The sequence below is a fragment of the Leptonotus elevatus genome, chromosome 22 (genome assembly GCF_054856555.1).
Source record: "Leptonotus elevatus isolate MCC_2025b chromosome 22, RoL_Lele_1.0, whole genome shotgun sequence".
NCBI lineage: Eukaryota > Metazoa > Chordata > Actinopteri > Syngnathiformes > Syngnathidae > Leptonotus > Leptonotus elevatus.
In genome coordinates this window covers 2,738,569-2,810,657 of record NC_141260.1, presented here as the reverse complement: position 1 = coordinate 2,810,657, position 72,089 = coordinate 2,738,569, and the positions used below count along the sequence as shown (strand labels likewise).

Sequence of the window (72,089 nt, the reverse complement as noted above, 5' to 3'; positions counted from 1 at the left end):
CCTAAGCCGCACGACGTCACTTCAGGGATTGAGGGTCATAGACTTTGACGAATCCAAAATCTATGCAAATCCCAACATCACGACGGCAATGGACAGTATGACGCGCGCTTCTTTCCAAAGTACAAGACCATTGTTGTACTTTTCCAAAATGCCGCAAACTGCTTTTCCCACCTTGACCATTGTTCATCACAACACAGAGGGCCTTCCATCTCATATTGACGACTTAAAGTCTCATCATGAGTTGAGGCTGGCAGATGTCCTTTGCCTCACTGAAACTCATTTGTCTGGATCCTTCTCCCCCCCTCCCTTGCAACTGGAGGCATGCAGCACTTTTGTGCGCAACAGACAAGTTTCATATTCAAATAGACTGGACATGGCCCAAAAAGAGGGTGGCGGAGTCGCAGTCTATTATCGCGATTGTCTTCAAGCGGAGCCCCGTCGGTTTATTCGGAATGTGGTTGACCTGGAATTTGCTGTCATCAGGGTTGACGCTCCCGTCCAGGCTTTGATAGCTACGGTCTACAGGCCACCCAACCTGAGTCTTGGCACCTTTCTTCCAAACCTTGGAAGTCTCTTGGATGCCTTGGCCGTGATGGACTGCCAGCCTATTGTTGTTTGCGGAGACTTTAATGAGGATTTGCTTTCAAAGGGAAAGAAATCCATTATGGACTTGTTTCAGTCCAGTGGCTTTTCACAGCTGATCACCCAGGCCACAACTGGAAAGCAGACACTGATTGATCACATTTACATATCTCGCCCAGATTGTTGTGTTCAATCAGGCGTTCTGCACACTTATTACAGTTACCACAGTCCGGTCTACTGTGTGTTAACTTCTTGTGTCAGCTCATTGTAGATCGCAAGGGCACCATTTTCACAAGTGTGCCTTTGCAAATGTTATTGAGCCTTTCATACCACTGCTCAAAAGAGGGGGATACTGTACTTTAAATTGTAAAGGCCGAAAAGTTAAATCCTTTGCTCGTTCAAAATTTGTGTCATAACAGAACTACACTCAAAATCAGAGCGGCCAATCAATTTTTTTGTAGACATATTTATCATTTAGTTAGTTCTAAACGTATTGAGCTTTAAATTGAATTTAAGACATGGGATATGCCATTTAAGCGCTCCCTTATTTTGAGCAGTGTTGTATGACGGTACTTTTAATCAGTGTGCTTTTCTGTTAGCAGGACATCGTGCATTTGGACTTGAATGTTTTGTTTGTCCTTATTGTGATTGTGACTACAACACAATGAAAAGTGTTGGTGTCAGTGAGGTACTGCGATGGTAAGGGATGAACTGCAATGGTAAGGGATGAACTGCGAGGGTAAGTGATGATTGATTACTGAATTGATCTAGGCAAACATTGAACACTCATTTTTCATTTTCACATGCAATACAGGTGGATGGAGCGCAGCAAGGGGCGCTACTTGACATGGCCAAGGATATCAAGGTTGTTATGTCTGGTACAACTGGTGGAGAGAAAAGATGAAAAAAGGGATCCCGCAAACGTAGACCAAAATGATTTATTCTACAGGATTCCTCACTGAAAAACCGTCACATGTGTATTGGATGAGTATTTAGATTAAGTTTTAACTGTTCAGTTTTGCTGCCTATTTTCTAACAACTTGTTCCTTTGTGTGCTCAGGAAAAGATGAAGATGCTGTGTAACAAAGACCCAAAACGGCTCTTTTAAGAGCCGTTTTACATGTACTTTGGAGTAATATTCCTGCAATATTGATCAGCACCAACATGCCTTTTAATATGCAATGTCAAATTTAAACACTGCATTCATACTGTATTTGCTCCATGATACAGTATATTGCATTTTATATTTTAGTTAATCACTTACACTATAAGCAAGAAATTGAACTGATTCCCTTTTGATATGACTAAAATGTCAATCAAGACATAAGGGAAGCCATTACACATGTAATAACTGCAGTTATTACAAATTGTCCTGAACTCTATTCCTGCTGACACAAATTGAGAGGTAAAGTACACCAACATTTGGCAAACAGTTCAGAGCATGCATCTTTCCACCTTGCAAGAGTCAGCAGGCCCATTCAAAATTTCCGCGGAAATTTTTCTAGTATTATTCTTCTTCTTCTTTTTATTATATTTTTTAATCTTCCACCGATTTTTCCGCAAGGGAATTCCCAGTTACCATGGCGACGCTATTCCCAAAAAACTCCCAAATAAAGTCCCATACGAATGAATGGGAAACCGAAAGAGATCAACTCCAATCAAACACCTTTTTCCAAGACACGCTGCGCGCACATACGTTGACCGACCGATATGAATTTTAGCTCCGATATGAATTTTAGCTCATTTTGTTGGAATTTTTGTCATCTTTAGCTCAGTGTCAAAAAAAAATATTAAGGAATGAAAGCTCTCCCCCCTGTGCGGGTTCAAAGACAGTGAGCAAAGGGTGAAAGTCGCCTATTTAGAGTGTGACTAATTAAGGCTTCAGTGACGGGAACCAAAAAATCTATTTCCAAAAGTTTCACTTCAACTCGTCACCATGGCCACAATCTTTGCTCACTAGACATCAAATTGGCACATTTTGTAGCCACAAGCCTCTGCTTTCTGAAAAACTAAGTTTTATTTGGCTAAGGTGTCATTTAGTACCTTTATTTTCACTTTAAGCGAGGAGAAGTCGGACTATTTCGATCTCTTTTCAATGTTATTTTCGCCGTTTTTCCCTCTTTATTTTCGATCAATCATAAGTTTTCAACCTGCTCCTAAGTTGGTCATTTTTCATCCGATTAAAAAACTGAGAACATGCTCGCGTTCCCCAAACCCTTGCCGTTCTAACGAGCCATTTCTGCAATCTGCATCTTCAACCGTTAGGTCGTGAGAGGCTTTTGTTTGAGGTGAGCGTATCCTATACAAAATCAATGGAATGTGGGTGCGTGACGTCTCGCAACAAGTTAAAATCAAATGTGTGTGCGTGAATGATCTGTCGTTTTTGCATAGCAACTGCCTCAGCCAATCATCTCTCACTGTTGAGCTCAACTCAGCCCCTTTTTTTCTTGGTGTACTCAAGGCTTGGCCTATATACGACTACTACTATTGCAAATACTATTACTACTACTACTATCTTGGCCAATTGATTAGGTACACCCAGGATTCTGGTCAATTAATTAGGTACACCCTGGATTCTCGCCACTCCGCCCACCCAGGGCGGCGGCCATTTTGGCCAATTAATTAGGTACACCAAGGATTCTCTCCCCTCTGCCCACCCGGGGCGGCGGCCATCTTGGCCAATTAATTAGGTACAGCCAGGACTTTTCAGTCACAAAATGTTTTTATTTGATTATTTTCCAAATTTGTAGCTTGACTATTACTGTGTTTTTTTCTGATTATGGTTTATTATTTAATACTAAAACTTGTCCATTTCCTTTGCTAAAATAAATGTTTTCTTTTATAATATTGATGAGTTCTTCAAGATGCACAAACAGTGACTGTGCGCATGTTGTCTCCACAGTTTCCTCAGGGCACACATAGACATATAAAAGGAATTTGTAAGATGTTAATAAAATTTGGTTAATGGTGTAAATCAACAAATTCAAATTGGAAGGTTCATTTAACTACATTGTTTTATGTTCAATATACTTAAAAAAAAAAAATCAGTGACATGTACAATGTAGCCAATAAAAAAATATATAATACTGGATATTTTGTAGAAACATTTCATCACTTGTAAAGATTTGTCTGTGTTGAATAATTTAGACAGGTGATAATTGCTGAAATTAAAATAACAGATTCATCACATCATTTTAAATGCATAGTAATTAAAATATGTGTCACTCCCTTAACACTGAAAACAAAGATATGAATTAGACAATGGTTGGTTCTTTTTAGTGGTTAAAAAAGTGGATGTTTGAATTACAATTTTTATCTTTTTATATGTATTTATTTTTTTATGTTGATGTGCAAAAAACACATACAATTGGTCAAGCAGCGCATCCACTACCAGACAGCCTGTCCTGTATGTAGCAGTATGTCCTACTCGCAACCCGCGAGTGTTGTATGACACAATCCGCATTATTGAACCTTGCAGCTGCACGCAGCGCAGTTGCCCCCTTAAACTGGTCTAATAATGGAAATTTGGACGTTTGTGGATCAATTCAGATTTGTCCCCGTCTGAATCAGAAAGAATCTGAAATTTTCCCACCCCTAGTGTTAACGTCATGACGGCTTTTGACATTTGGTGAATCAAAGGTTAATATAGTACAGAACGTTGAAAATAATGCGGAACTAAGAAGCACGGTACCAGTCCTCTTCGGGATACTTTGGAAAGCGCACACACCAACACACGCAGTGTGCGCTGATGAAAACAAATATGGATGACCATCATCTTGTCACGAGGGTGGTGTTTGAGGACCCAAACGCCGGGCAGCAGAGATGAGGAGGCACAGGCGAGCTCCAAAAAAAGGTTTATTTTAATCGAGCAAAAACAAGGAGGCAAACTAGGCACAGGTCAAAAAGAACAAAACAGAACAAAGTCCAGACCCAGAGTGGGGCTTGACATGGCAAGACATAAACTGATTGCTGTAGTTGCTGCATAATGTCTAACCAATAATTTGAGCCGAGCTACGTTATAACTACAGTATAAGGATGCAATATTCATCAGCCTACACCTGCCACCAGCTGATATCCAATACACCACGTTTTACAATTATTCTCTTTTTCTTTCACCAAATACCTAATGTATAGATAACGTAATACTGTACACTAGGCATGGGACGAGACAGAAATCCCACGAGACCAGATGTCTCACAAGAATGAGTCCACGAGAATGAGATGAGATTTGTAACAAAAAGATGGCTAATATAAATCTTCCAGTTCAAGGCAACGACGAGTCAAGTCGTCATAGGCCGTGACACGCTGCCGAGAATAACTTCAAAATAAGAGCCTAGCAAGGCATTGATGTCCATATATTATTGGTATAGTAAGGTTTATTTTGAAGATGGCCTTCTCACTGCGTTTTCCCGTCATAAAAAAGTTGCTGCGACTGTCTTCCTGACAGTGTACGCTAAATGTGACCTGCTCCAAAAAAAAAAGGGTCCGCATGACGGTGCCATTAGTTTTGAGTTTGGGGCAACAAAAAAAAAGATAGTTTAGACAAAAATGTCGATTTTGAAAATTTCCAAAAAATAGCTTCCTTAATGTCTCTATTATTATTTCCCAGCATCATCAAAGTTAAATTTGTAATAGAAATGAATGAAAATAAGTCATTATTGGAACAATTTGGGCAACGTGTTTTTAGCTAGTAGCCCGTCTCGGAAACCTGCCTCAAAATAACCAAGAGTTCCTCGCCTCTAACGTCACTTAACAAATAATTTATATTAATGGAAACCAAAAAAAAGTAAAAAAATAAATAAAAATACACCATAATGTGACCCTTCAGCATGAAAGTGAACAGAAGACACACATCATAACAACGGCATCCAACATTGGAGTAGAACAGCTAAATGTCATCAGTCCGGGGCGAAGGTTTGTAATCCAAACAGTGATAATCTCCAATTCTGGGATCTCTTTCTTAAACAAATATATTTCTACTTTTAATTTAAATGAATGGATTCATGAGCTAAAGCATTTCACATTGGCGAGGGTGAAACTCAAGCGAGAAGCCGAGCAGTTTCCACCAGAGCAGAGTGACAGACTCTAGTATAAAAGTTGTTAAATACATTGTATGTAATAATGTAGGCTAATGTAATAATGTATTGTATGTAATGTATATATTGTACATAATGTAATAGGGCTGGGTATCGATTCTAATTTCCTCAATCGATTTGATTTCGATTCATAGGAGTTCAGTTCGATTCGATTTAGATTTTTCCCAATTCGATCCGCTTCGATTCAATCAATATTGCTTAATTATGGAACATCAATTCTTCTTAAAAATCAAGGGAATGATTAAAAACGCCACAAACAACTTCCAAATTAAATTATTTTGAGGTCGTAACTGGTTAAATGATTTAGTTTAATGAAAGTAACACATGTTTTAATCACTTAAGTGTTACACAAACATTGATGAAAATATTTCCATAATTCTAATTTAATAATTCTAAATAAAGATTCTGAATGGACTCAAAGTTCAACCAATTAGGTCTTTCATAAATGTAAAAAAAGACTTTTAAATTAATGTGAACAATATGAAACAAGTGAAGTGTACAACTTGAGTGGGTTACAAAAACTTTCCAAGAAAACAGTAAGATACCTAAAAAATGGCCTTGAAAATTATATTTTCTTAAAATAATTGAATCATGGTTTTATGAATCGATATCAGGCTCAAAAAGGAAAATCGATTCAATATCGATTATTCAATTTTTTTTAAACAAATTTCATCGTGCCAACATTAAAATTGGTGTAACTTTGTATATTTTTTAGGTACGCCCATGTATTTAAATCATTTTAAAGGAAAATAAGTGTAGAATTTGAATATATGAATATCTAAATTTGTATTTATTTAATTTTTTTCTTAACCAATTAGCACACTTTTGTCACAAATAAGCAGATTTATGCCTCGGAAAAAAATACATCTCGTGCTTTGCAGGATGATAAATCTCGTGTCATTCTAATCCCGCAAATTCTCGTATTACGAATTCTCATCCCATCCCTACTATACAAAAATAAAACTGGGATATTTAACATGTTTTTCTCTTTTCGGATCGGTAACCTTCCACATCTATACTTTGCACATTGTACACCATAAAAAACACCGACAATGGAAGTTCAAACACACAACTGTCCAAATGCATTCAGCCAAAAGTCTTTAGTGAATGTCTAGGTCTTAGATGAAACCGGTTGTAACTGCTGCATATCTTACCAATAATTTCAGCCTAGTTACATTAAAACTACAGTTTAAGGATGCATTGTTAGCAGTTCATCCATCCTCGCCACTAGCTAATATCCACCTCATGTTTTCCATTATCCCATAGATACAGTTGGTTTCACTTTTTTTCTCACCAAAAACCCAATGTATAGATTAGGAAACACTTTACATTCATAAACTAAAATTGAATACATTTTACGTTACTTAAACTTTGCACATTCTACACTAGAACAATATCTACAAGGGAAGCTCAAACCCTCAAGTGCACACTGTCCCCAGCCAAAAGACTTTAATTATTGTCTCTCTCAATGTCTTAGATGAAGCCTGTTGTAGCTGTTGCATAATTTACTAATAGTTTAAGCCTAGTTACGTTATTACTACAGTAGATGCATTACTCGCAGTTCATGACACGACGTGGCAGATTTAGGACTCAGACGCAGAGATAGGAGTTTGAGGCCAAGGCAGATATTTATTAAACAAAAACAGCTAATATCCACCTCATAACCTTTGTCATTATCTTATAACCAAAGACATTTTCACTTGTTTTCACCTAATGTATAGATAAACAAAGTAATGCTGTACATTCCTTTAGTATAATGAAATAAATAACATGCTTTTCTCTTTTATTTACTTTTCAGCTACCAACGCCCCAGGTAACCTCCCACACCTCTTTGCACATTGCGCACCAGAATAATGATTTGCAAGGGAAGCTAAACACACCCATTTGCCTCCAGTAATAAGTTGTTTGCGAATGCCTAAAGGTCTAATGTGAAATCTGATGTAGTCTAACCATTAATTGGAGCCTAGTTTAGCTATACGTTATAACTACGGTGAACAGATGGATTATTAGCAGTTCATCTGGCTGCCACTAACTAATATCTACCTCACAACCGTTGTCATTATCTCATAACCTAAGTCGTTTTTTTCCCTCCAAATACTCATGTATAGACAAGGTAATACTGTATATTCCTCAAGTATAATGGAATAAATAATGTTTTTCTCTTTTATTTACTTTTCAGATGCAAGTAAGTCACCAAACCTACACTTTGCACATTGTACACCAAAACTGCTATCTACAAGGGAAGGTCAAACCCTCAAGTGCACACTGTCCCCAGCCAAAATACTTCAGTTATTGTCTCTCTCAAAGTCTTAGATGAAGCCGGTTGTAGCTGTTTCATAATTTACTAATAGTTTAAGCCTAGTTACGTTATTACTACAGTAGATGTATTACTCGCAGTTCATGACACGACGTGGCAGATTTAGGACTCAGACGCAGAGATAGTAGTTTGAGGCCAAGGCAGGTATTTATTAAACAAAAAAAAAAAACTCCTCGTTTAGAGGGAAAAAACAAAGGCTATTAAATGTTAAACTAAAGGCGCTCCAAAAGGGAGGATGTCTAAACTACAAACAAACCAATATCACTCCTTAACTAAAACTATACAGGACAACAAGGCTGAGGACTGACTGGCTCTGACGAAAACACTTAGGCACAAGACAGGGGAGACGCAGACTATTTAACACATGTGGGTAATGGGAAACAGGTGGACACAATCAGGATTGACACTAACACCACATGAGGAAGGGCAAGTGACCTGAAACGAAAGGAGTCAGAATTTTCCAAATAAAACAGGAAATGACAAGACAACCTCACCGCGGTGTGTGACAGTACCCCTCCCGACAGCCTAGGCTGGTCAGGATGATCCCTATAGAAGTCCTCAATTAGAGAGTCATCCATAATGAAGCGGGAAGGAACCCACTGTCTCTCCTCGGGCCCATACCCCTCCCAGTCCACCAAGAACTGCCTGCCCCGGCCACGATTGCGGACGGCCAGCAGTCGCTTCACTTTGTAGACGGGGCCCCCATCCACAATCACAGGAGGCGGCGGGCGCGAGGGAGCCGGAACCAGGGGACTCTCCTTGACTGGCTTGACTTGGCTCACGTGGAACATGGATGAACACGAAGGGACTGAGGCAGGCGGAGACGGACAGCGGCCGGGTTGATCACCTTGGAGATTGGGTACGGACCCACAAACCGTGGTGCCAACTTTTGGCATGGCACCTTCAAGTGGAGGTTCTTGGAGGACAGCCACACTTTATGCCTCGGCTGGTATGCTGGAGCAGGTCTCCTCTTTTGATCAGCTGCTCGCTTGACTCTGTCCCTCTGGCGCTCCAGTACCTGCCGAGCGGCTGCCCAGATGCGATGGCAGCGGCGGACCAAGGCATGGGCAGAAGGAACAGAGGCCTCAGACTCCAGGTTAGCAAAGAAGGGGTGATCGTAGCCAAAAACACATTTTATGGGGTGAGTCCTGTGGCAGAAGTAGGCAGCGAGTTATGGGCAAGCTCAACCCAGACCAGGTGCTTGCTCCACGTTGAAGGATTCTGGGAGACTAGGCACCAGAGACCGGTTTCTAACTGTTGGTTGAGGCACTCAGACTGGCCGTTAGCCTCAGGGTGGTAACCTGAGGTTAGGCTGGCTTTGGCTCCGACTAAGCGGTAAAACTCCCTCCAAAAGCGAGACACAAACTGGGGCCCCCGGTCCGACACAATGTCTCTACGGAACCCATGAACTCGAAAGACGTGGTTAATCATGACCTCAGCCGTTTCCTTGGCTGAGGGAAGCTTAGGCAAGGCTATGAATCTGACCATTTTAGAAAGTCTGTCGACTACAGTGAGAACTGTGGTTTTACCTCGGGAGATGGGGAGTCCTGTGACAAAGTCCAGGGATATTTCTGCCCATGGTCTGGAAGGAATGGGAAGGGGCTGCAGCAGGCCCATGCGTGATCTGGTGGATGACTTATTTTGGGCACATACCGAGCAGCCCTCGATGTACTCTCGGACCTCCGGCTCCATGGAAGGCCACCAGAATCGCCGGGAGATGGCGTACATTGTCCGTCGGACTCCCGGATGACAGTAAAGAAGTGAAGTGTGGGCCCAACCACACAGTTCGGCAAAAGGATGGTCTCTGGTTCCTTAGCTACAGGCTCGGGGTCATAGAGACGAGACAGGGCGTCGGAATTGACGTTACGAGACCCCGGCCTGTAAGTGAGAGAGAAGGAAAAACGGTTAAAGAACAGCGCCTACCTGGCCTGGCGTGGGTTAAGTCTCTTGGCTTTGCGTATGTATTCCAGGTTCTTGTGATCGGTCCAGACCACAAACGGATGCTTCGCCCCCTCAAGCCAGTGCCTCCATTCTTCCAAAGCAATTTTGACAGCCAGAAGCTCTCTGTCCCCAACATCATAGTTACGCTCTGCCTTGGATAGTCGTCGTGACAAGAAGGCACAGGGACTGTGACTGGCTTGAGTGGCTCTGACGAAAACACTTAGGCACAAGACAGGGGAGACGCAGACCATTTAACACATGAGGGTAATGGGAAACAGGTGGACACAATCAGGAATCAGGGTTGACACTGACACCACATGAGGAAGGGCAAGTGACCTGAAACGAAAGGAGTCAGAATTTTCCAAATAAAACAGGAAATGACAAGACAACCTCACCACGGTGTGACAGTTCATCTGGCTGCCACCAGCTAATATCCACCTCATAACCTTTGTCATTATCTTATAACCAAAGACATTTTCACTTGTTTTCACCTAATGTATAGATAAACAAAGTAATGCTGTACATTCCTTTAGTATAATGAAATAAATAACATGCTTTTCTCTTTTATTTACTTTTCAGCTACTAACGACCCAGGTAACCTCCCACACCTCTTTGCACATTGCGCACCAGAATAATGATTTGCAAGGGAAGCTAAACACACCCATTTGCCTCCAGTAATAAGTTGTTTGCGAATGCCTAAAGATCTAATGTGAAATCTGATGTAGTCTAACCATTAATTGGAGCCTAGGTTAGCTATACGTTATAACTACGGTGAACAGATGGATTATTAGCAGTTCATCTGGCTGCCACTAACTAATATCTACCTCACAACCGTTGTCATTATCTCATAACCTAAGTCGTTTTTTTCCCTCCAAATACTCATGTATAGACAAGGTAATACTGTATATTCCTCAAGTATAATGGAATAAATAATGTTTTTCTCTTTTATTTACTTTTCAGATGCAAGTAAGTCACCAAACCTACACTTTGCACATTGTACACCACAACTGCTATCTACAAGGGAAGCTCAAACCCTCAATTGCACACTGTCCCCAGCCAAAATACTTCAGTTATTGTCTCTCTCAAAGTCTTAGATGAAGCCGGATGGCTACGTTATTACTACAGTAGATGGATTATTAGCAGTTCATCTGGCTGCCACTAACTAATATCTACCTCACAACCGTTGTCATTATCGCATAACCTAAGTCGTTAGCACATTATACACCAGAAAATGATCTATTGTACATGGGAAGCTCAAACATTAAGTACTCAACTGCATCCAGCCAAAGGAGTCAGAATTTTCCAAATAACTGTTTCAGTTGATTCATAATATATTTTTGTTTGTTTTGTTTTATTCATTTTTTCCTTTCGAACACATTATTACAGGTTACATCGATCACATCATATCATTTGTAACAATGACATACGAAAGAAGGGCTGACGGGTAGAAGCCATGGCTTATTAGTAACCCGTCCCCATCGATTCTTGCTCTACGCACGAATAAGTGGTTAAGAAAATGAATGGATGATTTTACTACGACATACTATATTTGTGTATTTAAATCAAATAAGTAAATGATGTAGAATAAAGGAAACGGTTGTAAACTAGATTATAGTGAATTGCTGTAAAAGTAAATACAGTAACTAATTTATATACAGTAAATACTTGTAAAAAAGGCAATAATGTACTGAGATTTTACAAGAATTAGCTGGCAACTTTTTTGCCACTTATTTCTTGTAAATTCTAGAGTCAATTCGTTACAGTGCAGCCAAACTTTTGTTGTAGTTGATTCATAATATCGTTTCAAGAATTTACGGCTAGCTAGCTACATTACAACTATAATTTTAGCATGTATTATTATCAGGGACTTGCGGTCAGAGGCAGGTAGGGGAGGCTCCTTTACCTTACTCCGTCCTGCGTGTGAAGAGTAAAATAATAATGATTATTATTATTATTATTACATGAAATAGCCTAGCTATGTTATAACTACAATATAAGGATGCACTACTTGCCGTTCATCTGGCTGCCACTTCTCAACCTTCATCATTATCTCATAACCAAAATCATTTCCACTTTTTTTCACAAAATCCTAATGTATAACCAATGCTGTACATTCCTCAAGTATAATGGGATAAATAACATGTTTTTCTCTTTTATTTCCTTTTCAGCTAACGACGACATAAGTAAAGTCCCACACCTACACTTTGCACATTGTACACCAGAACAGTGATCTACTTGGAAAGCTCAAACCCTCAAGTGCCATTGCCCCAGAAACATGGAACACACATAGAAAATTATCGGGAACACTGATCCTAACTGAAAAAATTATTTACTGATTTTAACACGGATTGGTTTGTTACAACTTACAAACAGACATGCAGTTATGTTACCAGTGGTTACATTTATAATCGGGGCTTTCATAACCAGGTTAGCAAAAAATAAAAAACGTCTACGATGGGAGAACTTGTTTTAAAGTACTAGTAGCTTGTTTTCAATCAAGATGTTGCTTTAAGTGTAAAAACTATAGAACAGATCAATGAACTTCGTCTTGATAAATCACATGTTTACATCGATCTGATGAAGGTAGCGGAGCATGTACACGGAAGATCGGAATATGCAAGTAGTTGACCAGAAATCTTCATTCTGGAATGTAAAGCCTTTTTATTTTTTTTACAGTGTGGTGTTGATTAAAGCACAATTAAAAGCTTTGAAAACAAATGTTCCAATTAAGGTAAAAATTGAAATAGAGGCTAATATTCTATTTTGGATTCATAGTTTTATTCTTGACTTCAAAAAAGCCCATGCCTCACCAGTCACATCATTGATTAATTAGTCGATCATTTTCCTTGCCATCATCAACTAATATATAAAGCTCTCAATTTCCCACATTCTACCACACAGTAATTTTAACAAATGTTTTCCACAAGTTGTCTAAAATCAAAACAACAGTTTGCTAAAGAAGACATGTCGGGCTTTTTCTTGAAAGGAACAAAATCTATTTTGACTACTACCACTCAGATGTGAAATAATAGAATTGTTGTCTTTTGTTGGTAGTTCTCCAAGAGGAACCCACTGGAGGAGGAAGAGGTACTGTAACATCACACGCACATGTGCTCACATGGTCCATGTACTGCCAATCACTGGGAGCAAATCTACTTGTTCATCAAAAACAACTAGCATTGCTGTGCCTTCACCAGTAGATGCCAGCAAAGCACAAATGGTTGCTATCACTCATGCGCTGTGAGAAAATGCTGTGAAAACTCACCAACAGACTCAGAAGCGTCTCGATGTTATTCCACTTAATGGTTGTAGTAGTCTAGATATCACTTTAATTGGGCTGATGACATAAAATTGCCACTCAAAGAGAAAAACAGCAGTTTTCCATCGACATTATGCATAATTTTGTTGTGGACTAAAGCAAGTCACGTTCAACTAAAGAGTAAAGAAATAAGTAATTTAGTTGTTGTGTTTCTTCGTATTGCCCAACAGTGTACGGGCATATAAAAGCTCAGGTTATCCATGCCCTGGGAGTTAACGTGACAGAGATCATCCAACAAGTAAGTGCATGCAATACATGACGCGCCCAGCAAAGAAGTACACATTCTTGCTCTTATTATGAATGTTTGTTCTCTCACAGTTCCTCATTGATTTAACCAGTGGAATATGCCCGGAATGCGAAATTGAGATCAATACAACGGTAACCCAACAGCAGATCCTGGCCTTAGCCTGATGGAGTTCTAACTTCTCCATGTGCAACAGAGGAGATGCCAAGTGTTCCAGTTTATCAAGAGTGGCGTATGCTTGCCATGCACATAGGGAGGACTTAAAGGCATGCTCAACTAAATCTGACAATAAAAGAGTATACCGGCATATTGCTATGAGAAAAACTTCTTCTTTTTTTCAGATCTGGAATGACATGCAGGACAAACATAGTACCAGAATATTATTCATATTTTGAGTGAGTTGATTTTTCTGGACAAATAAGTTTTTGCACTTAATTTTGGTTTGCTGTGAATCCAATTTGTGCCATCCTTGACCTTGAACTGTCTTTTTTATGTACGAGGGTATGAGGTTATTCTTTGATTATTTAAACCCTTTATGTTGAAGGCTATTTTTTTTTTTAATACATGGGCCATTGAGAGATGCATTTGTCAGACGAGGCCCATTGAATTATCATGTGGTGCAACCAAAAAGAAATAGCCAATGTGGGACTTTTATTTTGAAATACATTTAAAGACAGGAGTTTGTATCATCCACAAGACAACCAAGAACCCATGGAAGCATCTATCAGGTTTGTCTCACAACTATGTAAAATAAATAAATAAATAACTTTTTAGCAACATGTATGTATTTGGACATCATGTGGTATTACCTGAAAAAAATGTTTATATATATTATTCCCCAACAAATTTATATTTTTATTATAATTTTACTTGATGTTTTGTTTAGTTTCGATGGTGAATGTAGCCACAACATGGCTAAAGGAGCTTGGCGGGGTTATTGGCCCAAAGTGTCCCTTTATCTATTTATTTATAGTTTAAAAAAAAAATATATATATATATATATTATGATTTGCTTTTCCTTTGTTTGTGAAAGTAATTTTGTTGCCTTGCAAGACTAAAATTCAGCAACATAATTTGCATAAAACAAATGATTATGATCTTGGATGACGCGCTCTCATTCGAAGCCAGGTCGCTCACCGCTCCACCTTCTGTCAGGAAGTTGTTCGCCATAAAGTTGGCTCTGAGGGTACGAGGAACATGTATCCCACACTTTCATAAAGACCACGATCCTTCCCATCCACTTTCGCCACTGCAAAAATCTCCGGTGACCGGTGTACTGCTTCTGCTACAACTACTGATGCGTGTAAGGTACACAGAATATGTCGGAATTTGTATCTAGCTCAGAATTTTACTAAACCCCCCTTCCTGAAGACTCCAACTCAGCAAGGCAGACATTGTATTGATGCTATCCGCTAATCATGTAAACAATGAAGTCACACGTTTTGTTATACTTTAACAAGGGCTGGCAAGCGCTAGGGGCACGTAGGTCTGGGTTGCGAGCAGCACGGGTCTAACCGCGCTGTAAATAAATAAATAATGAAGCTTCTGCTCAATGCGAAAAATAAAACAACTCTCAGTAGATGTTTGTAACTTTTTTTCTGTTAAGCTATATAAGTCTTGTAGTATGTATGTACTCAATTATAGCTGAATTGAAATGTACTTTAAAGGGATAGTTCGGGGGTTTGGACACGAATCTGTATGGCAGCCGCCATCCTCACCTAAAGTGGTGTGGATCAGCACTGACAGTGTCCTGTGACTCGAGACATGGTTTGGTGTCGGTACCGGATGTGATCGGTCTGCTAGATTGTATCGGGGTCGCCTACAGATGATGTCACGCTACAGGATTGGCTGGAAATTGTCCATTGACATTTGTTCAATAAAGTTATATGATAAAAAAATTTGACGGTAAAACATTGGAAAGAAATGATTAAATATGTTATTGAAATATACAAATGAATGGACGGAAATTGTAAAAACGTGAATAAACCTAAGAATATAAAAGCAAGATACTTTAAGATTAAAGAAATAATAAAATTGATAGAAGCGCCTTCGCGCTTGCCGGTGACGTCACTAATGCAGCGCTAGCTAAATGCGCGATTTACTTCGGTTTGGTTTCTTTTTTACTATCTTGGCCAATTGATTAGGTACACCCAGGATTCTGGTCAATTCATTAGGTACACCCTGGATTCTTGCCACTCCGCCCACCCAGGGCGGCGGCCATCTTGGCCAATTAATTAGGTACACCTTGGATTCTCGCCACTCCGCCCACCCAGGGCGGCGGCCATCTTGGCCAAATAATTAGGTACACTAAGGATTCTCTCCCCTCCGCCCACCCGGGGCAGCGGCCATCTTGGCCAATTGATTAGGTACAGCCAGGACTTTTCAGTCACAATTTTTTTTTATTTGATTCTTTTCCAAATTTGTAGCGTGTGACTATTACTGTGTTTTTTTTGCTGATTATGGTTTATTATTAAATACTATAACTTGTCCATTTCCTTTGCTAAAGTAAATGTTTTCTTTTATAATATTGATGAGTTCTTCAAGATGCGCAAACAGTGACTGTGCGCATGTTGTCTCCACAGTTTCCTCAGGGCACACATACACATATAAAAGTAATTTGTAAGATGTTAATTTTAAACCCTAGTTTTAAACCCTAACCCAAATAAAAAAGCCTAGTTTGAAACCCTAACCCTAATGTAAAACCCTAGTTTGAAACCCTAACCCTAGTTTAAAATCCTATTTTGTAACCCTAACCCTAGTTTAAAACCCTACTTTGAAACCCTAACCCTAGTTTAAAACCCTACTTAGAAACCCTAACCCTAGTTTAAAACCCTACTTTGAAACCTTAACCCCAAGTTTAAAACCCTTCTTGAAACCCTAACCCTAGTTTAAAACCCTACTTTGAAACCCTAACCCTAATCCAAACCCCTACTTTAAAACCCTAACCCTAGTTTAAAACCCTAACCTTACTTTGTAACCCTAACCCTAGTTTAAACCCCTACTTTGAAACCCATACCCTAGTTTAAAACCCTACTTTGAAACCCTAACCCTAATGTAAAACCCTAGTTTGAAACCCTAACCCTAATATAAAACCCTAGTTTGAAACCCTAACCCTAGTTTAAAACCCTACATTAAAACCCTAACCCTAGTTTAAAACCCTATTTTGAAACCCTAACCATAGTTTTAAACCCTACTTTGAAACCCTAACCCTAGTTCAAACCCCTACTTTGAAACCCTAACCCTTGTTTAAAACCCTACTTTGTAACCCTAACCCTAGTTTAAAACCCTACTTTGTAACCCTAACCCTAGTTTAAAACCCTACTTTGTAACCCTAACCCTAGTTTAAAACCCTAATTTGAAACCCTAACCCTAGTTTTAAATCCTACTTTGAAACCCTCACTCTAGTTTAAAACCCTATTTTGAAACCCTAACCCTAGTTTAAAACCCTACTTTGAAACCCTAACCCTAGTTTGAAACCCTAACCCTAATGTAAAACCCTAGTTTGAAACCCTAACACTAAATTAAAACCCTAGTTTTAAACCCTAACCCTAATGTAAAACCCTAGTTTGAAACCCTAACAATAATATAAAACCCTAGTTTGAAACCCTAACCCTAATGTAAAACCCTAGTTTGAAACCCTAACCCTACTTTAAAACCCTATTTTTAAACTGTTCAGCTCATTGAAATGTTAGTTAAAATCAAATGTGTGTGCGTGAATGTGCATGTTTCTTTAAGGGACAGTAAGATACTTTTAGTTGATTATGGTTAACTTCCACATTTATTGACCGATTGATGTTCAGCTCATTTACATTTAAAAAAAAAAATAAGTTAAAAAAAACACACACAATACACACACATTATTATTATTTTTAAATGAAATGGAATGGACTGCTATTTAAATAGTGCTTTTTTACCTATACTGCCTGGTCTGTCACTTTTGCATAGCAACTGCCTCAGCCAATCATCTCTCACTGTTGAGCTCAACTCAGCCCCTTTTTTTCTTGGTGTACTCAAGGCTTGGCCTATATACGACTACTACTATTGCAAATACTATTACTACTACTACTATCTTGGCCAATTGATTAGGTACACCCAGGATTCTGGTCAATTAATTAGGTACACCCTGGATTCTCGCCACTCCGCCCACCCAGGGCGGCGGCCATCTTGGCCAATTAATTAGGTACACCAAGGATTCTCTCCCCTCCGCCCCCACCCGGGGCGGCGGCCATCTTGGCCAATTGATTAGGTACAGCCAGGACTTTTCAGTCACAAATTTTTTTTATTTGATTCTTTTCCAAATTTGTAGCATGTGACTATTACTGTGTTTTTTTGATGATTATGGTTTATTATTAAATACTATAAATTGTCTATTTCCTTTGCTAAAATAAATGTTTTCTTTTATAATATTGATGAGTTCTTCAAGATGCACAAACAGTGACTGTGCGCATGTTGTCTCCACAGTTTCCTCAGGGCACACATACACATTTAAAAGTAATTTGTAAGATGTTGATAAAAATGGGTTAATGGTGTAAATCAACAAATTCAAATTGGAAGGTTCATTTAACTAGATTGTTTTATGTTCAATATACTTTTAAAAAAAAATCAGTGACATGTACAATGTAGCCAATAAAAAAATATATAATACTGGATATTTTGTAGAAACATTTCATCATTTGTAAAGATTTGTCTGTGTTGAATAATTTAGACAGGTGATAATTGCTGAAATTAAAATAACAGATTCATCACATTATTTTAAATACATAGTAATTAAAATATGTGTCACTCCCTTAACACTGAAAACAAAGATATGAATTAGACAATGGTTGGTTCTTTTTAGTGGTTAAAAAAGTGGATGTTTGAATTACAATTTTTATCTTTTTATATGTATTTATTTTTTTATGTTGATGTGCAAAAAACACATACAATTGGTCAAGCAGCGCATCCACCACCAGACGGCCTGTCCTGTATGTAGCAGTATGTCCTACTCGCAACCCGCGAGTGTTGTATGACACAATCCGCATTATTGAACCTTGCAGCTGCACGCAGCGCAGTTGCCCCCTTAAACTGGTCTCCTCGGATGCAGCGCGCTCCAACCTCACCATCCGGCTGCAACCCATCTTGTGATAGTTGGGACTTCGCGTTGTCTTCTCTCGCACGTTTTTTTCTAATCCTAACCCTGATTGGTCCGCTTTTTTCCCTGTCTGTGCTGTGGCCAATGACATTCGCTTGATTTTGGAAGGTTCTAGACGACGGACCCCTCTTGCTGATAGTTGGAGTTCGTGTTGTCCTATCTCTTTTCCCTGATTGGTCGTTTTCTGCTTGTCTGTGCTGTGGCCAATTAAAGACGCATGAATGAGACTATTTTAGAAGGTTCTCGACGACGGTCTCGTCCCATTTCATCTCGTCTGAGGTAAGTGTTGCACGGCAATTATTTTTAGTCTGATGTATAATGCTAAATAAGTTAGATTTTGCAAGTTTTCCCCATCCTAAACTACATCACGTTAATACTGGCGATGTATTGAAACGTATTTGATGTGTTTGAATATGGAGGTAAATATGGTGCAAAACTAACTTGTGCAAAAAATTTGTACCTGTAGAAAAAAGTCTAAATTTGTATCTGTAAAAGTCGTGATTTGTATCTGTAAAAAAAATGTGTGCCTGTAAAAAAAAAAATTGTGTCTGTAAAAGAAATTTGTACCTGTAAAAAAAAATGTGTATGTGTAAAACAAATTTGTATCTGTAAAAACAAATTTGTACCTGTAAAAGTCATGATTTGTATCTGTACAAAAAATTTTTTGTACCTGTACAAAAACTATAAATTTGTATCTGTAAAAGTTGTGATTTGTACCTGTAGAAATGACAACTTGTAGTCAAAGAAGTCGCCACTAGGAGTCACAAGTGGGTTTTCTGCTGCTGTTCAGTGACGTGAGTTTTGCCCCATTTGTCGCGCTACAAATGGAGCAAAACTAATTTGTACTTGTAGAGCGCCGTGATTTGTACTCGTAAAGAAGGGGGCGGGCTCTGGTGTAATGAAGGGTTGTTTTGACCAATCAAGTGAGAAGGATTTGAGCGGATTGGAGCGCAACCTCATTGGTTTAGCGAACGACGGTGGCGGGACTCGCGGAAGGATACAAGCAGGACACATCGTCGCCAACCAACATACATATTAAGAATACTTCAGTCTCTTTTGGTTTTTGCTATTACAAGGTAAGTATTATGTTACTTCATCATTCTTTCAAATATTGTTGTTTAAACGATGGTCATCCAACCTGTTTTTATGATTAGCATCACATATTTAGCTTTCTAGCTAGCTGGCATTTGATTTCATGCTAAAGCAGTCTAGTCATTATCGTCATTTCTGGCGCCACGGACGTAATTTCATCTCATGCTTTGGAATATTGTGGCTATATGACAACAATGAACAACTAAACTACTTCATTATATGCCAAGAATGGTGCAGTGCGCTGCTCCCCTGTGTTGGTTAAAATTGTTATTTCTTGTATTAGTTAGCTGGCTAACAAACGAATTCATGTAGCTCACATATGCGCCATTGACAGGTACTAGAGGGAAGATGCACCCAATCGATGTTATGTATGTACACATTTGACTCCATAGTGTTCTTTATCTTGTTTTGCCTTCTAGAAAAATGACCGATCAGAGCAACAGCTCTTCGCTGCAGCAGCAGGTGAGCGGAATATCGCTACTGTCTTGACATTAATGGTGTGTTTTTTTTAAGTGGGTGGTCGACATATAGTTCACCAGCGCTCCCTTGAGCTTCTCGTAGCTTCAACTCAGTGTCTGAGTTCTTTTCAGGTCTATTTTGCATACAGTATTCAGCACGCACACCATGGGCCTGGTGCGGTTCTTGTCAAAGTAATAGTTATGCAGTAGTCTAAACGCAAAGTTGTGAGCCTGATGTAGTTTAATTTAGGAGAGTTACCGGTAGCAAGTTTATATGTATAGCATATATGTATACAATAGTTACATAACAACTAACGGGAGTTTCCATTTTTAATATTAATTTATCAGTTATGATGCCGTACTACTACTACTGTTACACTCAACAGGACGAGCATTTCGAATAACCCAACCAACCTTAAAAAACAACAACTGGCCTTTTGTAAATAATTCAGGAAAATGAGACGTCATCCCTTGATTGTGTAATTTGACAAATTCCTCAGGCGTAGGTGGTATCACTTTCTTAGATGTGGTAATCATGAGCCAGTGTAATTAAGTAGGGGTGTGAATTGCCTAGTACGTGGCGATTTGATCCGTATCACGATTCATAGGTCACGATTCTATTCGATACCAATTAATCCTGATACGAATCTATAAATTGTTTATTGCGTGTGTTTGTTTTTAACTCAAATTTAGAAAATACTCATCAGTTAACTTGTACGTGTACACTGTAAGATTTGTATGAACATTTATTTATTTACTAATACTAAACTTCAGGTTCATAACTGTGAGCCACTGTATTTAACAACAACCTGTTGAAATCTGTTTGATGTTTGAACAGTATTGAAATAAAATATTAAGGCTTAATGTCCATTAATATAACATTCTTCCATGTTTAACGTATGAACCCTAACCCTAAAGTAAGACGTTGGTTGAATATTTCCATTAAAAAAATTGAGGTTTAAAAATAGATTCGGCCGCGTATCAAATCAATTCAAGAATTGTGCTGTGCTCTGTAATTTCGTGATATATTGCTGAATCTTTTTTTAACACCCATATAATTAAGTCATATTAGTATCAAACACTTCACAAAAAAGAACAGACATACTGCAACAAAATATTTACTGTATATTAAATCTGAAATATGATGTACTATCCAATATGATAAACAATGCAATATTAGTTTATGATCATTTACAGTCCAGCTGGTTTTCAAACCTCAACATCAAGAAGCTATATGACTTCCTTAGAGGATCTATCAGCGGACCCGTTACTTAAGCTGACCCATGAAATCTTTTCAGTGGTCCATCCTTGTTCCAAGATGTGTCTTTAAAACAATTTACTCCCTCCTTAAAACGGCTGCATAAGAAAATCTTTTGAGTTGCTTCCAAAGATTTGAAGGACAACTTGGAGCTCGTAGTTGTATGTTTCAATTAAGACAATCGAGATGAGCCCTTTTGTGTGATTTGTAGTGCTGTAGTTGGTTGTTTCCCCCTCTTCTTTGGGAATGTCTTGTATTTGATCCATTAAACAATTATTTAATTAATGTATATTTTCATTTTTCAGCTGTTCAGCACATGTGACAACACATCCATTTAGTCACTCAAAAATCTCATGTTCCAGCTGTCTCTAATTGCTGTATGCAGCCTTCACATACCTCTATATTTTCAGAATACACTAAATGTGGAATCAGCAGTCCGTGTGCTGCTTGACTGCTTAAGTCATCAGCTTGGAAGCACCACAAGTTCTTCACCTGTTGCTCAACCTACATCCCAGCACACTGTTCAACCAGCAGCTATGAGGCCTACCAGCAGTGTCATAGCCAGACCAGGCACAGTGCAGCAAGAGATGCAGAGGTAAGTGGCCATTACAATGTGCTAGCTTGTTTTTGAAAAATGGAAGCCCATATTACATTGGTTAACGATATTACGATTTTAGAATGAGAGTACTCATGTGGTATGTAGCCTTAAAAAACAACAACTTTGTACCATTGAATTTAATTTTTTTTATTAAATATAATATATTTAGAATATATATTTGTCTTTGAGTCACTGACAGATATTAGATCCTTGACAATTTAATGTTCACTAATTAAAAACTTTTTGTGCTTCATAGATGTTTCCCAGTGTTTGCTTCTCGAGGTCAGAAGCGCAAAAGAAGTTTGGCAAATCCTCCTAATGTTTCTGTGTGTAAGTTGATAGAACTGCAGTTCTGTCTGCTATCAACAAACCTGGAAAAAACGCCAAAAGAGGAAACTTTTCTCTTGGAAGCGGGTCTTGGGAGGAGGACCATAAATATGGGTGACAATGCCGATCACGCAGAGGTAAGCCTAAAAGACAATTCTACACTTGAGTCTTGCCATTGTATTGTTTTTTAATGTTTTGTTTCCTTCTGTATATGTGTGTTTCCATTACCCTCAGATTTGCGCAAAATGCAAGTTGTGCAAAAGCAAACTGTTAATGGAAACACTGTAATTTAAAAAAAATGCAAATATCGGCCCAAAAAATTTGCTTTCCCATGGTTTTTGAGACATGTCTAAATACAAGTATTTCGCAAAAGTGTAATGAAAATAGTGTTGCACGGGATACCGGTGCCAGTACCGTACCTTTATGTTTTGGTGTCAAAAACGGCTCGGTATAATTTTTTTCTTAGTACCGGTACTTAAAAAAAAAAATACGAGACAACCCGCCAACTCTTGTTTTCTATCTACCGATATGTGGAAAACGCCTTAAGTAAGCGACACGCCTCTTTTAGCGTGTGTGCGAGAGGGCGCAGGAAGATAGCTTCACGCACTGAAGCGCTTGCTGGACGTGCACTCCTCGTGGAGAAGCATGAAGCGCTAATTAAGCTTATTAAGTGTAGTGCTCGCTGGACGTCCACGTAAGCTATGCAACAGCATTGGCATTGCCTACGCATGTTTTCAATCAGCACACGAAGAACACGTGTGGTTTTCAATTTTCAGTTTTAGAAAGGTTTTGTGACAAGAGCAAATGTTTTTCGTGAAGAAGCAGAAGAAAAAGCAGCAATCATTCCTTCAGTGGACTTAGGCACGGTGCGTTCAATGAACAGGCACACAGTAGGATATCACACTTATGCATAGTAAAAGCTCAGACGACTGACAGAGCAACAGACACAGGTTGTGACGCATTTTTGACACTTCCCTTAAAAATAAGTGGAGTTTGAATTATTTTGTTCCCAATTTGTAGTATTTGATGATGCATTCGACTAATTAGGAGCGAAATGGAGAAGAGCCGAGACATGCACGAACAATCAAGCAACGTTACATTGAGTTATTGGAGTGCCACTATTGCCAATTTTTAAAACGGATGACATCAAATGCAGTCAAATATAGCACTTCAAGAATACAGAATGCAATGTGAAAGCACATACAGTATAAACATAAATATATACCGTATGTACATAAATTTAACATGTATACATCCCAATATTTCAAATTAATAATAAGTAAAAATAATTTGAAGTTCTTTAGCCAGTTTTAATTTTGCTGCTTTTGCTGATGTTTTAGAGTTTTGTCTAGCGTTTCAGTACCGGCATTGAGGTATTTTATGCAGGTTTTAGTATCAAAGTCAAAATTTCGGTATCGTGAAAAGACTAAATGGAAACCAGTGTTTTCCCCAGCATTTTAATAGAGCGGCGAGCCGCCAGGCTTTTCTTGACCCTCGGCCAGGCTAAGCGTCCCTGGAATTAACCGGGTACAAAAAGAAAAAAGAAATTGCTCCACAAAATTCTAAATTCGCTCCTTAAAGAAAGAAAAAAAAAGGAGAGGAAAAAAGAAATTTGCTCCTCAAATGAAGTCATGATACGCAAAACTGCTCCGCAATTACTGCAAATAAATAAATTAATTCTGATCCTTGTGCGCATTGACTCCCTCTGTCAAACGGACAACGAATTATAATCTTAAGATGTCGGTCGGTCTGTTTGGTTACCCTCCCGATACCGTCATTTGAATTTTCCACCATATCGCAAAACTGTTAATTTTCATTTGCAGCTAACAAAGTTTTATGAAAATTTATACATATAACAATTAACTATGTCAGCAGCACTTGCTTACTACTTTCAGATAAGCAGACTGCTCCAAGAAGAATATCCCAGGATGCGAGATTTACAAGGTGGCTGGTTTCTTAAAAAAGTTACAGGTATGGTTCTTCATTGGATACTGTTGAATTATTAACATTGTTTTTCAGTTTCAATTTATATTTTAGCCGTTTTGGATTTAGTTATAGCTGTGTAGCTCAATGAATAGTATTGTCTATTGTATTCTTATCTGTCTCTCTTGCCTGGGAAAGAGGGAGTAGAGTTTGTACCAGTCTCAGTCGGTCGAGTCCAAGGACAGGCTGACTTATTATTGTTTAGGTCTAATCTGATTTGTATTCCTGGGAACTTCTGCCTTTTTATGAATGGGAGGGGAGAGGAGACTTTTCGTATTCACCCACTTTTCAATAAATAATGATGTGCAGGAGAAGGAGGGACACACACTTTTGAACAGAACACTGCTTGGGTGGCTTCATTTGTGTGATCAGAAGCTTCTGATAATTATAATACCTTTGCAAAGGGACAGAATCTCACCATTCAGTTAATTGAACACGCAAAGAGTAGAATACAAATATTGTAAACTCTAACAATACATACTTCAATTTTCTTTGATTTAATTTTGTTTTTTATACCAAGCTCTAAATTATCCGACAGTGTGACACTTCGAGGCTGTGGTTGCCAAATAAGGCATTTGGTCCCCTTCATCTGAAGCCTTGTTTACAGCTTTTCTCATTGATGTCTAGTGAAACCTGGCAGTGTATAATGAAAATGAACTGCCATTCTCAGATGCCAAAATTAACCACACTAACTTAAGTGTGCATCGGGCAGCAATATACATGCATTAATGGGCTTTTGTTCGTTTAACTTGTTCAGGTTCAACGCTGCCAGTTGTTGCAAATTAAGATAAGTTGGTTAATCATGACTACATGGACAATTAATTGCATTATCAAATGTGATATATAAAAAGAAAAGCACGTTGCGGATGATGCCTGAATCCATTGGTACATTCGTGTCAGTAAGATAGCCTGAGCACACACAGGTTGTCATGTGTGTTTGATGTAATGGTACACGATGTCCTGTTTGGTGCGCTAACACACTGCCACGTGTAATGTAAACATTAGTCAGTTAACTCGTGTTTTTTAACAGCTAAAACAAAGCTACTGTACGCCCGTAGTTAACATCAAAACAGGAACACACATGCTTGCTCACAACTTTCTCCGTTTACGAACTCAAATTGACAATTCCGAAGTTCTGGCATCTCTTATATTTCCACAATGTAACACCGTGACAACAACGTGACAAGCATACAAAGCAGGCATATTGTTAAAATTATAGTTTTTCACGTTCTCAAAACAAAACAATCCTCACAAATCAAATTACGACGATCCAAAGTCTAATACTTTTCAACGAGTGGAAAGCTTCATTTCACCAACGATAATTTCTGCACTTGAGGAAAGTGGAAAATCGGATTTATCCCACTTAGATTGTCAGTTCCGACCTCAAAGCGTTCAAGGAAAATGCACAGTAAATACATGATATAATATGTTCACGTGACACAATGTGTTTTGGAATGACTGTATTAACCAGAACAAATAAATTACTGTAATCAGCAATCTTTGCTGTTTACATTTGCCTCTAACGCTTTTAGGCCAGAACTGGGTCACTCCCAGTGGGATAAATCTGACTCCAAACCATATGCAGTATATGACTGCCATTTTGACGTAGCATCACAATTGTCAATGAAAACACTGAAAGTTACAAAACATGACATATTTGTCACAAGGCCTCAGCAGAAACTCATAATCTTTGAAAATCCCCCCCTTTCAGGTACATACCTCTTTTTTTAATTTTGTTGATCAATTTAATACTTCTAAATTATGCCTACTAATGCCACAGAATGGTTTCCTAGTATTATTGCAACTTTGCGTAGTTGAATTAATTGTGAGTGTAACATTTTATTTATTAATGTCTGGAATGCTGTTACAAGCTGCAAATTTAACCATCATAGTAATTGTCTTTATTATAATTATGTGCATACACCAACGAATTGAAGCTGTAAAGTAATGATGGTTATTTAACTGCAGCAAGTTGGTGATGCGTTATTATTCTGAACATGATCTAAGTAGTCAAGTAATCGCCACAACTGTTTGTGATCAGTGGAATTGCAAACTACCGATAGTTTGCGGCATATCAGAAATATATATATTTTTTGTGAATATCTGAAAAGGTTATGGTGGTATATTTTGTTTGTTGATGAAAGCCCTTCAAGTTTGTATAGTTTCTGTTACGGTGTGGTCACGGAGCGGCGTGGTGTCTGTCGGCGTGTGAAGTGGAGGACCCAAAATGCAGGGAGGCAGGAGAACCACAGCAGGAGCGAGACTGGCGTGCTTTATTTTTCAGAAAACACTAACCAGGGTACTGGTTAATGCTAACTAAACAACAAACTGAAAAGTTACAAAATCAAACTGACAGCCAGAACTCCGGTGGTGACCGTGACAAGCGGCAATGATCGCACGCCGACTGATCACCACCCGGGAACTAAATACACCCACACTAATTGGGTAACTCGCCACACCTGGGGCCAGGCACAAGTGGCCGAGGGCCCGGATTGGTCAACCCGCGGAAAGGCTGGAACCCACTCAGGACCAATCGGGACCCTCAACCAAAACCAGATCTTCCCAGACATGACAGTTTCTTTGTTTGTTTTTCTTACTTTTTAAGGAGGCGGTGGACAAAGAAGATTAAATCCTGTGGCTCAAGGTTCACAAAGATACACTGCCAAATCTCTCAAAACTGCTTCGAACAATGGGAAAAATGTGCTGTACATTGTCCCTCTTCAAGAAGAAATAGATACTACCCCACTGCCGTATGATGCTGCTGAGTTCAACAAAATGCCCAAAAATGGATGCATGACCTGTGGCCAGATGGTTCCATTGCCCCTGATCCAGGTCCACATTGAGTCCTGTAGAGCTCATGTAAGTTGTCTTTACAAATGTTTCCCTAATAGATAAAATCAAATTATTACATTTGCTCAGCTGTGGTAGCATTTTTTCCCTTTATCTTTGTAGTCTAAGGGCTATCTTTTCGTACCCAGCTCTAATATAGTGCAAAGCTCAGTCTACTCTGCACTTGGTTTGATTTTTGTTGTATTTGACTACTCCTTTACTGGCCAATGATAATGGCTCTACTTATTATTTCAGTTCATTGTGAGGCACACGGCCTACATCCATACGTACGTTCGTGACTGGCTGAATGTTGGCTGAATATGCGTGGCAGGAAGTTCACGTAACTTAAAGGCGCATGTCAAATTTTGGAGTGTTAAAACAACCATATTTATCACCCACACATGCTTAAGAAAAATGTTAAAGGACAGGAGGCACTACTGTGGCACAATGGCTGTTGCCCCTATTTTTCCTGTTTTGTCAAATAATGATGACGGTTTCGGGACGGAAACGTAAGGTTTCACCTTGAGCGTGACGTCAGGCGTTTGCACGCTCTCACGCTCTGCAGAAGCGCTGGCAAGGTGGAAGTGTTTGGGGGTTGTTTCTAAGAGTCCGTGGGAAAAACAAGTGTGTGCGACAGCGGATATAAAAGTGTGTAAAGAGATAAAACAAAAATATCACCAAAAAAATCAATAATTATCTTAAGCGGGTAAATGAATAAGTCAATTAAATGAAAAAAAAGTAGGTAAGTAAGTGTGTTTTAAGAGTGGGTAGAGATGAAAGTGTCCTAATATTTAACGGAAGTTCAATCCATGGGGAGAGATTTTTGTAAAATCTCCCAAACTTTCTAGAGAGGAAAATAATGTGCTGTTAAGCACAATTTAAATTTAAGTAAAACAAAAAAGTTGATTATCTAGAAATGAAAGTTGGTCGATCATTAGTAAGTGGGAATATATTTTTATTGTCTTCTTTATTCATAATTGTTCTTTCACCGTGCGAAAATATTTATATTTAATCCAAATACCTGATTATTCAATAGAATTTTCCATATGATGTTTGTATACCTAAATATTTGATAGCTGCAGCACTAGAGGGGATGCTATACTGTACCATACATAATATAAATGGATAATGAAAGAGATGACCTGACGCTTGGGGAGGACTGGCCAATTGGGAATTTAATGAGTTTCCCAAATGCCCATTCCATCCACGGCGACAAATCAAATAGTAATGGCTTGATGCCGGTCGAACAACGAATCGGCATGTTGGACACTGCACCACCGCTCCCTGGAAAAGTTCAGGCTCAGGATTTTTTTAAAAACTTTAAGCCCTTGATAACACCCAGTGGTGAAGTCCAGGGTATACGCGGGTATACTGAGTATACCCACTTCTTTTTCAGTCAGCATTGAGTAAGTCAGACACCTATGCTGTTTTCGTGTGTAGGGTGTTTCAGTTCTCCGAAGTGCTTTGGAGAACTGAGACACCCTGGCCTACACACTCACACCTATCAACGGCAACGTTCAATTGAGCAGCGTTACAGAAGTTGGAAGTCCGTGGCATGTTGCCCATATCTGCTACTATACGTGCTGGTTGCTATAAATCAATAAAAAAATATACTTTTTTTTTTATTAACTAGTAATTGACATTTGATTATTTTCCACTAGAAAACCTGACGATTTCTCACCGCACACTTGTTAAAAATCACAGGGTTAACAGATAAAAGTCATTTTAAGCATAGCAATTTTTTTGTCAAATTACTTCTTTTTTAAACTCCTGTCACAGGCACCTGTCTATGAACATTTGGCTTTTTCGGTGGAACTGTCAAGTTTGTCTTATGAAAATTCTATTCATTTGATTCCATATTTTCCATAGACGAAGGATGATTGTGAAGACGAAACGGTCCCGACAGCAGAACATGATTTAGAAGTAATTAGTGAGGTAAGCAATCCGTGTATTTGTGTAACAGTAGTGTGTTTATTCAAATGTCATGATCTGCTATACTTTGTTCTATATTGTATTCAACAGTTATGTTACTTCTACTTTATGAAACCATGTCTCTATATGCTTGGTACTTTTAGGACTCCTGTCCAATTTGTGGAAATATATTTCCTGCGGAAATTGTTGCACACCATGCAAGTTCATGTGGTGACAGGTATGACAGACGTAAATTTAGAGATATCAAAACTGCATGAGAATATGCACAAAATACTACAATTAATTTATTACTTATAATGGTGCTTGAAATGTAAAGCGTAAATTTCCCCTTAGGGGTAGAGTTCGCCAGTCGGCGAGCTGGCGGACTCAGTAACAGGGGTTAACTTTCACAAAGAACGCTGGGGTGACGACCGGGGCCTTCCCCCGCTGGGCCTGGGGTTCGGGGTTGTCGGCCGCCCTCCGGTGCCCCCATCTCCTCCTTCTGCCCCCGGTGTTCCGTCCCTCCACACGGCGGGGGGTGGGGTGGGCGCGGCTGCCCTCTCCGCTCCGCTGTCCGGCCCCTCTTCGGCGCCGGTGCCTGGGTGCGGGTGGTCCCCGGGGGCTGGGGGTCGGGGGTTGGGGGGCTGCCGGTTGGTCGGGGTGGGGTCGGGGGGGGGGGCTTTGTTGGGGGGGGGCGGTGGTGGGGGTTGCGGGGTGTGGGGGTGGTGGGGTGTCTGGGGGATTGGGGACCTGGGGGCGGCTGGGGCTGGGTTGGGGTGGGTGGCGGGGTGGATGGGGGGGCGGGGGTTCGTGGGGGGTGCGGGGGTTGGGGGCCGGTGGGGTGCCTGGCGGGCCTGCAGTGCCCCGTTCTGCTGCGTTGGGTCGGGGGCGCGGGCCGTGTTGGGGCGGGGGGTGCTCCTGCTCCTGGGATTGCTCTTCGGCCGGTGGTCCTGGCGGGGCCCGGGGGTCGTCCTTTGGCGCTGCCGCGGCCTGGGGGGCCCTGAAGTGTTGCGCTTGCTCTGTTCCGGCAGGGGTCAACGGCTCCCCTCTTTGGTGGAGATTTTCAAGCATGCCAGATCCACCACACCAGCATCTACCGAAACTCAGACACAATCTGTTTCCTCCTCAGGTCATTGAATCGGTGGAGGCTGGTGTCTGTGGATCTCACTCGGCTTCGTCTGTCCTTCCTTCCTTTTCTCGGTCTCTCCTTCGGTCTCTTGAGGCCTCCCTGATTTTATGTTTTTTGGATTTGTTGGGGTCTGGATGTTTCTTGGGTTGGGGAGGAGTTCTGGTGGGTGGTGCCTGGTCGGTGCTGGATTTCACCTTCCTTGGTTTTCTTTGGTCCCCTCGGGTCTCCTGACGGCGGTGTTCGGTTTAGGTGAACGGTATGAGATTTTTTCTAATAGGTTTTTTTGGTGAGCTAACAAATACACGCACGCACGCACATACACATACTCACCCACACACACACACAAACAAAATAAAAAAATAAAAATAAATAAAAATAAATAAAGAGCAATGATGATGACATTTCCGAATGAACAATACTGAGCTCTTTAAGAAAAAAATAAAAAATATATAAATAAAGCGTAAATTTCTTCATGTAAATCGTCAGGTACATTTTCAAGATATAAAATTGTACATAATTTGACACATGACCACTGTGTATGAGTTTTCTTTTTTGGATGATGCAAGTGTGATAATCAAACTGTATAAAATGTTTGTTTTTTTTCTTAATATGTGTGCTAAAACGTGTGTTCATTCAATCTTTTTCAAGATTTCCATGTGGTAGCTCCACTTCTGCACAATCATATATGCCGAGTGACCACATGACTCAAAGCAGCACTGGTGCATCAGTTATCTGCTCATCACCTGATATAACGACATCAACAGCGACCCTCTCAACAGACAATACCCTTTTACAGTCCAGACCTGATGAAATGGATGAGATGCGTTAGTATTTGTCTAAAAAAATTTATGAATAAATAATGACATGTTTGGTGAAAGTTAAGAAAAACAATCACATTGAAAGATGTTAAAATGCCAATATTCATTACAGTGCTGTAATTTTTTTTCCATCTCACCAAAAATCGAATTACAATTATTGAGTTTGTCATAGACTTGCATATGTCTTTGTTTATTCTACAAATTGGTTATAGGCACAATTTGTAGAGTAGTGAATGTTGTGCAATTCATTACTTTTTAAATTACAACTTCAATTATAATAAACAGTTGTTTTCTTCTATTTTTTGTGTGTTACTACAGCATGGCAAAACGTAGTGGATCCGGAATTAGCAGCTGACCAGTACAGAAGGCAGTGTCTGCAAACCAATGAAGATAAGCCATACCTAAAAATAATAATAGACATTGGAGAAGACGTAATGGACCAGGAAGCCAGAATCCTCACTTTTTACAAGACTCCCAATATAGATTGGGCCAAACCATTTCAAGCTAAACTAAAAGGTGCTGTAAACAAACCTCAATTCAAACATGTTGTTTTTGAGTATTGTATTCGTAACATGTTTTGCTTTTTATATATTTGTAGGGGTGCAGATAAGTAGCATGTTAGTGCGCATGAGCACCAAAATTACAATAATGTAGTAATGTACTTGTTAAACTTATTTTTTTTTCTTTTCTTTTTTAAGTTCACACTTAAAGCTTTCTATGAACAACCGCTAAGACAGCTAGCTTGAGTAGCCTATTTCCCTGGAAACTGATGCATTTGCATGGAGATGTGGCTGAAGGCGTCGTACAAGTGCTGCCAGAAGGACAGTTATCTTCGCATCACTGTACTGTGGCTACGGCAGTCATTCAAAATATGTAATGACACGAAAGTGGTCCATGTTGCATGTTGCATGAATATTTTTATTGTGGGAGTACAATGCTGTAACAACAGCAATCCCACATGAACATATGAAAACATGAAAAATACAAATTTGAAGGCCAGAAAACCCATGACCTGAAAGATGGATGTGATTGCTTGTGTTTTTAGGAGATGTGGCCATTGGAGAAGGGGTTAACAGACACTTCTTCAGTATGATAATGCACAAGTTACAACATGGTTTCAAACTTGATTGCGGTAGGTCTTAAAGAATCCTAAAGACACTGGCCCAACTCCACTAAAGTTTGTTTGTTTAAGTTGCAAGGCAAAATAGAACATAAATGTTAGATAATTGACTCATGATCTTATGAAGGAATTACGTGCACCATCCTGGCAGACAGCTTTAGTTATGGTCAGTGATTATATTGCAAATTATTGTAAATTAATCATTCAGCAAATACAAGTTATCATTCAGCTATACTATGAATAACTAACAACAGACAGCATAGCCATAACACATGACAAATCTGTCAATCTAAAGATTAATACACAATCATAGGCAGGAAATTGCAATCATGTGGTTATTATAACCGTATTGAACATAAAATGGCAAACCCCATTAACATTTTTTTTAATTTTTTATAGGAACCGCATGCGGCACTGTGCTGTTTGAAGGCCAACCAGATCATTTAATTCCTGCCACTTCCCAAGTATTTGCACAGAATGACCTGTTTGTCATGGCAGGAAGAATGATTGGGCATTATTTCCTTCATGGGGGCCCTTGTCTGTTAGGTATTAGCCCAGCAGTAATTCATGTGTTGCTTGGTAAATCACCACAGACAGCGACAATCATGTTAGAAGATGTGGCAGACATGGACATCAGGGAGACCATACGCCCGGTAAGTACGGTAAAGTGCAAGGTGTTATCCATTGGAAAACATTGTCATTCAATGAAAAAATATGGACTATACTTTTACTTTTTAAATGTAATTTATTGGAAATAAATGTGCGGTATTTTCTTTTTAAAGCTGTTTGAGAATCAAGAATCTGCTGGAAAGGAAGAAACAAGTGAAAAAAGAGGACTCAATGAGTGTCAGACAACGGCTGTTAATGACCTGGCATTGGCATGGGACATGCCTATATTAACGGCTAGTAACAGCACCTGGCTCCTTCACAATCTACTTCAGCATGCAGTAAGTGTGGCTGACTAGCGTTATATCCATCAAAAGTTGTCCTACTTAAGTGTCTCCTATCTAACAGTATATCATGCTTTGATAAATGTACATTTTACACATTACCTCTGTATATGTAACTGGATAGCCGATAGGCCAATTCCATATTATTACTCTCAAGAAATGTTTCTCGGCATACAATCCTATAGGAGGATCTTTGATGAAAAATGTTTGCGCATGCGCGGTTGGTTGTGTGACAGAAAATGATAGCGGGCTCAGTCGCGCTGTATAGATGAGACGTCAAACAATATCGCCCATTTCAAGGCGAGGAACAAGTCAGGGTGGCTGTTGATCATGCTTTGGAACACCTGAATAAGACTGAAAAAGAAATATGACTTAGTGTTTTTTTATAGCTACTGCACAAACTCGATTTCTTCGTTTTTTAAATCCTCTCCAAATAACAAATCTATAGGCTCAAGTAATTACCGGTAATAAAGTGAGCCTCACAAACCCTGTCAGCATCAGCTGGAAACCAGGCTTTGAGCATCAAATTATACCCTCCTGATATCTCGCAGCCATCACAATATGTCACAATGAACATTATGTCACACACGATCCTCGAATATATTTACCGTATTGAAATTGGAGAACATTTGATTTACGATGTTTATAAATTTATTAAACATAAACAAGAGGACTTCAGACATTTTACAACTTGCCTTAAATACATGTATACATTATATGCTTAATGAGGGTTGTAGGAGGAAAATTGTACATTTTTTAATAAATTAATTATAACTAACTCAACAAAAGATGCCTCTGCCAAATCTAATATTGGGGTCTAAAGAACTGAGCGATAAAAGAAAAAAGGGGTCGTCAAAGCAGCACATACTGTCCAGTGTCCACTTGTTAAAAAAATTGTGACCACCTTGCCACACCTGCCTCCCGGCCCGACACTAAGAGCCTAGGAGCTGTATATGTCTAATCTGTATGTATACCTATAGTATATATAGTAGTCTTCTCTCAGGATGGGAGAGGTAAGATGGTCGCCCTGTGGCTCCAATGGCTTGCACGGTGTGTATGGGCGATCGGCTGTACAGCAATATATACAGACCAGTGTTTGAATGTGCACAGAGTAATAATTGAATTGAATTTACTGCATGTATATATTTACTTGGAGTCCCTTCATCCATACCTCACTCACCCCTGTGATACTTTAGGGTGCTCGGCCGAAACTCCCGCCAACTCAAACAGCTGAAGCAAGGACTAAAAGAAACCCTCATTATGCTGTTATTGGAGTCTCGACCCGATGCAGTGGCATCAGTTTTTCCAACAGAAACAAAGTCTGAGTGCAGTGTGGAGGTATTCAATGAAGCATGTCTAGGATTCCAAAATGTCTGTAATTTTCAAAATAAATTTTTTTGCATGGGAATTAACTGGAATTTATGGGAATGCAAACGGAATTCATTAGGTCAAGATTGACCAGATAACTTAATTACACTTTTTTTTAAAGGTTGTGCGAGTTTGAGTGAGCCTGCTCATGGGCATGTTGGGGGGAAGGTTAGGGTTTTCTTTGTGCTGTACTATGGATGTTTTACTCACTCAACGCTTTTGAGTTGCAATGTAATGTATGAAAGGAGCTATATCAATTTTGATTTGATGTGACAGTCTGGCAAAACAAAAAAATATTTATTTTTTCATTAGGGTTAGTTCAAGGTTGCAAAGATGTTTGCCAGACCCACCACCCATCCATCCATTTATTACCGCTAATCCGGAGTCGGATTCACGGGGGCAGCAGCTTTAGGAGGGAAGCCCAGACCTCCTCAGCCACTTGAACCAGTTCCTCCGGCTGGATCCCAAGGCGTTCCCAGGCCAGCCCAGAGACATAGTCTCTCCAGCATGTCCTGGGTCGTCCCCAGGGTCTGCCGCCGGTGGGACATGCCCGGAACACCTCTCCAGGAAGGCGTCCAGGAGGCTTCCGAACCAGATACCCGAGCCCCCTTAACTGGCTCCTTTCCACGCGGAGGAACAGCGGCTCGACCCTGAGTCCCTCCCGGATGACTGAGCTTCTCACCAAATCTTTTAAGGGAAAGCCCGGACACCCAACGGAAGAAACTCATTTCGGCCGCTGTGTGGCAGACACTCGCAAAGAAATTTCAACATGTTCATTATTCCTTTGCGATTTACATAGAATGTTTGGTGCCGTAAATATACTTTGCAAGTGTCTTGAGAACATCTTTGCAACCTTAGAATAAATAATAATTAAAAACTGACAACAAAGAAAAACTCGCTACATGCACAGTCCCTTGCATGCAAACCTTTGACGCACAGTTAGATACAACCTTTAAGCCCATATCCAAATGAGAGGGAGAGTGTTTGCTTAGGGTTAGGGTTATATTATTGAATATTCGTCATCATATGTTCAGTTATGCAAACATTTTTAATGTTTTTTCCTTGTTCCAAGGAAATTTTGATTTGGAATCATTTTCAGTGAACAATTCCAACCTTGAACAAAGTCTGACGAGAAATCAACAATCACATGTTCTCCTCAGCAGGATACACATTTCATTGTTAGGCTGTTGAGACCACAACATCAGCCTTCACACAATTAACACCCCATGTGTGGATTGACCATATGTATAAATTAGAGAGAAAATTGTAAAATAGAATGAATTGGTTCAATGCCAACTATGGTGCCATAATGATTGTCTCATTTGCTGTCCTAGGTTGTTTTGGACCTAATCAAATGGCCTGAGGAATCTGGGTTGGACGATGAAGATGGTTACTCCGTTGACTGTAGATGTAGAATAATGGGGTACTTGCGTCAGTTTGTGAGGACAGGTAAATTACATGTTGATATTTGTGCACATTTTGTAATGCATAAATGCAGATTTTCAAATGTGGTTGAAAATCAAGGTTTTTTTAACCATTTTTTCTTGTTTATGAACACAAGTTGTATTATGAGTATTAAGCATAAGCATACACATATTGCTACAAGGCAGAATTTTAATTTATAGATACATCTGTGATTTGATTTTCTTAAATGATCATCCTCTAGCAGGGATCACTTTTTTTCCCAGATGTTGCAGAACCTGTTTTTTTCTCAAAAAAATACATAAATTAAATTATAAAAACAGTAATCTAATTGATTATTGTTACTTAATAGCATGCACAGCTTAATTCCACTTTTTTTCTCCTTTTTTTTAGGGTCTCAAGAGAATCTTAAAAGACTCCTGAAGTTCTGGGTGGGATGGGAGATACCCATGCCAGATATGAAAGTGGAGGTGGTGAGAGCGGAACATCCCACATCTTCTACATGCTTCCAAAACTTAAAGTTACCTGGCCACTACAGCCATTACACAGAATTCAGTGACCATTTAAAGAACTGCATCGCCACAACTGATACTGGTTTTGGTTTGGTATAGATCAAAATCTTTATTTCATTACTTTAAATAATGTAGTTCTGATGTTTTGCTAGATAGGTTCTTATTACAGTTCATTGTCAATTTGTACGAAAAGACAATATATAGCACTAAATTATAAAATGTAATTTAGTGCAGGCAGTTTTAAACAAATAACAGCCCAGAAGCGCTTGGCTAGACCCTACACATAGTTTATACTGTGCATGTAGTTCACTGCAGCCAAATAATGGTCTACTCCCATGCGTGTAGAAGGTCCTGCTGGATCCACAGCAGCATGGAGTCCAGCCAGTTCTTGAGGTGTCAAAGGGCAGTCAGTTTCAGGCACATAGACACAAGAGTCGGTGTTGCTGGACACAAGGCCACTACTCTCCCAGTTTATCAGGGGGATGTTCAAATCCTGTAGTTGATATGAAAAACAACTCATTGTCTACTGTTTAAAGTAAGTTTTGCTTACCAATTTTTTAAAAGTACTTACAACATCATTAGACTCTTGTACATTATAGTGCAGTCCCATGTGCCACAGTTGGTTCGGGGTACGATTTCCCTCGCTGCTCATGGGATGACTGTCCCAGCCATCTTTAAAAACATCAAGCTGGGCTTGTAAGCGAGGAATGAAGACATAATGGCAGCAGAAAAGGTGAACACTGCTGGACAGGTCCAGGAGATCATCTTCCTCCATTTGGTGCAACGCAGCATAGTAGAGGCAAGTGACTGCTGTGTAGACATCTCGCCAAAGACGTTCAATTTTGTAATGTCAATGTAATTGTGCCCCCCCCCCCTTTTTTTTAATTAAAGAAGACATATAGATAACCTTTTAAACCATGTAAAAGAGTGAATCATATTTGGACAAACAAGCAACTGGGTGCAACAATTAATCAACTACTTGGCTATCCAAATAATTATTTAATCATTTTTGAGAGCATGTTTGAATTGTTCTAAATCCTTTTAAATTTAAGCATTTCAATGGCAAATGGTTTGTTTTTCTGTTATCAACAAAAAAAGTAGTTTAAAATGATTAATGCAGTTTCATAAATGAAACAAACATTCCATTAATTTCAAGTAATGAGAAAGTAAGGGTGATTAAAAAAAAGAACATAGCAGAATTCTTTACCTTTATTTTGTACATTATTACTATTTGTATGTGTTGGAATGTCACCTTTGAAAATTAGATGTTGCATCTCAAGGGGATATCCTATAAAGCTACAAATCAAATGAAAATTTAAAATCATGCGATATTGCAAAAATGAAAAACTGTAGCTTGGACTTGTGTCGTAAATAGCTTCAAGTTTTTAGGTTTTACAAGTGTTAGTGTTTACCACTGGCAGTAAAGACAACCGTAAGTTGCCAATGTTGATTGCAACTGTTACTTGGTCTTTCATGTAATTGATATTTGATGGAAGTGGTGGAACATAAACTTTGTCTTTAACATACCACCACAAGAAGAAAAAAATAAAATCACACACACAGAGGTTCTGCCAGGCCAATTACAGCCATCGACTGCTAAGTGAAGTTTTCATTCAGTTCATTCTTTTCTCTTTTTCAAATAGGCTAGATGTTGCCCGTGCTGGTGGTGGCCACATTAACCACTTCAAAAACAAGAATAATTTGAATGTATTTACATGTGTCTAACCGGAAGTTTTCTGTGTTGTTGTTATTATTATTTTTTAATATTGCATAGATTTTGGCGTATTCTTTTTTTCTTTCTTTTTTTACTCACCCTGTAAACTTACAAGGTTATGAATGTGGTAGTTCCATAAAAATGAAGTGTCTTCTAAAGTACCTCTGATTATGCACACTTTTCCCTGCAATGAAGCTGTTTTTGCCAACTCCTCTTGTGGAGAACATCAGCTGGGCTACATCCACATTTTCCACCCCATGGTCACCACGAACCCTTAAGAAAATGTAACAAACATGAGAACTCCTATTAATTATGCATTACACTTCACTGAAACAAAAACCTTAAAACAAGTCAATGGTTAGAACAGGTAGATTTACACTATTAAGGGTAGGATAGGCTAGGTGATGATGTCTGACTAACCTTTGAGGTAAGCCATACTTCTCAACAGCTTCATTGAAGAAGGCAAGGGTTGTGGAGGCTCTGTTATTATTTGCAACAGCAAGATACATTATCTATGTGAGAAGAATGGAATTGTCCCATTGTGACTTCAAACAACTGTACTTTTTATTTTCAAATGATCAAAGTACGTTAACAATAACAATATCAATTTTAAGTGTCAATTTCAAAGCTCTTAACAAATACAATTTCAATAACCTTTAACAGTCATGTAGTAGTTAAAACAGGATTATATTTAAAAAGGTAAAATGCAACAATAATACTCAATGCAATTGGTGTAATGGCACTTGAGAATATCTCATTCTCTACCTTGCATCTGTTTTAAGAGATTCCATAAGAAATGAGTCTTTATAAAATGTCAAAAAAGAAAACATGTAATCTAATTCTCAGACAGAGTGCCAGCGAAGTCTTAGCATAAAGTCACAGGTAACATGATGGAGTTTTGATTTGTTACTGTAAGTGCAATTAAAGCTTTTCAACTAAAATGACTGTAAGTAAGAGTATTACAGTACTATTATGTTACCATTGAAGAATACAAATGCAAAGGTGCTCCCAAAGAAAATGAAACCGATTTCTGAGGTAGCCATCCTAAACTAGTACTACAATCTGAAGGTCTTCAAAAACAAAAAACAACTAATCACAATTGAAATGCCTGATTCAATGACAAAAAGTTTAGACGTTTAAAGGGAATATCCAATTATTTATACCTTCCTTGAGAAACCATCGATTCCTCCAAATATCACCATATTGTACCTTCAATGACATTTGAGATAAAGAAAAACATTAGGTATTATCACTTTTTTGCACATAGTTAAGTCATGTACAGGTAATATGTTTTGATTTGAAAAACATAACCAACCTTATAAGTTTGTGGTTTGTGTCTATATGCATCAGCGATCTTGGGCCTGGGACAGAGTATGTTCTGCGAACAACACACCTCAATGCTGACATTCTCAGCACAATTCCTGCTGTGTCAACCCTATGCATCGATGCACGAATCCTCTGCCACTGTACACGATGCCCCTGTGCCCGCAACAATCCCATCATTAATCTGTACCCAGCATGTGGGTTGCAGTGGTGTGTTTGTGACACCAGGTTGTCAAGCTCATCATTAGTCAGTTGACCGTACAAGGCCCTAACAGACATAGCCCAGCTGTTCATGTTTCTCTGCAGCGTCCACCGAGAAACTCCTAAAAGTCTGGCAATGTACGCTGCAGATAGCCCTATGCTGAGGAGCTCCGAAACATATTCCCTACATATTAAAATTTTTGGACAACCAGGTTTTGTTCTCCCCACAGGAACCGTTACATGAAGCTCCATTTCATCTTGGGCAGAGAGTAGACCATGCACATCAGTAAGGGCTTCATACACTTGCTGAGGGATCTGAATTTGGTTAGCTAGTGCACTCAGTAAAACCATGTCCTGTGAAATGATAAATTGTAGATAGTCCAGGTCCAGAGGGGCACGCCCAAGGGCAGCTGATAGTCTGTTATGGAGTCGGGCCAGTAAAAGATTCAGCAGCAGTTCCTAGAGAGAAATATAGGGTGTCCATAACATGTTTACAATTTTTAAAACAATATATTACAAAGGCAGTTGTTGAGATGTCTTAAACAGATTTGTTTTATTTTAACCAGTGTTTGTTAATTAAAGTATTCATTCATATTGAATTTATTTGTTTCAGATACTGTGTTGATGGATGGTAAACCTGCAGCAAACATGGCAACAAATCGAGTACCGTTTTCATGTGCTTGGTGTAAATGATGATGCCCATATAGAGGTCTATTAAATTAAGTTTAAAAAAAAACTCACACAAATGAAGGTACTTAAAATATCTCAAAATTGTTATAATTGTAAAGAGACTTTTGGGACACTCTGTATAGGTCGTGTGTAATGTGCATTATTATTGATTACATTATTATGCAAACAGGAAGAAATAATAACAAAAAACACACCATTAATGTCAAGACAGTAGCGATATTCCGCTCACCTGCTGCTGCAGCGAAGAGCTGTTGCTCTGATCGGTCATTTTTCTAGAAGGCAAAACAAGATAAAGAACACTATGGAGTCAAATGTGTACATACATAACATCGATTGGGTGCATCTTCCCTCCAGTACCTGTCAATGGCGCATATGTGAGCTACATGAATTCGTTTGTTAGCCAGCTAACTAATACAAGAAATAACAATTTTAACCAACACAGGGGAGCAGCGCACTGCACCATTCTTGGCATATAATGAAGTAGTTTAGTTGTTCATTGTTGTCATATAGCCACAATATTCCAAAGCATGAGATGCAATTAAGTCCGTGGCGCCAGAAATGACGATAATGACTAGACTGCTTTAGCATGAAATCAAATGCCAGCTAGCTAGAAAGCTAAATATGTGATGCTAATCATAAAAACAGGTTGGATGACCATCGTCAATATTTGAAAGAATGATGAAGTAACATAATACTTACCTTGTAATAGCAAAAACCAAAAGAGACTGAAGTATTCTTAATATGTATGTTGGTTGGCGACGATGTGTCCTGCTTGTATCCTTCCGCGAGTCCCGCCACCGTCGTTCGCTAAACCAATGAGGTTGCGCTCCAATCCGCTCAAATCCTTCTCACTTGATTGGTCAAGACAACCCTTCATTACACCAGAGCCCGCCCCTTCTTTACGAGTACAAATCACGGCGCTCTACAAGTACAAATTAGTTTTGCTCCATTTGTAGCGCGACAAATGGGGCAAAACTCACGTCACTGAACAGCAGCAGAAAGCCCACTTGTGACTCCTAGTGGCGACTTCTTTGACTACAAGTTGTCATTTCTACAGGTACAAATCACAACTTTTACAGATACAAATTTATAGTTTTTGTACAGGTACAAAAAAAATTTGTACAGATACAAATCATGACTTTTACAGGTACAAATTTGTTTTTACAGATACAAATTTGTTTTACACATACACATTTTTTTTTTTTACAGGTACAAATTTCTTTTACAGACACAATTTTTTTTTTACAGGCACACATTTTTTTTACAGATACAAATCACAAATTTAGACTTTTTTCTACAGGTACAAATTTTTTGCACAAGTTAGTTTTGCACCATATTTACCTCCATATTTGAACGTTGTGTTATCCGGCTGCTGTATTAACAAGATAGGTAAAGTTAAGTGCTAGACATGGTAGCCTACATGCTAACTACACCTGCTAGCGCTAGCTAGAGCTAGCAGATCTCACTTTAAGGTTTTAATGTGCAGTAAAAGAAAACAAAAACAAAGAAAAGTTTGAGTAGGCTCTAAATCTCAATTGTGTATATCCCTCGTTGCTACAATATACAGTAAGGCTTTTGTCTATTCTGTCGTCGTTGTGGTGGTGGTGGGGGAGGGGGCGTCGGTTGTTGAGTTGCGTGTCCTGCTCAACTGTGTAGTGGACTAGAGCTAGCAGATGTTACATTAAGGTTTTAATGTGCAGTAAAAAAAATATATATATACATATGTTTGAGTATGCTGTAAATCTCAATTGTGTATATCCATCGTTGCTACAATACACAGTAAGGCTTTTGTCTCGTCTGTCGTCGTCGTGGTGGGGGTGGGGGAGGGGGGCGTCGGTTGTTGAGTGGCGTGTCCTGCTCGATCGTGTAGCGGAGCGGCGCCGATGAGGGATTTTGGAAGTATTTTACACTGTTAAATGACCTTCATTGATTGACTACAGCACACATTTGTAAATTGTTAAAGCTGCCTTTATTTTCCCCCTTGAAAGATTACCATTGGTTTCTGTAGTGATCGTTTTTTTCACGGCCATCCAGAATACCCATCCATTTTGCCAAACCGTTTCACCTCATGGAAATTAATGTAAAAGAAAAAAAAAGTAACAATGTTATTACAATACCGTTTTCTTTGTTAATAAGTAAACAAGGAAGTCTATAGTGGATCCATTTTTTTCTATTGTTGATGTCACGATCTGTCACGGTTGAAGTTGGCTGTCACGAAACGGAGTGGAGGACCCAAATGCAGGAGAGCCACGGCAGTGATGCTGATAACTTTAGTTTTAATCAAAAACAAGGAAACACAAAATCACGCCCGAGGGCGGCTAGAACAGCGAGTAGTGTGGGATACAGAGTAGCATCACGGAGTAATAACCCGACACTCCTTGCTGCTTCTGTCAGGCTTTTATCTTGACCTGACGAGCTAATGGGCAGCAGGTGTGTTTGGCGGGATCCGCCCTCCAGCTGTTTCCCCAGCAACTGCAAGTGAAAACAGAAACAGCTGACCCCAATCATGACAGTTGAGGATTTATTGAAGGCTCTGCTCACCCCATCCATTATTTATAATCAATGAACTATACAATGTGTGATGTTACTATACTTCAATTGATGACGGTTTCTTATTTTTATTACAATGACACCACTGCCTCATTAGACTCAATGTACATTTTTAATGTTTCAAACACATCTGAGATTAACTACAAATTTTATCTTGAATCTTTTAGCGATCCGCTGAGCACTGTGCGAATTGGAAAGCTGCTGACCGTGATACTTGGATTTCAAACCTTCAGCACCGCCTTGGACTTCCACCTCATCTACCTGCTTCCATCTTGCCCTCAAACAACATAATACATATATAAGATCTACATCACAGAGTCTAGAACGCAAATACAGCTGAACTTGCACTCAACAGCACATTACAAACACTCTAATATCATTACTTTACTATTTTGTTGTGTTTAAATTGATTTCCTTTTTTTACTGCCAGTTTACTTTTGACTTTGTCTTGGGAAGTTTTTTTTCTTTTCTTTTTGCTTACAGTAAAGGTTGCTGTAGCAGCATGCCGCGGAAGGGGAAGCGTTCCGAGGCAGCCAAGCGCCGATGGAAGAAGCTGGACCTTGCTGCTCCGGAACTGAGCCCAAACATCGCACCCCAGCAGGTACTTTGCCTCTATTCAATTCTGCACTTGGCGGTGGTGTATTCTGTGTTGAGTTATTTTGAGTCACACTGCTAGGTCCTCAATGTGCTGTATATTTTGTTTTCAGCCTCGGTCCCCACCCTCTGCCACCAGTGATGGGACCACGATGCAGTCTCCAGTGAACAAGGTACGAGTTTCACGCCATATTTTAGCAAGAGTTTATCATTTTTTTATTACTATTACACTTTTTTTTAATATCCTAAACATTTGCAATGTGATTTAGAAGGCCAGAGTCCGAACTTCAGCTCCAGCCAGTCGGCTCGCCACTGTGGACGCCCGCTCCCCACCGCATACCTCTACTGTGGCTGCCCACCAGGTATGTTCCACAGCAGGCAAAATGCAATTAACTTTGTTAATGTGCAATACACATTATTTCCGGCTACAAATATAGTCAAGCAGAAAAAAATGCTAAAATGCTTATGTAAAAAGCAGTCTGTGTATTCAAGACACTCAATAGTAATGTAAAAAAATCCTTTATTAAAAATGGACTACCAACATGTTTCAACACAAGATTGTCTTCACCAGGGCATAGTTTGACAAATATAGAGTGTATGACTGAGCGATATTTGTGCATCATCAGAAAAAAAAAGTTTGTTTCTATCTTATTCCGTTCTTTAGTAATCAACAATAGAAAATGGTTAGTTTCACCCAATTTCGCCTTTTTTGGACCAAAATACGGAGAAATCAAGCTTTTAGTGAAACGATATTATTTCATGCATTCTAGTGAATTTTACACTTCTTTTTGTCCATGAATGATGCCACAAACACCTAAATAGTGCTTTACTTCTATAAAACACTACCACCAAGAATGAAAAAGTGTTTTTTGATAGCAAAATAACAGTTTATTTACATTCAACATTCAACAGTGTAATACAACAAACATGTGCAACTGTGCAACTGTGCATGTGTGGTGTGTGTATGTGTTTCTATTTACAATTCTGTGGATGTTTCAACTACACAAGTTTTTTTTTGGTGTGGTATATAGTGTAACATTGCCCTGGGTGCAAGGGGACGCAGCAGGATTTGCACCACAGATTTGTTTCGCTGCGAATGCCCCTTTGAGTGCAGACCCTACACTTTCTTGCTGGCTTTTTTTTCCGGGGGGTAGCAGGTATGTATTGCAGTGTGTGTTTTGCCATGTTGCCATCAAGTCGACTTTCAGGATCGTTATACGGTGACCTGGTGTTCTGTCTGGCTTCCTCATGTCCTTCTGTTTGTATGTTTGTAGCAATGTCCTCCTCCTGGTCCTGTGGTAAGAGCCACCCTCTCACCACCTGCTGGATAAACTCCAAAAAATGCTGACATTTGCCAGGATGTTTAGCTTTGTACAGGATAAAGGCATTGAACAAACATATTTGAAACAGATAGGCAACAAATTTTTTGTGCCATTTCAATGTCTTCCTCGTGAATGGGTGATAAGAAATGTTTTGATCCATCTTATCCACGCCATTCATTGTGGAATTGTAGTCCAAAACACATACAGGTTTCGGGAAAGGCACTCTTTTTTTTTTTTAGTGCCTACACATCAACTGTCCGCATTTCATCTTTGTGAAAAGTAGTCACCATCCTCAACAAACGCTTGTCCTGCCATGCCACAACCAAAACATTTGTGTTGTGTCTCACCAATTCCCCCCCCACCCCAAGGCCAGTGTTTGTAAGAAAAGTGATCTCATTTGGTTCACCCCTATTTTTTCTCAGTGTTCCACAAACATTTGTACGTGCTGCCAGGAGACGTTCACACAACCCAATTGAATTATAAAAATTGTCCATAAAGAGCGTGTACCCATTTCCTGGCAGACGATCTAGCAAATTAAACACGGTATCCGGCAGAGAACAACTAGTACCAACATAAGGTTGCATATTAAAACAATATCCTGTTTGGGAGTCACACAGGATGTATGACTTAATTCCATATTTGATTGGTTTTTGGGGGTTGTAAACTTTAAACGATAGACGGCCCTGAAAATTCATCATTCCCTCATCAATACATACATTCCTACCGGGTTGGAACAGTTCTTTAAATTTATTTACAATATGGTTGAACACAGGACGGATTTTAAATAATTTGTCATCTGAACTATGTCTCTCATTATTGTTAAAATGTAGGTAACTCCAGATAAGCAGGAAGCGGTTTCGAGGCATCGCGCGACTAAAAAAATGGTGTGGTTTCAATTTCATCCTGAGTCCAATACATTTCTATACTGGGCTTTTTTATATACCCAGTAAGAAATTGGAGTGCAAAAAATGTTTTCAATTCTAATACAGACACTGGCTTCCAAGCACGACTCCTGCAGTGTGGCAGACTTTCAGTCTGCTTCTGCATGGATTGACGTGCATATAAATTTGTTTGATCAGCAATGTGCTGGAGAAGTTCGTTTGAGATGAATAGTTGCAGGAAGTCAGCTGGCAGGGTTGAATTTAGCTCTGCTGCGGCACCCCTTGGTCCTGGAGTTTCAGTAAACAGGAATGTGTTTGGCTGCCAGCCTGTTTCATGCCAGCCAGAACTTTTGGGATCTGCAAATATACATTTCAATATCATATAATATTTATTTTAGATCAGTGTGAAGCAATATATATATATGTTTACCTTTTTTCTTGGATCCACTGGTTGAAATTATAGAAGACATTTACCATCAAATATTTTACTCGTGCTGAGTTGGAGAATCATTTTTTTTTTACCTTTATTCTGCTCACTGTGAGACGCGTCACCTTGAGCCCGACGAGCTGCAGCTGAAAGAAATATATACAATTACAATCATATCGAAAGACCGTTTTCTTTTGTTGTTGCAGTGTATTGAAAACACGTTTTTTATACCTCTCTTTGTCGTGGAAACTGTAGGTTGTCGCTGTGAGCACGATCTATGAATTATACATTCACGTTACACGAGGTGCTAGCAGCGTGCAGGAAAAGTATCTCATAGCAAGTTTGCGCTTACCTTCACAGTCTTCTGCGGATGAAATGCTGTCCGAATCACTTTCTCGAAGATCCGACTGTACCCACTCCTCCGAAGAATAGCCATCCGACTCGGGGTACTCTTCGTCGTCCGAATCAACGTCCGCGTTTGCAGAAGTACTTGGACGTGCACCACGTTTTCCGGCGTTAGCATCGCTAACCGGCGTCGCTTTAAGACGTGGCCGAAGACGTCGCGTCAAAGCCGCAACTTCGGCATCAACCTCGTTGTCGCCATCATCATCATCGCCACCAACATTCAATTTAGCACTGGTTTCTTTTTGAAAATACCGATCAAGCGTGAGCTGCTTTCCACCGGTCGTCATTTTTGCTTTCTCTTCCTCCATGCTTTTTGCTTTCTCCATTATCCTCTCCACTCCACTCTAGCTCCGCCTCACCTTTTATACCGACGCCCACGGTGGGCGGCACACCCAAAGTGCAAGGAGAGTCATCGCTGCCATCTAGAGGCCAAAACAAGTCATTAAACTTACTTGATCTGCTTGATATTTTCAGCACAGCTGCCCAAGGCTTCCCTCCACCCGTTTCAAAAAAAACCAAAAAAACATAGGGGACGTCTTTTAACGTCCTCGGCGCCCATCCCTAGGTTTATGCTAAACGTTTTATAACGTTTATGGCGGTCAAAGAGTTAAAAGCAGTCTGTGTATTCAAGACACTCATTAGTAATGTAAAAAAAATCCTTTATTTAAAATGGACTACCAACATGTTTCAACACAAGATTGTCTTCACCAGGGCATAGTTTGACAAATATAGAGTGTATGACTGAGCGATATTTGTGCATTGCTTTATTCATGTCAAACTAATTCTGAATTTAATTGTGATGAAGTCTGTTTTCTACAAGATTTCAAAATTTTTACTAATGTCAAAAATAAACTCACTAACATTGATCACAAATTTGTGAGGTGCCTAGCCCGGACACAGATATTTCACATGGTTTCTTTTAAGTTACATAGACCAGATGTAAATAATAACTAAGACGGTTATATTTAATAACTAATGTTTTGTTTTAGACTTCATGTCTATCTAAACAGTGTATGTCATTGTTTTGTCAAAAACATATTTCTATATACTTCCTTTATACTATAATCTAATCTGGTACAATCTGCTGCCTTTCTGCTCATGTATTTGATCAGAAAATTCTAGCAAAATTGAGCAATTGTGACTGCATTTCAGACACAAACAAAAGTATCAGTTAAGTCCTTGAATCTCTTTTGTGATTAAGAATTTCATTAATAAACCTGGCCTGAATTAACATCACTTGTATGTACAAAATACCTGGTCAATTTAAATTGAAACTAATTTAACCTATGTTTGCTATTTACTCTGCATTGTGGTGACTGCACATGCCTACAATTGTGTAATGTCTATGCTTTATGTTTTAGGTGTCCCTTGTTTGTGCCAAGGCTCTGGTACCAGGTCAGTCATAATTTTAATTGCTTTTGCAGCAGTTTTACAATCGATTATTTTAAACAATTCCAATATTTTGCAGGTTCATATACACTCAAAGTGGAACATGTACTTGTACTGTGCATTGTCAGCAATTGAAGTTGAGACTTGACATGGTATTCTGTGTGTGCATCATTTTAGGCAGAGGCACTGGCTGGCGCCACAGAGTTCGGGAATGGCCAGTTTCAGCTGTGACTGGGCGGAGGCACAAACTGGTCATTCCAGCACTGAACCAGGACAACACGGTATGTTTTATAATCAACTCTGCCTTTATAACAAATTAACAACCTTCATTTGTGTCTATTTTTTTAAATTACCTCTTTCCTTTTTTCAATTACTACTTTTTTTTTTTCTTTTGTAATAGTTTGTCCTGGTTGTTGGTGACTCCCACCTGCGAGCCATTGCCGATGGGGTTGTGAAGATGCCGGAGGGACGTTTCTCGTTTGCCGTGATGTCCACCCCGGGTGCCAGGGCCTCCGAGTTGCGTGCTGAGGTGCTGAATGCTGTTCTGCCTCGGTCACCCGAGGTGGTCTGCATTTTGGCTCCCAGCAACAACTTGGGCCGCCCCATCGCTGAGGCAGCGGCTGACTTTGGCCAGTTCTTGCACACCGTCTGCAGCCGCTGGCCCAACGTAAGTTCACACATTTCCTTCATATAGATCATACATTTAAATTTCAAGTATGTACTTGCATATGTCAAATATGTTCTGTTTAAAATACATTTCAGCCTTTTCCCGTAGTTAAACAGTTAATGAATATTGAAGGATGGAATATGAATGAAAGTTCATCTTGCTCCAGATGTATATTTTACAGTTTTAAACTTTGTGCAGGTCGTTGTGCTGGACTTCCCCCCTCGTCTGAACGTCGAGCTGGACCAGCAGGACCTTCTTCGCCAGGAGTACAACCGGGTGGCAGCACTTATGGGTACGTTCCATGTTGAAAATAGTTTTCACACACAAAGTTCTACTTTTCTTTAAGTCACCTCCTGATCTGATTTCATTGGTGTCTCAGCGGGGGGGAGGACTCTTGAGCTAATAATGTTTTTTCCTTTGTTACTGTAGGTATTCGCTACCTATCTGTTGCTGGCCACTTCCCGCTGTCACATCTTCACTTGTGGTGTAGAGACGGGGTAAGTACATTAGTTGCTGCAAAAAACAAACAAACATTTTATTAGTGCTCCTCCTATCAAAAGTATGTTTGTAGATGTATAATATTTTTTCTGATCATGTCTGGAAGGTACACCTCAGTGACAGCGATGGGATGCCGGTGCTTGCGCGGTTGCTGTGGGCTGCCGTCAACCTGCGGAGTGAGAGGACTGCACCACCTGCACCGGCTGCTCCTCAGCGTTCGCCACCAGCTCGAGTGTTCAGACCAAAAGTGGTTGTTAAGGGTGAGGTCACTGCGCCTCAGCCTTCCAACCCTTTTGACTGGACACTCGTCGGGAAGGCCATGGAGGTAAACGCAAGCCTAACATGTTTTTGAAAACCTCCTAACATGTTTTTGAAAACCTTAAATTTTATGAATGTGTGTGTTGCAATAATGTCACTAGTCATTTCAGAGCAGCTCGGTTGTGGACTCTGAGGTCACCTGTGGGCCCACTGGGTGGATGGGCACTCTCCAGGTTTGTGATGGTGATCATGGATTCATTCAGCCTTTTACCATGGCACATGTTAAAATTCTATTTCTCTATTTCTATTTTGTTGTGTTTTTTACAGTGCAACATCCCATTGAACCCTCTCTGGTTCAGCCCACCCATGTTGGAGGCGATGGACAAGCTGTCTCCAGCTCATCTTTCCAGCCCTGAGGACTGCCCAGTTGTTCCAAAGGACAAGAAGGTATTTCAGTTTTCCTATTTTGTTTGCCCGTTATGTTTACATATCTATCTTCATGACAAAAAAAAAAGTATAGTTAATTGTCCATTCTTGTAGTAACAATGCTTCGCAGTAAAAGCAAAAATATATATATATATATTTCTCTTTTCTTTTTTTTTTTTTGCTCTTTCTTGATAGACAATCCACCGCAGGGCACAGACGACAGCGGCCAGCCCATAAGAGCACACGGAGAGAGCACCAGGTTTGCATTGCATTCTTATCAGCCCTGAGAAGTCTTACTTAAAATCACAAACAGAAATTAGTGACTCTTCACACAAGTGCTGTGTGTTAAAGAATTATTGTTTGCTTGTCGTTTCAGCCAGAGGAAAGGCCAGCCCCTGCGGAGGTTCCTTCCAGACCATCATCGCCCCGTCGTCCTGGGACTGAGGTAATTTTTTTTATACTCACAACATTAACCATTAACATATGAAATGTTTAAAATTATATTAGTTAGAATTTAAGATAATTAAAATGGTTTCAATCATTTCAGGATCCTGCTGTGGGACTTCCTCAACGCACGCTATCCGTGAGGGCCACACATTCACAGATGGATGAAAGGTACTCAAGTTTTTCTCGCAACCACCAGTGTACTTGTATGGCTCTCACTTTCTTGGCCTTCCATGCTGAGGGGTTGCAGTTTAATTCGCTTGAACTTGACAGAGTGCTTGAACACGGGGACTCTCTTTACGTGGGTGCTAAACAGCAATTGATTTTGGACCATAACTTTGGGAATGATCACTTGACTGTCGAGGAGATGCCAAAACAAGTCATGACGGACACCAATGTCTATAATGTACAGATGCATGAGCTCAGCGTTGGTTATGTCATAGATGACGGTCATTCCCAAAGAGACTTGGGATTGTCTCTTAGAGCTCAGCTTGAGTGCTTGTCACAAAATGTCACTCATGCTTTCTTGATTGTGAATCCAGAGTGTTTTGCAGTATTCCGTAACACATCAGGATACTTTGGGTTATTTGATTCACATTCCAGATCTGAAGTGGGCTTGCCACACCCAAACGGAACTGCAATTATGTTGACTTTTTCTCACTTGTGTGGCTTGGTTGAGCATTTGCGTCAGCTTTTTGAAAGACATAGCCGGTTTGCAACCTATGAGTTTGTGCCAGTCTCTTTTCATATTGATGGCAGTTCCATTAACACGCATCGGGATTCTACTACAACCATATCAAAGGCAAATGAAGAGCTACTAATTGAATTAGGTGATTCCCCAACTAAAGAGATACAAATTGTGATCGGTATTGTACCAAATCAAGAGCTACATAGTGCGGTACATGTTGAACCAAATAGCCAAGCAAGTCAAATTAATGAGAGTCAAAATATTCCGGAACCTCAGCAAGGACTCAAACTGCTGCATGTTAATATAGATATTTCCAAATGTAGTAAAAGTCAGCGTGCAAAACATTTGTATAGGGAACGTCAACACATTCGTAAGTGCCAACGACAACTGTCATCTAATTCTAAATATCACAGTGATCCTTGCTTTAAGGAAAAAAAGAAGCTCTATCAAAAGAATAGATATAACAGTGATTCTGCTTTTAAGGCAAAACGGCAGCAATATCTGATTGGCAAATACCAACACAATCTTGCTTTTCAGCAAAAGCAGAAGATATTGATGAAAAGGTACGTAGGAGAGAAATACAGAAATGACCTTTCTTTTCAAAGTAAACGGAAACATTACTTGCGAGAGAGGTACAGAAAGGATATTTCTTTTCAAAGTAAACACAAAAATTATATGCAAGAGAGGTACAGAAAGGATATTTCTTTTCAAAGTAAACACAAAAAGTACATGCAAGAGAGGTACAGAAAGGATATATCTTTTCAGAGTCATCAGAAAAATTACATGCGAGAGAGGTACAGGAGAGACATTTCATTTCAAAGTAAACAGAAAAATTACATGCGAGAGAGGTACTAAAAAGATTCGGCTTTCAGGCCTTCTCATATTAGGCGCTGTTTACAAAAAAGAAAGGACAGGCGTGATTCAAACGCGCTGCAACGTATTCGCCACAAGTTAAATTGTGCTGTGAAAATCAAAAATAAATATAGTCGCGTCATTCCCCAGTGTCAGGAAATTGAGCAGGATCAGGCAAACGGTGTAGTAGACGTCTCTGTGGAAATGAAGCAGGCACTCGTAGATCCGGAAATGGAAGCCACCATCGCTTCTTTCCGGGAAAGGGTTCGGCATGGGCCGACGTATATCTGCACAGTGTGCCACCGTGCGCTTTTCCCCAATCAAGTAAAGCTTTGCAAACGAGCCAGATACACCAAAAATGTTGATGTGGCGCTTGCGTGCTTGACAGGCCAGTTTGTTCACACTTGTAGTTGCCCCGCCCCATGTACCGTTCCTCAAGAACGGGTGCAGGAGTGGATTTGTCATACCTGTGACAACCATCTGTTCAGAGGTGGCATGCCACCCCAGGCGGTGGCAAATAACTTGGCACTGGCGCCCATTCCCGAAGAGCTGTCGGAATTAAATGTACTTGAACGACAGCTAATTGCAAAAATCATCCCTTTTGCAAAGATTGTTGCGTTGCCCAAAGGACGGCAAAGGGCCGTACACGGTTCTGTGGTGTGCGTTCCATCAGAGATGGAAGCCGTAGTGAACTCCCTCCCAAGGCCGCGCAGTGAGGCCCAGCTTCTCCAGGTGAAGCTGAAGCGCCGCATTGTGTACAAAGGTTACCAGCATTTTTACACTGTCAACATGACAAATGTCTTGGCAGCGCTGAGGACACTGAAACGCATTCATGCAGAATACAAAACTGTATCGATAGATGAAAGCGCTCAGTTTGAAAGTCTCCAGGAAGAGGAAGACGAGGGGGTAGGAGAAGAGGACATCCCTGAGGCCGATGCACAGCCAGAGAGCAGCGACACCCCCGCAAACAAAGAGCAACAGACTCCCCAAGAGAGCAAAGAGGAGCTCAGGCCGGGCTTGACACTCGACACCTGTATGCAGCCTCCTGACATCGCGCAGGAAAAGCTGTCATATGGGGACGGCATATTTAGCATCGCTCCTGCCCAAGGAAACAAGCCGGTGGGATTTTTTGCCGTGCCAAACCTCAAAGCCATGGCCTTTCCCGTTCAGTTCCCAACAGGACAGAATTCACTCGATGAGGCGAGAGAAATTAAGCTGTCACCCAGTTTGTATTTCAATGCAAGGTTATTCTCCGTTGACACTCGATTTGCCAAAGATCAAAGTTACCTTTTCTTTGCGCAGTTTGTGACAGAAACGCATCTGGCCACCAACAGCATGTCCATTCAGGCCCGCAAGGGGACAGCCCTCACTTGGGATGGGAAGAAGATTTCAAACCGGATGCTTCAGGACAAAGACGAACTGGAGAAGCTCATCCAAAGAGAGCATGCGATGCGCTTCATGCAGCCCTTGAGAGGCACGCCGGCTTTTTGGGAGGGTGCCCTTAGGGACCTCCATGCAATGACCAGGCAGTTGGGCAAGCCCACATTCTTCCTTACCTTTTCTGCTGCGGAAATGAGATGGCCCGAAGTAATCGAAATAGTCAAAGCGCAGCAAGGCGAACAAGGGGACTTTTCCCATCTCGACTGGAATGCCAAATGCGATGTTCTTCGCAGCAATCCGGTCACAGTGATGCGCCTTTTTGAGAAAAGGATGGATGCTCTTATGGCATTCATCCTGTCTCCCGCACAGCCCCTCGGTCCGGTAGAAGACCACTTCTATCGTGTGGAATTTCAAGCCAGGGGAAGTCCGCACGCTCACATGCTGCTCTGGATTAAGGGTGCGCCAGTCATCGAAGAACCCGACCCCAGATGTCGTCAAGAAGCCATTGACTTCATCGACAAGTACATCACTTGCAAAATACCAGACCCGATTGAGGACCCTGAACTGCACGACATTGTCACCAGCGTTCAGGCACACAGCAAAAACCACACAAAGTCTTGTCGGAAAGGAAACGTTTCTTGCAGATTTGGGTACCCCAAACTGCCGATGGACCAAACCACCATCACGTTGCCATTCCAGACGGAGACTGAAGACGTCCCAACGGACAAGAGTGTGGAAGGCCAGCATAGGAAGCAGGCGGCCAAATCGGCGCGCCTCACCGAAAAACAAAGGGAGGCTAAAGAAGAGCTCAAACGCATCAGAGAGATCCTCATGGACGCGGATGTCCCGCAGGACTTGCCGGAGCTTCTCAAAAAGGCCAATTTGACAATGGACAGCTACAAGGACAGCGTCACTAATCTGACCTCCGGAATGGTTGTCATGTTGAAGCGTGCTCCAACGGAAAGCTGGATCAATGCTTACAACCCACATCTGCTGCGGGCATGGAACGCCAACATGGATATTCAGTACGTGCTCGATGACGTCGCGTGTCTCATGTACATGATGTCGTACATTTCCAAACCGGAGCACGAGATGTCCGAGTTCCTCACGTCTGTCGTCAAAGACTTGAAGACAAAGCCTCTTGTCGACAAAAAGGACGAGATGAGGAAAATAATGGCGGCGTATTCCAAGCACAGAGAGGTGAGCGCTCAAGAAGCGGTGGCGCGGACATGCAGTCTCCCTCAGAAGAAGTGCTCGCGCAGCGTAGTTTTCATCCAGACTGCTGAGGATGGCGTGAAATTGAGTCTACCCATGAGTAGACTGAAGACCATGCATCCGGACGCAGACAACGTGTGGATGTCTGGTCTGCCAGACAAATATGTGGCAAGACCTAGAACGGCAATGTTTGAGCGGATGTGTCTCGCCGAATTCGCATCCGAATACCGAGTCGTCTACGGTCAGCAGACTGAGGGCAAGAATGTCATTCCCCTCTCACACGGCAAGGGATTCATCCAGAAGCGGATTGGAAAAGATGCCGTCATCAGATTCACTCGCTTCTCAATCAAAAAGTATGCTGAGAAGTATTACAGGACCCATCTTAAATTGTACCTCCCCCACAGAGACGACGCCGAGCTCAGGTCTGAAAACCTCAAAACGTACGAGGAGTTCTACGGTGCCGGGGATTCAAAGTTCGGTCGGGTGCGGGCTATCGTCGACCGCAATCGGGGGCGGTACGAAGGACGGGGAAAGACCGTGGACAATGCCTTCGAAAAATTGAAAGAGCTTCGTGCGGTTCTCAACGCGTGGAGCACTTTTGCGCCGGAGGTAGAAGCAGAGCGTTTGGAGTGTGTTGCCGAACGCGAATCTAATCCGTTACAGGAAGACCCGCAAGATGAGGTTCCGGCCTACCAGGACGCTCCTGGTAGCGGCGCGGTCTTGCCGGCGTTTGAGGCGCCAAAGTTGAGCGCCGAGTTTGTGAGGAACATGTACCGCAGTCTCAATGAAACGCAAGCGTCCGTCTTTTACGCTGTGCGCGAGTGGTGTTTGAAACGCGTTTCGGATCGTCTCCTCGAGCCCTTCTTTTATTTCATCTCCGGAGGAGCTGGCTGTGGTAAATCGCATGTCATCAAGTGCATTTACCAGGAGGCCAGTAAGATTCTCCGACAGCTTCCCAGGTTCCGCGACGAAGCGGATATGGCCAAGCCTGCTGTGCTGCTGACGTCGTTTACTGGCACGGCGGCTTACAACATCTCAGGGAAAACTCTTCATTCCCTCTTGAAACTCCCCAGGACTCTAAAGCCTCCTTACCAGGCGCTGGGGAATACGTTGGACGCATTGAGAGCAACCCTTTGCAACGTGGAAATTTTGATCATCGACGAGATCTCCATGGTCTCCAAGGAACTCTTTGCCTATGTCCACCGGAGATTTCAGCAAATCAAGGGCAACCAGAGACCATTTGGGGGCATCTCCGTTCTTGCAGTTGGGGACTTCTACCAACTGCCACCCCTCGGAAGGTCCAAGCCCCTCTGCGTTTCTGACAACGATCTTCTTGACCTCTGGACAGATTTTCAGATGGTCAAGCTTACACAAATCATGCGGCAAAAAGACGACGTCGCTTTTGCCGAGCTTTTGAACAGGATCAGGGAGAAGGGGAAGGCTGATCCGCTCGGCGATGGTGACAGGGCGTTACTCACCACGGCTGTCACGGATGCGCGAGACCTCCCTGCGGATACTCTGCATATCTTTGCCACCAATAAAGAGGTTGATGGGCACAATGCAGCAACTGTGGCTGCTCTCAAATTGACTGTGGTCAATATTCCCGCAGAGGACTACAGGAAGAGCCCACGGTCGGGGGCGATGGTCACCGTGACCAAAGTGATCATGGGGTCGAGAAGGGATCTACCGGATACCCTTCAACCTGGTGTAGGAGCACGGGTTATGCTTCTTCGGAATTTGGATGTCGAGGACGGATTGGTGAACGGGACCTTTGGCACAATAGGCAACATTGTTCAAAGCGCCCCAAAGGGGTCGGCGGAGAAAGTGACCTTGCTCGGACTGAGGCTAGACAATCCCGAAGCGGGCCAGAAATTGCGTGATAAAATTCTGGGGCCGACGGATGACTTGGTCTATATCGAAAGGTCGGAGGAAAACCTGGGCATGAAAGGCGTGGTCAGGCGGCAATTCCCCATGAAGCTTGCCTTTGGATGCACGGCTCACAAAGTGCAAGGCATGACGATGACCTCTGCAGTGGTGTCTCTTAAGCGTGTGTTTGAACCTGGAATGGCCTATGTTGCCCTAAGCCGCACGTCGTCACTTCAGGGATTGAGGGTCATAGACTTTGACGAATCCAAAATCTATGCCAATCCCAACATCACGACGGCAATGGACAGTATGACGCGCGCTTCTTTCCAAAGTACAAGACCATTGTTGTACTTTTCCAAAATGCCGCAAACTGCTTTTCCCACCTTGACCATTGTTCATCACAACACCGAGGGCCTTCCATCTCATATTGACGACTTAAAGTCTCATCATGAGTTGAGGCTGGCAGATGTCCTTTGCCTCACTGAAACTCATTTGTCTGGATCCTTCTTCCCCCCTCCCTTGCAACTGGAGGGATGCAGCACTTTTGTGCGCAACAGACAAGTTTCGTATTCAAATAGACTGGACGTGGCCCAAAAAAAGGGTGGCGGAGTCGCAGTCTATTATCGCGATTGTCTTCGAGCGGAGCCCCGTCGGTTTATTCGGAATGTGGTTGACCTGGAATTTGCTGTCATCAGGGTTGACGCTCCCGTCCAGGCTTTGATAGCTACGGTCTACAGGCCACCCAACCTGAGTCTTGGCACCTTTCTTCCAAACCTTGGAAGTCTCTTGGATGCCTTGGCCGTGATGGACTGCCAGCCTATTGTTGTTTGCGGAGACTTTAATGAGGATTTGCTTTCAAAGGGAAAGAAATCCATTCTGGACTTGTTTCAGTCCAGAGGCTTTTCACAGCTGATCACCCAGGCCACAACTGGAAAGCAGACACTGATTGATCACATTTACATATCTCGCCCAGATTGTTGTGTTCAATCAGGCGTTCTGCACACTTATTACAGTTACCACAGTCCGGTCTACTGTGTGTTAACTTCTTGTGTCAGCTCATTGTCGATCGCAAGGGCACCATTTTCACAAGTGTGCTTTTGCAAATGTTATTGAGCCTTTCATACCACTGCTCAAAAGAGGGGGATACTGTACTTTAAATTGTAAAGGCTGAAAGTTAAATCCTTTGCTCGTTCAAAATTGGTGTCATAACAGAACTACACTCAAAATCAGAGCGGCCAATCATTTTTTTTGTAGACATATTTATCATTTAGTTAGTTCTAAACGTATTGAGCTTTAAATTGAATTTAAGACATGGGATATGTCATTTAAGCGCTCCCTTATTTTGAGCAGTGTTGTATGAAGGTACTTTTAATCAGTGTGCTTTTCTATTAGCAGGACATCGTGCATTTGGACTTGAATGTTTTGTTTGTCCTTATTGTGATTGTGACTATAACACAATGAAAAGTGTTGGTGTCGGTGAGGAACTGCGATGGTAAGGGATGAACTGCAATGGTAAGGGATGAACTGCGATGGTAAGTGATGATTGATTACTGAATTGATCTAGGCAAACATTGAACACTCATTTTTCATTTTCACATGCAATACAGGTGGATGGAGCGCAGCAAGGGGCGCTACTTGACATGGCCAAGGATATCAAGGTTGTTATGTCCGGTACAACTGGTGGAGAGAAAAGATGAAAAAAGGGATCCCGCAAACGTAGACCAAAATGATTTATTCTACAGGATTCCTCACTGAAAAACCGTCACATGTGTATTGGATGAGTATTTAGATTAAGTTTTAACTGTTCAGTTTTGCTGCCTATTTTCTAACAACTTGTTCCTTTGTGTGCTCAGGAAAAGATGAAGATGCTGTGTAACAAAGACCCAAAACGGCTCTTTTAAGAGCCGTTTTACATGTACTTTGGAGTAATATTCCTGCAATATTGATCAGCACCAACATGCCTTTTAATATGCAATGTCAAATTTAAACACTGCATTCATACTGTATTTGCTCCATGATACAGTATATTGCATTTTATTATTTAGTTAATCACTTACACTATAAGCAAGAAATTAAACTGATTCCCTTTTGATATGACTAAGATGTCAATCAAGACATAAGGGAAGCCATTACACATGTAATAACTGCAGTTATTACAAATTGTCCTGAACTCTATTCCTGCTGACACAAATTGAGAGGTAAAGTACACCAACATTTGGCAAACAGTTCAGAGCATGCATCTTTCCACCTTGCAAGAGTCAGCAGGCCCATTCAAAATTTCCGCGGAAATTTTTCTAGTATTATTCTTCTTCTTCTTTTTATTATTTTTTTTAATCTTCCACCGATTTTTCTGCAAGGGAATTCCCAGTTACCATGGCGACGCTATTCCCAAAAAACTCCCAAATAAAGTCCCATAGGAATGAATGGGAAACCGAAAGAGATCAACTCCAATCAAACACCTTTTTCCAAGACACGCTGCGCGCGCATACGTTGACCGACCGATATGAATTTTAGCTCATTTTGTTGGAATTTTTGTCATCTTTAGCTCAGTGTCAAAAAAAAAATTAAGAAATGAAAGCTCTCCCCCCTGTGCGGGTTCAAAGACAGTAAGCAAAGGGTGAAAGTCGCCTATTTAGAGTGTGACTAATTAAGGCTTCAGTGACGGGAACCAAAAAATCTATTTCCAAAAGTTTCACTTCAACTCGTCACCATGGCCACAATCTTTGCTCACTAGACATCAAATTGGCACATTTTGTAGCCACAAGCCTCTGCTTTCTGAAAAACTAAGTTTTATTTGGCTAAGGTGTCATTTAGTACCTTTATTTTCACTTTAAGCGAGTAGAAGTCTGACTATTTCGATCTCTTTTCAATGTTATTTTCTCCGTTTTTCCCTTTTCGTTTTCGATCAATCATAAGTTTTTAACCTGCTCTCATTTGGTCATTTTTCATCCGATTAAAAAAACTGAGAACATGCTCGCGTACCCCAAACCCTTGCCGTTCTAACGAGCCATTTCTGGAATCTGCATCTTCAACCGTTAAGTCGTGAGAGGCTTTTGTTTGAGGTGAGCGTAATCCTATACAAAATCAATGGAATGTGGGTGCGTGACGTCTCGCAACAAGTTAAAATCAAATGTGTGTGCGTGAATGGTCTGTCACTTTTGCATAGCAACTGCCTCAGCCAATCATCTCTCACTGTTGAGCTCAACTCAGCCCCTTTTTTTCTTGGTGTACTCAAGGCTTGGCCTATATACGACTACTACTATTGCAAATACTATTACTACTACTACTATCTTGGCCAATTGATTAGGTACACCCAGGATTCTGGTCAATTAATTAGGTACACCCTGGATTCTCGCCACTCCGCCCACCCAGGGCGGCGGCCATCTTGGCTAATTGATTAGGTATGACCAGGATTCTCGCCACTCCGCTCGCCCAGGGCGGCGGCCATCTTGGCCAATTGATTAGGTACAGCCAGGACTTTTCAGTCACAAAATGTTTTTATTTGATTATTTTCCAAATTTGTAGCGTGACTATTACTGTGTTTTTTGCTGATTATGGTTTATTATTTAATACTAAAAATTGTCCATTTCCTTTGCTAAAGTAAATGTTTTCTTTTATAATATTGATGAGTTCTTCAAGATGCACAAACAGTGACTGTGCGCATGTTGTCTCCACAGTTTCCTCAGGGCACACATACACATATAAAAGTAATTTGTAAGATGTTGATAAAATTGGGTTAATGGTGTAAATCAACAAATTCAAATTGGAAGGTTCATTTAACTAGATTGTTTTATGTTCAATATACTTAAAAAAAAAAAAAAAAAATCAGTGACATGTACAATGTAGCCAATAATAAAATATATAATACTGGATATTTTGTAGAAACATTTCATCACTTGTAAAGATTTGTCTGTGTTGAATAATTTAGACAGGTGATAATTGCTGAAATTAAAATAACAGATTCATCACATTATTTTAAATGCATAGTAATTAAAATGTGTCACTCCCTTAACACTGAAAACAAAGATATGAATTAGACAATGGTTGGTTCTTTTTAGTGGTTAAAAAAGTGGATGTTTGAATTACAATTTTTATCTTTTTATATGTATTTATTTTTGTATGTTGATGTGCAAAAAACACATACAATTGGTCAAGCAGCGCATCCACCACCAGACAGCCTGTCCTGTATGTAGCAGTATGTCCTACTCGCAACCCGCGAGTGTTGTATGACACAATCCGCATTATTGAACCTTGCAGCTGCACGCAGCGCAGTTGCCCCCTTAAACTGGTCTCCTCGGATGCAGCGCGCTCCAACCTCACCATCCGGCTGCAACCCATCTTGTGATAGTTGGGACTTCGCGTTGTCTTCTCTCGCACGTTTTTTTCTAATCCTAACCCTGATTGGTCCGCTTTTTTCCCTGTCTGTGCTGTGGCCAATGACATTCGCTTGATTTTGGAAGGTTCTAGACGACGGACCCCTCTTGCTGATAGTTGGAGTTCATGTTGTCTTGTCTCTTTTCCCTGATTGGTCGTTTTCTGCTTGTCTGTGCTGTGGCCAATTAGAGACGCTTGATTGAGACTATTTTAGAAGGTTATCGACGACGGTCTCGTCCCATTTCATCTCGTCTGAGGTAAGTGTTGCACGGCAATTATTTTTAGTCTGATGTATAATGCTATAAGTGAGATTTTGCAAGTTTTCCCCCATCTTAAACTACATCACGTTAATAGGGTTTTAAACTAGGGTTAGGGTTTCAAAGTAGGTGTTTAAATTAGGGTTAGGGTTTCAAACTAAGGTTAGGGTTTCAAAGTAGGGGTTTAAACTAGGGTTAGGGTTTCAAAGTAGGGGTTTAAACTAGGGTTAGGGTTTAAAAGTAGGGTTTTAAACTAGGGTTAGGGTTTCAAAGTATGGGTTTAAACTAGAGTTAGGGTTTCAAAGTAGGGGTTTAAACTAGGGTTAGGGTTTCAAAGTAGGGGTTTAAACTAGGGTTAGGGTTTCAAAGTGGGGGTTTAAACTAGGGTTAGGGTTTCAAAGTGGGGGTTTAAACTAGGGTTAGGGTTTCAAAGTGGGGGTTTAAACTAGGGTTAGGGTTTCAAAGTGGGGGTTTAAACTAGGGTTAGGGTTTCAAAGTAGGGGTTTAAACTAGGGTTAGGGTTTCAAAGTGGGGGTTTAAACTAGGGTTAGGGTTTCAAAGTGGGGGTTTAAACTAGGGTTAGGGTTTCAAAGTGGGGGTTTAAACTAGGGTTAGGGTTTCAAAGTAGGGTTTCAAACGAGGGTTAGGGTTTCAAAGTAGGGGTTTAAACGAAGGTTAGGGTTTCAAACTAGGGTTAGGGTTTCAAACTAGGGTTAGGGTTTCAAACTAGGGTTAGGGTTTCAAACTAGGGTTTTAAACTAGGGTTAGGCTTTCAAAGTAGGGGTTTAAACTCGGGTTAGGGATTCAAAGTAGGGGTTTAAACTAGGGTTAGGGTTTCAAAGTAGGGGTTTAAACTCAGGTTAGGGTTTCAAAGTAGGGGTTTAAACTAGGGTTAGGGTTTCAAAGTAGGGGTTTAAACTAGGGTTAGGGTTTCAAAGTAGGGATCTAAACTAGGGTTAGGGATTCAAAGTAGGGGTTTAAACTACGGTTAGGGTTTCAAAGTAGGTGTTTAAACTAGGGTTAGGGTTGCAAAGTAATGGTTTAATCTAGGGTTAGGGTTTCAAAGTCTGGTTTTAAACTAGGAATAGGGTTTCAAAGTAGGGTTTTAAACTAGGGGTAGGGTTTTAAACTAGGGTTAGGGTTTCAAAGTAGGGGTTTAAACTAGGATTAAGGTTTCAAAGTAGGATTTTAAACTAAGGTTAGGGTTTCAAAGTAGGGGTTTAACCTAGGGTTAGGGTTTCAAAGTAGGGGTTTAAACTAGGGTTAGGGTTTCAAAGTAGGGGTTTAAACTAGGGTTAAGGTTTCAAAGTAGGATTTTAAACTTAGGTTAGGGTTTCAAAGTAGGGGTTTAACCTAGGGTTAGGGTTCTAAAGTAGGGGTTTAAATTAGGGTTAGTGTTTCAAACTAGGGTTAGGGTTTTAAAGTAGGGGTTTAAACTAGGGTTAGGGTGTCAAAGTAGGGGTTTAAACTAGGGTAAGGGTTTCAAAGTAGGGGTTTAAACTCGGGTTAGGGTTTCAAAGTAGGGGTTTAAACTCAGGTTAGGGTTTCAAAGTAGGGGTTTAAACTCGGGTTAGGGTTTCAAAGTAGGGGTTTAAACTAGGGTTAGGGTTTCAAAGTAGGGGTTTAAACTAGGGTTAGGTTTTCAAACTAGGGGTAGGGTTTCAAAGTAGGGTTTTAAACTAGGTTTAGGGTTTCAAAGTGGGGGTTTAAACTAGGGTTAGGGTTTCAAAGTGGGGGTTTAAACAAGGGTTAGGGTTTCAAAGTGGGGGTTTAAACTAGGGTTAGGGTTTCAAAGTGGGGGTTTAAACTAGGGTTAGGGTTTCAAAGTGGGGGTTTAAACTAGGGTTAGGGTTTCAAAGTAGGGTTTCAAACGAGGGTTAGGGTTTCAAAGTAGGGGTTTAAACTAGGGTTAGGGTTTCAAAGTGGGGGTTTAAACTAGGGTTAGGGTTTCAAAGTGGGGGTTTAAACTAGGGTTAGGGTTTCAAAGTGGGGGTTTAAACTAGGGTTAGGGTTTCAAAGTGGGGGTTTAAACTAGGGTTAGGGTTTCAAAGTGGGGGTTTAAACTAGGGTTAGGGTTTCAAAGTAGGGTTTCAAACGAGGGTTAGGGTTTCAAAGTAGGGGTTTAAACGAAGGTTAGGGTTTCAAACTAGGGTTAGGGTTTCAAACTAGGGTTAGGGTTTCAAACTAGGGTTAGGGTTTCAAACTAGGGTTTTAAACTAGGGTTAGGCTTTCAAAGTAGGGGTTTAAACTCGGGTTAGGGATTCAAAGTAGGGGTTTAAACTAGGGTTAGGGTTTCAAAGTAGGGGTTTAAACTCAGGTTAGGGTTTCAAAGTAGGGGTTTAAACTAGGGTTAGGGTTTCAAAGTAGGGGTTTAAACTAGGGTTAGGGTTTCAAAGTAGGGATCTAAACTAGGGTTAGGGATTCAAAGTAGGGGTTTAAACTACGGTTAGGGTTTCAAAGTAGGTGTTTAAACTAGGGTTAGGGTTGCAAAGTAATGGTTTAATCTAGGGTTAGGGTTTCAAAGTCTGGTTTTAAACTAGGAATAGGGTTTCAAAGTAGGGTTTTAAACTAGGGGTAGGGTTTTAAACTAGGGTTAGGGTTTCAAAGTAGGGGTTTAAACTAGGATTAAGGTTTCAAAGTAGGATTTTAAACTAAGGTTAGGGTTTCAAAGTAGGGGTTTAACCTAGGGTTAGGGTTTCAAAGTAGGGGTTTAAACTAGGGTTAGGGTTTCAAAGTAGGGGTTTAAACTAGGGTTAAGGTTTCAAAGTAGGATTTTAAACTTAGGTTAGGGTTTCAAAGTAGGGGTTTAACCTAGGGTTAGGGTTCTAAAGTAGGGGTTTAAATTAGGGTTAGTGTTTCAAACTAGGGTTAGGGTTTTAAAGTAGGGGTTTAAACTAGGGTTAGGGTGTCAAAGTAGGGGTTTAAACTAGGGTAAGGGTTTCAAAGTAGGGGTTTAAACTCGGGTTAGGGTTTCAAAGTAGGGGTTTAAACTCAGGTTAGGGTTTCAAAGTAGGGGTTTAAACTCGGGTTAGGGTTTCAAAGTAGGGGTTTAAACTAGGGTTAGGGTTTCAAAGTAGGGGTTTAAACTAGGGTTAGGTTTTCAAACTAGGGGTAGGGTTTCAAAGTACGGTTTTAAACTAGGTTTAGGGTTTCAAAGTAGGGGTTTAAACTAGGGTTAGGGTTTCAAAGTAGGGTTTTAAACTAGGGTTAGGGTTTTAAAGTAGGGGTTTAAACTAGGTTTAGGGTTTCAAAGTAGGGTTTTAAACTAGGGTTAGGGTTTCAAAGTAAGGGTTTAAACTAGGGTTAGGGTTTCAAAGTAGGGGTTTAAACTAGGATTAGGGTTTCAAACTAGGGTTAGGGTTTCAAAGTAGGGGTTTAACCTAGGGTTAGGGTTTCAAAGTAGGGGTTTAAACTAGGATTAGGGTTTCAAACTAGAGTTAAGGTTTCAAAGTAGGGTTTTAAACTAGGGTTAGGGTTTCAAAGTAGGGTTTTAAACTAGGGTTAGGGTTTCAAAGTAGGTGTTTAAATTAGGGTTAGGGTTTTAAACTAGGGTTAGGGTTTCAAAGTAGGGGTTTAACCTAGGGTTAGGGTTCTAAAGTAGGGGTTTAAATTAGGGTTAGGGTTTCAAACTAGGGTTAGGGTTTCAAAGTAGGGGTTTAAACTAGGGTTAGGGTTTCAAAGTAGGGGTTTAAACTAGGGTAAGGGTTTCAAAGTAGGGGTTTAAACTCGGGTTAGGGTTTCAAAGTAGGGGTTTAAACTCAGGTTAGGGTTTCAAAGTAGGGGTTTAAACTCAGGTTAGGGTTTCAAAGTAGGGGTTTAAACTCAGGTTAGGGTTTCAAAGTAGGGGTTTAAACTAGGGTTAGGGTTTCAAAGTAGGGGTTTAAACTAGGGTTAGGTTTTCAAACTAGGGGTAGGGTTTTAAACTAGGATTAGGGTTTCAAACTAGGGTTAGGGTTTCAAAGTAGGGTTTTAAACTAGGTTTAAGTTTTCAAAGTAGGGGTTTAAACTAGGGTTAGGGTTTCAAAGTAGGGGTTTAAACTAGGGTTAGGGTTTTAAAGTAGGGGTTTAAACTAGGGTTAGGGTTTCAAAGTAGGGGTTTAAACTAGGGTTAGGGTTTCAAAGTAAGGGTTTAAACTAGGGTTAGGGTTTCAAAGTAGGGGTTTAAACTAGGATTAGGGTTTCAAACTAGGGTTAGGGTTTCAAACTAGAGTTAAGGTTTCAAAGTAGGGTTTTAAACTAGGGTTAGGGTTTCAAAGTAGGGTTTTAAACTAGGGTTAGGGTTTCAAAGTAGGTGTTTAAATTAGGAATAGGGTTTTAAACTAGGGTTAGGGTTTCAAAGTAGGTCTTTAAATTAGGGTTAGGGTTTCAAACTAAGGTTAGGGTTTCAAAGTAGGGGTTTAAACTAGGGTTAGGGTTTCAAAGTAGGGTTTCAAACTAGGGTTAGGGTTTCAAAGTAGGGTTTCAAACTAGGGTTAGGGTTTCAAACTAGGGTTAGGGTTTCAAAGTAGGTTTTCAAACTAGGGGTAGGGTTTTAAACTAGGATTAGGGTTTCAAACTAGGGTTAGGGTTTCAAAGTAGGGTTTTAAACTAGGTTTAAGTTTTCAAAGTAGGGGTTTAAACTAGGGTTAGGGTTTCAAAGTAGGGGTTTAAACTAGGGTTAGGGTTTTAAAGTAGGGGTTTAAACTAGGGTTAGGGTTTCAAAGTAGGGTTTTAAACTAGGGTTAGGGTTTCAAAGTAAGGGTTTAAACTAGGGTTAGGGTTTCAAAGTAGGGGTTTAAACTAGGATTAGGGTTTCAAACTAGGGTTAGGGTTTCAAACTAGAGTTAAGGTTTCAAAGTAGGGTTTTAAACTAGGGTTAGGGTTTCAAAGTAGGGTTTTAAACTAGGGTTAGGGTTTCAAAGTAGGTGTTTAAATTAGGAATAGGGTTTTAAACTAGGGTTAGGGTTTCAAAGTAGGTCTTTAAATTAGGGTTAGGGTTTCAAACTAAGGTTAGGGTTTCAAAGTAGGGGTTTAAACTAGGGTTAGGGTTTCAAAGTAGGGTTTCAAACTAGGGTTAGGGTTTCAAAGTAGGGTTTCAAACTAGGGTTAGGGTTTCAAAGTAGGGGTTTAAACTAGGGTTAGGGTTTCAAAGTAGGTTTTAAAATTAGGGTTAGGGTTTCAAAGTAGGGGTTTAAATTAGGGTTAGGGTTTCAAAGTAGGGTTTCAAACTAAGGTTAGGGTTTCAAAGTAGGGGTTTAAACTCGGGTTAAGGTTTCAAAGTAGGGGTTTAAACTAGTGTTAGGGTTTCAAAGTAGGGTTTTAAACTAGGGTTAGGGTTTCAAAGTAGTGATTTAAACTAGGGTTAAGGTTTCAAAGTAGGGGTTTAAACTAGGGTTAGGGTTTCAAAGAAGGGGTTTAAACTAGGGTTAGGGTTTCAAAGTAGTGGTTTAAACTAGGATTAGGGTATCAAAGTAGGGGTTTAAACTAGTGTTAGGGTTTCAAAGTAGGGTTTTAAACTAGGGTTAGGGTTTCAAAGTAGGGGTTTAAACTAGGGTAAGGCTTTCAAAGTAGGGTTTTAAACTAGGGTTAGGGTTTCAAAGTATTGGTTTAACCTAGGGTTAGGGTTCTAAAGTAGGGGTTTAAACTAGGGTTATTGTTTCAAAGTAGGGGTTTAAACTAGGGTTAGGGTTGCAAAGTAGGGGTTTAAACTCTGGTTAGGTTTTGAAGGTAGGGGTTTAAACTATGGTTAGGGTTTCAAAGTAGGGTTTTAAACTAGGGTTAGGTTAGGGTTTAACCTAGGGTTAGGGTTCTAAAGTAGGGGTTTAAATTAGGGTTAGGTATTCAAACTAGGGTTAGGGTTTCAAAGAAGGGGTTTAAACTAGGGTTAGGGTTTCAAAGTAGGGGTTTAAACTAGGGTTAGGGTTTCAAGGTAGGGGTTTAAACTAGGATTAGGGTTTCAAAGTAGGGGTTTAAACTAGGGTTAGGGTTTCAAAGTAGGGGTTTAAACTAGGGTTAAGGTTTCAAAGTAGGATTTTAAACTAAGGTTAGGGTTTCAAAGTAGGGGTTTAACCTAGGGTTAGGGTTCTAAAGTAGGGGTTTAAATTAGGGTTAGGGTTTCAAACTAGGGTTAAGGTTTCAAAGTAAGGGGTTAAACTAGGGTTAGGGTTTCAAAGTAGGGGTTTAAATTAGGGTGAGGGTTTCAAAGTAGGGGTTTAAACTAGGGTTAGGGTTTCAAAGTAGGGGTTTAAACTAGGGTTAGGGTTTCAAAGTAGGGATTTAAACTAGGATTAGGGTTTCAAAGTAGGGGTTTAAACAAAGGTTAGAGTTTAAAGTAGGGTTTTAAACTAGGGTTAGGGTTTCAAAGTAGGGGTTTAAACTAGGATTAGGGTTTCAAAGTAGGGGTTTAAACTAGGGTTAGAGTTTAAAGTAGGGTTTCAAACTAGGGTTAGCGTTTCAAAGTAGGTTTTTAAACTAGCGTTTGGGTTTCAAAGTAGGGGTTTAAACTAGGGTTAGGGTTTCAAAGTAGGGGTTTAAATTAGGGTTTGGGTTTCAAAGTAGGGGTTTAAACTAGGATTAGGGTTTCAAAGTAGGGGTTTAAACTAGGGTTAGGGATTCAAAGTAGGGGTTTAAACTAGGGTTAGGATTTCAAAGAAGGGGTTTAAAGTAGGGTTAGGGTTTCAAAGTAGGGGTTTAAACTAGGGTTAGGGTTTCAAAGTAGGGATCTAAACTAGGGTTAGGGATTCAAAGTAGGGGTTTAAACTAGGGTTAGGGTTTCAAAGTAATGGTTTAAACTAGGGTTAGGGTTTCAAAGTAGGGGTTTAAACTAGGGTTAGGGTTTCAAAGTAGGGTTTTCAACTAGGGTTAGGGTTTCAAAGTAGTGGTTTAAACTAGGGTTAGGTTTTCAAACTAGGGTTAGGGTTTCAAAGTAGGGTTTTAAACTAGGGTTAGGGTTTCAAAGTAGGGGTTTAAACTCGGGTTAGGGATTTAAAGTAGGGGTTTAAACTAGGGTTAGGGTTTCAAAGTAGGGGTTTAAACTAGGGTTAGGGTTTCAAAGTAGGGATCTAAACTAGGGTTAGGGATTCAAAGTAGGAGTTTAAACTACGGTTAGGGTTTCAAAGTAGGGGTTTAAACTAGGGTTAGGGTTGCAAAGTAATGGTTTAATCTAGGGTTAGGTTTTCAAAGTCTAGTTTTAAACTAGGAATAGGGTTTCAAAGTAGGGTTTTAAACTAGGGTTAGGGTTTCAAAGTAGGGGTTTAAACTAGGGTTAAGGTTTCAAAATAGGATTTTAAATTAAGGTTAGGGTTTCAAAGTAGGGGTTTAACCTAGGGTTACGGTTCTAAAGTAGGGGTTTAAATTAGGGTTAGGTATTCAAACTAGGGTTAGGGTTTCAAAGAAGGGGTTTAAACTAGGGTTAGGGTTTCAAAGTAGGGGTTTAAACTAGGGTTAGGGTTTCAAGGTAGGGGTTTAAACTAGGATTAGGGTTTCAAAGTAGGGGTTTAAAGTAGGGTTAGGGTTTCAAAGTAGGGGTTTAAACTAGGGTTAAGGTTTCAAAGTAGGATTTTAAACTAAGGTTAGGGTTTCAAAGTAGGGGTTTAACCTAGGGTTAGGGTTCTAAAGTAGGGGTTTAAATTAGGGTTAGGGTTTCAAACTAGGGTTAGGGTTTCAAAGTAGGGGTTTAAACTAGGGTTAGGGTTTCAAAGTAGGTTTTTAAACAAGCGTTAGGGTTTCAAAGTAGGGGTTTAAACTAGGGTTAGGGTTTCAAAGTAGGGGTTTAAACTAGGGTTAGGGTTTCAAAGTAGGGGTTTAAACTAGGATTAGGGTTTCAAAGTAGGGGTTTAAACTAGGGTTAGGGTTTCAAAGTAGGGGTTTAAACTAAGGTTAGGGTTTCAAAGTAGGGGTTTAACCTAGGGTTAGGGTTCTAAAGTAGGGGTTTCAAACTAGGGTTAGCGTTTCAAAGTAGGTTTTTAAACTAGCGTTTGGGTTTCAAAGTAGGGGTTTAAACTAGGGTTAGGTTTTCAAAGTAGGGGTTTAAATTAGGGTTTGGGTTTCAAAGTAGGGGTTTAAACTAGGGTTAGGATTTCAAAGTAAGGTATCAAACGAGGGTTAGGGTTTCAAAGTAGGGTTTCAAACTAGGGTTAGGGTTTCAAAGTAGGGGTTTAAACTAGGGTTAGGGTTTCAAAGTAGGGGTTTAAAGTAGGGTTACGGTTTCAAAGTAGGGGTTTAAAGTAGGGTTAGGGTTTCAAAGTAGGGGTTTAAACTAGGGTTAGGGTTTCAAAGTAGGGGTTTAAATTAGGGTTCGGGTTTCAAAGTAGGGGTTTAAACTAGGATTAGGGTTTCAAGGTAGGGGTTTAAACTAGGGTTATAGTTTCAAAGTAGGGTTTTAAACTAGGGTTAGGGTTGCAAAGTAGGGGTTTAAACTCGGGTTAGGGTTTCAAAGTAAGGGTTGAAAGTAGGGTTAGGGTTTCAAAGTAGGGGTTTAAAGTAGGGTTACGGTTTCAAAGTAGGGGTTTAAAGTAGGGTTAGGGTTTCAAAGTAGGGGTTTAAACTAGGGTTAGGGTTTCAAAGTAGGGGTTTAAATTAGGGTTCGGGTTTCAAAGTAGGTGTTTAAACTAGGATTAGGGTTTTAAAATAGGGGTTTAAACTAGGGTTAGAGTTTAAAGTAGGGTTTTAAACTACGGTTAGGGTTTCAAAGTAGGGGTTTAAACTAAGGTTAAGGTTTCAAAGTAGGATTTTAAACTAAGGTTAGGGTTTCAAAGTAGGGGTTTAACCTAGGGTTAGGGTTCTAAAGTAGGGGTTTAAATTAGGGTTAGGGTTTCAAACTAGGATTAGGGTTTCAAAGTAGGGGTTTAAACTAGGGTTAGGGTTTCAAAGAAGTTTTTAAACTAGCGTTAGGGTTTCAAAGTAGGGGTTTAAACTAGGGTTAGGGTTTCAAAGTAGGGGTTTAAATTAGGGTTTGGGTTTCAAAGTAGGGGTTTAAACTAGGATTAGGGTTTCAAAGTAGGGGTTTAAACTAGGGTTAGGGATTCAAAGTAGGGGTTTAAACTAGGGTTAGGGTTTCAAAGTAGGGGTTTAAAGTAGGGTTAGGGTTTCAAAGTAGGGGTTTAAAGTAGGGTTAGGGTTTCAAAGTAGGGGTTTAAACTTGGGTTAGGGTTTCAAAGTAGGGGTTTAAATTAGGGTTTGGGTTTCAAAGTAGGGGTTTAAACTAGGATTAGGGTTTCAAAGTAGGGGTTTAAACTAGGGTTATAGTTTCAAAGTAGGGTTTTAAACTAGGGTTAGGGTTGCAAAGTAGGGGTTTAAACTCGGGTTAGGGATTCAAAGTAGGGGTTTAAACTAGGGATAGGGTTTCAAAGTAGGGTTTTAAACTAGGGTTAGGGTTTCAAAGTAGGGGTTTAAACTAGGGTTAGGGTTTCAAAGTAGGGGTTTAAACTAGGGTTAGGTTTTCAAACTAGGGTTAGGGTTTCAAGAAAGGGTTTTAAACTAGGTTAGGGTTTCAAAGTAGGGGTTTAAACTAGGGTTAGGGATTCAAAGTAGGGGTTTAAAGTAGGGTTAGGGTTTCAAAGTAGGGGTTTAAAGTAGGGTTAGGGTTTCAAAGTAGGGGTTTAAACTAGGGTTAGTGTTTCAAAGTAGGTGTTTAAACTAGGGTTAGGGTTTCAAACTAGGGTTAGGGTTTCAAAGTAGGGTTTTAAACTATGGTTAGGGTTTCAAAGTAGGGGTTTAAACTAGGGTTAGGGTTTCAAAGTAGGGTTTTAAACTAGAGTTAGGGTTTTAAAGTAGGGGTTTAAACTAGGGTTAGGGTTTCAAAGTAGGGTTTTAACCTAGGGTTAGGGTTCTTAAGTAGGGGTTTAAACTCGAGTTAGGGTTTCAAAGTAGGGTTTTAAACTATGGTTAGGGTTTCAAAGTAGGGGTTTAAACTAGGGTTAGTGTTTCAAAGTAGGTGTTTAAACTAGGGTTAGGGTTTCAAACTAGGGTTAGGGTTTCAAAGTAGGGTTTTAAACTAGGAATAGGGTTACAAAATAGGGGTTTAAACTAGGGTTAGGTTTTCAAAGTAGGGGTTTAAACTAGGATTAGGGTTTCAAACTAGGGTTAGGGTTTCAAAGTAGGGGTTTAACCTAGGGTTAGGGTTTCAAAGTAGGGGTTTAAACTAGGATTAGGGTTTCAAACTAGAGTTAAGGTTTCAAAGTAGGGTTTTAAACTAGGGTTAGGGTTTCAAAGTAGGGTTTTAAACTAGGGTTAGGGTTTCAAAGTAGGTGTTTAAATTAGGGTTAGGGTTTTAAACTAGGGTTAGGGTTTCAAAGTAGGGGTTTAACCTAGGGTTAGGGTTCTAAAGTAGGGGTTTAAATTAGGGTTAGGGTTTCAAACTAGGGTTAGGGTTTCAAAGTAGGGGTTTAAACTAGGGTTAGGGTTTCAAAGTAGGGGTTTAAACTAGGGTAAGGGTTTCAAAGTAGGGGTTTAAACTCGGGTTAGGGTTTCAAAGTAGGGGTTTAAACTCAGGTTAGGGTTTCAAAGTAGGGGTTTAAACTCAGGTTAGGGTTTCAAAGTAGGGGTTTAAACTCAGGTTAGGGTTTCAAAGTAGGGGTTTAAACTAGGGTTAGGGTTTCAAAGTAGGGGTTTAAACTAGGGTTAGGTTTTCAAACTAGGGGTAGGGTTTTAAACTAGGATTAGGGTTTCAAACTAGGGTTAGGGTTTCAAAGTAGGGTTTTAAACTAGGTTTAAGTTTTCAAAGTAGGGGTTTAAACTAGGGTTAGGGTTTCAAAGTAGGGGTTTAAACTAGGGTTAGGGTTTTAAAGTAGGGGTTTAAACTAGGGTTAGGGTTTCAAAGTAGGGTTTTAAACTAGGGTTAGGGTTTCAAAGTAAGGGTTTAAACTAGGGTTAGGGTTTCAAAGTAGGGGTTTAAACTAGGATTAGGGTTTCAAACTAGGGTTAGGGTTTCAAACTAGAGTTAAGGTTTCAAAGTAGGGTTTTAAACTAGGGTTAGGGTTTCAAAGTAGGGTTTTAAACTAGGGTTAGGGTTTCAAAGTAGGTGTTTAAATTAGGAATAGGGTTTTAAACTAGGGTTAGGGTTTCAAAGTAGGTCTTTAAATTAGGGTTAGGGTTTCAAACTAAGGTTAGGGTTTCAAAGTAGGGGTTTAAACTAGGGTTATTGTTTCAAAGTAGGGTTTCAAACTAGGGTTAGCGTTTCAAAGTAGGGTTTCAAACTAGGGTTAGGGTTTCAAACTAGGGTTAGGGTTTCAAAGTAGGTTTTCAAACTAGGGGTAGGGTTTTAAACTAGGATTAGGGTTTCAAA

At 40.3% G+C, this 72,089-nt stretch overlaps 4 long non-coding RNA genes across 5 annotated transcripts; 2 read left to right on the top strand and 2 right to left on the bottom strand.

The window, feature by feature from the left end:
- Positions 1 to 13,033: 13,033 nt before the first annotated feature.
- On the top strand, positions 13,034 to 14,278 carry LOC147155409 (uncharacterized). The gene is made up of 2 exons (XR_015092273.1): positions 13,034 to 13,493; positions 13,574 to 14,278. It is a non-coding gene; the product is annotated as an uncharacterized LOC147155409 (long non-coding RNA).
- A 14,970-nt stretch (positions 14,279 to 29,248) lies between these two features.
- On the top strand, positions 29,249 to 34,808 carry LOC147155408 (uncharacterized). 2 transcript variants are annotated; one of them, XR_015092295.1, is made up of 7 exons: positions 29,249 to 29,324; positions 30,864 to 31,039; positions 31,352 to 31,549; positions 32,079 to 32,165; positions 32,553 to 32,806; positions 32,936 to 33,100; positions 34,300 to 34,808. It is a non-coding gene; the product is annotated as an uncharacterized LOC147155408 (long non-coding RNA). The 2 variants fall into 2 exon arrangements; XR_015092294.1 differs by having other exon boundaries at positions 32,079 to 32,806.
- Positions 34,809 to 36,485: 1,677 nt separating this feature from the next.
- On the bottom strand, positions 36,486 to 37,231 carry LOC147155407 (uncharacterized). The gene is made up of 2 exons (XR_015092282.1): positions 36,977 to 37,231; positions 36,486 to 36,898 (listed from the first exon to the last, which is right to left on the bottom strand). It is a non-coding gene; the product is annotated as an uncharacterized LOC147155407 (long non-coding RNA).
- A 7,942-nt stretch (positions 37,232 to 45,173) lies between these two features.
- Positions 45,174 to 46,847, bottom strand: LOC147155406 (uncharacterized). The gene is made up of 3 exons (XR_015092309.1): positions 46,460 to 46,847; positions 46,339 to 46,382; positions 45,174 to 46,253 (listed from the first exon to the last, which is right to left on the bottom strand). It is a non-coding gene; the product is annotated as an uncharacterized LOC147155406 (long non-coding RNA).
- Between the last annotated feature and the right edge of the window lie 25,242 nt (positions 46,848 to 72,089).